This window comes from Nerophis ophidion, linkage group LG19, assembly GCF_033978795.1.
Source record: "Nerophis ophidion isolate RoL-2023_Sa linkage group LG19, RoL_Noph_v1.0, whole genome shotgun sequence".
In the NCBI taxonomy this organism is placed as follows: Eukaryota; Metazoa; Chordata; class Actinopteri; order Syngnathiformes; family Syngnathidae; genus Nerophis; species Nerophis ophidion.
This window is the reverse complement of record NC_084629.1, coordinates 8,575,825-8,636,772: the sequence shown is the minus strand read 5'-3', so window position 1 is coordinate 8,636,772 and position 60,948 is coordinate 8,575,825. Positions and strand designations below refer to the sequence as shown.

General features: G+C 42.4%; 3 protein-coding genes across 5 annotated transcripts in view; all 3 read right to left on the bottom strand.

The window, feature by feature from the left end:
- Positions 1–1,064: 1,064 nt before the first annotated feature.
- Positions 1,065–29,436, bottom strand: LOC133537827 (toll-like receptor 8). Its single transcript, XM_061878901.1, has 9 exons — positions 29,293–29,436; positions 13,496–16,548; positions 12,655–12,691; positions 12,333–12,603; positions 12,166–12,230; positions 11,946–11,996; positions 1,991–2,024; positions 1,460–1,570; positions 1,065–1,371 (listed from the first exon to the last, which is right to left on the bottom strand). The coding sequence occupies exons 1-9, from the start codon at positions 29,293–29,295 to the stop codon at positions 1,340–1,342; spliced, it is 3,657 nt and encodes a 1,218-aa protein (XP_061734885.1). The 5' UTR covers positions 29,296–29,436; the 3' UTR covers positions 1,065–1,339.
- A 193-nt stretch (positions 29,437–29,629) lies between these two features.
- On the bottom strand, positions 29,630–45,592 carry tlr7 (toll-like receptor 7). Its single transcript, XM_061879086.1, has 2 exons — positions 45,475–45,592; positions 29,630–33,474 (listed from the first exon to the last, which is right to left on the bottom strand). The coding sequence occupies exons 1-2, from the start codon at positions 45,487–45,489 to the stop codon at positions 30,328–30,330; spliced, it is 3,162 nt and encodes a 1,053-aa protein (XP_061735070.1). The 5' UTR covers positions 45,490–45,592; the 3' UTR covers positions 29,630–30,327.
- A 14,485-nt stretch (positions 45,593–60,077) lies between these two features.
- The window catches only part of frmpd4 (FERM and PDZ domain containing 4), a 167,574-nt gene continuing 166,703 nt past the window's right edge, over positions 60,078–60,948 (bottom strand). For all 3 annotated transcript variants that reach the window (XM_061879082.1, XM_061879083.1, XM_061879084.1), the window contains one exon: positions 60,078–60,948. This exon is cut by the window's right edge and continues 318 nt beyond it. In XM_061879082.1, the coding sequence (XP_061735066.1) occupies positions 60,134–60,948 (815 nt within the window). In that variant the 3' untranslated portion in view covers positions 60,078–60,133.

Sequence of the window (60,948 nt, the reverse complement as noted above, 5' to 3'; positions counted from 1 at the left end):
TTTTAACCCAATTAGGTGAAATTACATAGTCCCACCAGATTGTAGCTCATGGTACACTAGCGTCGAAAAACACTGCGTTACAAGCCTGCTGAAACCCACTACTACCGACCACGCAGTCTAAGATATCATTGATATAAAACCTAACATCGCAACACATGCCAATACGGCCGGTTTAGTTTACTAAATTACAATTTTAAATTTCACGCGGACTTTCCGATTGAAAATTTTGCGGATTGACGCGTATGATGACGCGTGTTTGTGACGTTATTGGAGGGGACATATTAGCCCAGCACCGCTTACTGCTAAAAATCATCTCTTTTCATCACGCAATTACACAGTATTTTGGACATCTGTGTTGCTGAATCTTTTGCAATTTGTTCAATTAATAATGGAGAAGCCACAGTAAAAAGATGGAGGGAAGCTTTTAGCCTTTAGCCACACGGTGTTTCCTTGTTTAAAATTCTCGGAGGTGAAGCTTTACTATGGATCAGCGAATATGGATCCCGACCACATGTGAACCAGCAGTTTTCGGTGGAAAATTGTAGTAAAAAGTCACCTTGCAGCTTCGTGACTGCCCTCAGACAGGCGTCCACACACCCCTCCGACTATCAGGTATTATTTAACTCACTAAAACATTAGCAACAAAATAGAAAGATAGGATAATTCTGGGAAATCTATTAAATGGGTCTAAAAACATCTAAATCACTTTTTTTTTTAGTCCTTCACTCTAAATTTCCTCATCCACAAATCTTTCATCCTCGCTCAAATTAATGGGGAAGTTGTCGCTTTCTCGATACGAATAGCCGTTGTTGGAGGCTCACATTATAAACTATGTCAGGAGCCCTCACACACACACACAGTCTGCTACTTCCGGTAAATGAAAGGCTTTAATAGCGACCACAAGTTGCGAACTTAAACGGCGATGTTCTCTACTAAATCCTTTCAGCAAAAATATGGCAATATTGCGAAATGATCAAGTATGACACAGAATGGACCTGCTATCCCCATTTGAATAAAATCTCATTTCAGTAGGCCTTTAAGAGAATCCAGGAATACTGCAAAAAGCCATTTACAGGTTTTTTTTATTTTGCATATTAAACAACCATGTGCATTCCAGATTTACAAAGACAAACGGAGGATGTTGCAGGTAGACTAGTGTGGGGGGCTGCATATCATGAAGTGTGGCCTCACCCACTCCTCCCACTGGAGATGAAACGCCCAGGAAACCCATTGAAGCCAATCTTTACCTCACCCTCCCAAAAAAAAAAAAAAAAAAAAAGTAAATGCGGTGATATTCAGTTGACAAAAAGGAGGCTTCCAGCACATTGTGGGTCGGCTTTCATGAAGACTCTGCTTTTTCCTGCTCGATGACTGCAAAGACAAGACATTTGTGTATTATTTATAAAAAAGGAGATGCACTTTAAAAAAAAAAAAAAGCCAGTGGGAGTGAAATTCTTACTTTCTTTGGTGGGCAGTTGGTTTTTCTCAGCGGTCTCAGTCTTCTTCAGCTTGGACTTGTCAAAGGTTGTGACTTCTGTGATGTCGGGTTTGTCAGACATGATTGCAGAGACTAAACATTTAAAAAGAAATGAAGCATTTGGTTTAAAAAAATGGAATGAAACATAGCAATTTAGCAGCATGCAGCTAACTTCCAGTGCTTTGCAACAAAAGGAAGGCGTGCAGAATGCACACAGCGTGATGGCAGAGTTGAAGATGTGCATGCATGCATGCATGCAGGACCAACGCCCTTTGATGCGGAGCATTAAAGCAACACCTTCACAGTCGGATAGTACACACATTAAAACGGCAATGATTATTACAAAGACCCCTTCAAGCATGGAACTATCAGAAAGCCCTCATATTTAGAGGTTTGCGGGGTTCACATTAACGACGGCTGCAACATTTTTTAAGCGAGAGCAAAACAAACAGAAGCCAACTCAGCACATTTTTTTTTATTTTTTACAGAATAACACCGAAAACAAAGACTTACCAGGCTGAAGTAAAGCAGCGATGTGGAAGAAAGGCTAGCGGGGAGCAAAGTGACGTGTACTTTCGTGAGGCCGGTTTAAATAAGGCTTGGTATGTAAATGAGCAGTGACGTCATGAATAAACTTCTAAAAAACATTTTTTAATTTTATTTAACTTTGGTCAATATGTTTTGTAATTCAAACCATTTTAACCTTTTTAATGACCTTGAAAAAAAAATTCAACCCACATGAAATAATAAGTATGAGATATTTCCGACTCGTACCGGAAGTTAGTTTTGACTCCTGTTGATGGACGACGTCAGACAGAAATGAAAAAGACATTAGAGACAGAGAAGGTTGGTATTGCAATAGAGGATATTTTGTTATCACAACGAGTAGTAGATACATCTTTAGGAAAGACAGGGTTAAATGGAATAATTTAGATCAAGGTGGCGTCTGGAGCCACACTCCATTCCAGAAGATGGCGGTAATGTACACCAAAACCATTTTATTTTATTTTTTTTAAATGTTTATTCCTAAAAGTCAACTTCTACAAACCGTAAGTCCCAACAACAGTATAAAACATTACAAAACATTATGAAAACAGTACAAAACAAAGTAAAAAAAAATAGAATACAAAAAAATATACCATATTTCCTTGAATTGCCGCCGGGGCGCTAATTCATTTAAAACTTCTTCTCACTCCTGTGCTTACCAAAGGCATGCGGTAAAAGTAAGCATGCGCTAATTATTTTAAAACCTCTTTTCACTCCGGCACTTACCAAACGTATGTAGTCAAAACTTGAGTGTGATGTAAGCTTGGACCTTAAATCCTACTGAATAGCTCTCAATCTTCTTCCCTTTATGCGATTTCAAATTACCGGTATTGAAATCAGCCTCCTCCATTTTGAAAATGATGACAGGGGAAGTGTCACTCGTGATGTCACGAGTTTGACCCGGCAGTAATTCAAGGCAGGCGCATACTATATGCCCTGCGGCAATTCAAGGAAATACGGTATATATAATAAACAAAGTGCAAAGCCATAGGCTTATTCAAATTCATTAAATAACTTAAATTTGGAACGCAGCATCAATGTTTTCACAGCTTTTTTGTTGTTAGAGGAAGAGAGCGTTTTAATGTAAAGTTCAAAGTCTTTTTTAAAGGCACAATAGATAGGTCGGGTATTGAGAAACGTACATTTATGAATATAAAACTTAGCCAATAGAATAATGAGGTTGCAAAGGTAGAATTCCTTTTCAAATTTTTGTTCATCCAGTGTAAAACCAAAAATCACATCTCACCCAAAAAAGTTTCTGGCCAATCGTCAATAAACAGACGTCGTGAATAACCTTTTAAAAAAAGTTTTTTTAAAAAAATCAAACTTAAGTCGATATGTTTTATTATCTAAACATTTTTAATGACCTATAAAAAAAAAAAAAAGATTGCCGGCCAATCGTCAATAAACAATAGACGTCACAATTAACCTTTTAAAAAACGATCTTTGGTTTTACACTATATCAGGGGCCGGGAATCTTTTTTGGCTGAGAGAGCCATGAAAACCAAATATTTTAAAATGTATTTCCATGAGAGCCTTATATTATTTTTTTTAACACTGAATACAACTAAATGCATGCATTTTTAAGTAACGTCAACATTTTTTCAGTACAATAACTCTCATATTTTTTTTAATACATTTTTATTCTGAAGCTAACCAATAATAAATAGAATACTTCTTACCATTAATGCGCCTTCTTGAACAGATGCGTTAGAAAACGAATGGATGGGTTAAAGTGCAGGAGAATGTTTTGTATTTTGAACATTATTTTTAACTCAGATTACCAGTGGAAATATTAATTTCTTATCGTGTTAAGCAATGTCAGCTAAGATTAATCTGAGAGCCAAATGCATCCATCAAAAGAGCCACATCTGGCTCTAGAGCCATAGGTTCCCTACCCCTGCACTATATGAACACACATTTGAAAAGGAATTTTACTTTTGCAACCTCATTATTCTATTGGCTAAGTTTTATATTCATAAATGTAGGTTTCTCAATACCCGACCTGCGTTTTGTGCCTTTAAAAAGATTTAGAACTCTACATTAAAACACTCTCTGCCTCTAACAACAAAAAAGCTGTGAAAACGATGATGCTGTGTTCCAAATTTAAGTTATTTACTGAAATTGAGTGAGCCTATGGCTTTGCACTTTGTGTATTATATATATATATATATATATATATATATATATATATATATATATGTATATATATTTTTTGTATTCTACTTTATCCATCCATCCATCTTCTTCAGCTTATCCGAGGCCGGGTCGCGGGGGCAGCAGCCTAAGCAGGGAAGCCCAGACTTCCCTCTCCCCAGCCACTTCGTCTAGCTCTTCCCGGGGGATCCTGAGGCGTTCCCAGGCCAGCCGGGACACATAGTCTTCCCAACGTGTCCTGGGTCTTCCCCGTGGCCTCCTACCGGTTGGACGTGCCCTAAACACCTCCCTCAGGAGACATTCGGGTTACTTTGAATTTACAACCCCATGGCGCAGTTTTTTTTGTACTGTTTTGTACTGTTTTTGTGCTTATTTAGATTATTGTTTCTCGTCTCTTTGTAAATGTTGACATTTAGAAATAAATGTTAAAAAAAAAAGATAACATTAAGGAAGTGGTGGTGACTGGGAAAAACTAAAATAAAATTTAAAAACGTTTTTTTTTTTATTTAATTTAAGTCAATATATTTTATAATGTTTTTGGAAGTAGGAGGAAGCCGGAGTACCCGGAGGGAACCCACGCATTCACGGGGAGAACATGCAAACTCCACACAGAAAGATCCCGAGCCTGGATTTGAACCCAGGACTGCAGGAACTTTGTATTGTGAGGCAGACGCACTAACCCCTCTTCCACCGTGACCTGGGGATAAGTTGATTGGCAACACTAAATTGGCCGTAGTGTGTGAATGTGAGTGTGAATGTTGTCTGTCTATCTGTGTTGGCCCTGCGATGAGGTGGCGACTTGTCCAGGGTGTACCCCGCCTTCCGCCCGACTAGCTGAGATAGGCGCCAGCGCCCCCCGCGACCCCAAAAGGGAATAAGCGGTAGAAAATGGATGGATGGATGGATGTTTTATAATTCAAACCAATTAACCAAGGTGGCAACTTGTCCAGGGTGTACCCCGCCTTCCACCTGATTGAAGCTGAGATAGGCGCCAGCGCCCCCCGCGACCCCAAAAGGGAATAAGCGGTAGAAAATGGATGGATGGATGGATAAAAACAATTCAACCCCCATTAAATAATAGGTATGAAATATTTCCAACTCGTACCCGAAGTTAGTTTTGACTCCTGTTGATGGACGACATTAGAGAGAAATAAAAAATACATTTGAGGCAGAGAAGATTGGTATTGCAATAGAAGATATTTTGCATTAGATACATTTTTCGGAAAGACAGGGTTAAATGGAATAATTTAGATCAAGGTGTCGTCTGGCGCCACACTCCATTCCAGAAGATGGCGGTAAAAAGTCGTCAATAAACAATTGAAGTCATGACTACCCTTTTGAAAAAAACATTTTTTTTTATTTATTTAACTTAAGTCAATATGTTTTATAATTCAAACCTTTTTAACTTTTTAAATAACGTAGATTTTTTTTTTCCAATCCCTGTTAAATAATAGGTATGAGATATATCCGACTCATACCTAAAGTTAATTTGATTCCTGTTGATGGACGACATTAGACAGAAAAGAAAAACACAGTAGAGGCAGAGAAGATTGGTATTGCAATAGAAGACATTTTGTTATCACAAAGAGCATTAGATACATTTTTAGGAAAGACAGGGTTAAATGGAATAATTTAGATCAAGGTGACGTCTGGAGCAACACTCCATTCCAGAAGATGGCGGTAACGCACACCCAAAAAAGTTGCTTGCCAATCGTCAATAAACAATAGACGTCATGACTAACCCTTTAAAAACTTTTTTTTCTTAATTTAACTTAAATAAAAATACTACCATGAATTAATTTACGTGGACCCCGACTTAAACAAGTTGAAAAAACGTATTCAGGTGTTACCATTTAGTGGTCAATTGTACGGAATATGTACTGTACTGTGCAATCTACTAATAAAAGTTTCAATCAATCAGTCAATATGTTTTATAATTCAAATTGTAGCGTCCCAGAAGAGTTAGTGCTGCAAGGGGGTTCTGGGTATTTGTTCTGTTGTGTTTATGTTGTGTTACGGCGCGGATGTTCTCCCGAAATGTGTTTGTCATTCTTGTTTGGTGTGGGTTGACAGTGTGGCGCATATTTGTAACAGTGTTAAAGTTGTTTATACGGCCACCCTCAGTGTGACCTGTATGGCTGTTGTTCAAGTATGCCTTACATTCACTTATGTGTGTCTGTAAAAGCCGCACATATTATGTGACTGGGCTGACACACTTATAGAGGAAAATAGGACGCTAAAGGCAGTGCCTTTAAGGCACGCCCACAATATTGATGTCCGGGTGGAAACAAGAGAATGGTTGCCCTGGGAGATTTTCGGGAGGGGCACTGAAATTCGGGAGTCTCCCAGAAAAATTGGGAGGGTTGGCAAGTATGCGTCCCAGTGGAAAACCAAATACATCAGTAGTGACCATATGTTTGTTATTGCAATTTTGTCCTTAAATAAAATATTGACCATACAAGACAACTTGTCAACAAGTAAGTAAACAAACAAAGGTTCTTAATTTAGTCTGCTGACATATGCAGAAACATATTGTGTCATTCTATTATTTTGTCAAAGTTATTAGGAGGAGCTGCTCCAATTTCGTTGTTCTTTGAACCTGTTCATTGCAATAATGACAATAAAACTCTATTCTATTAAGTACAAGTGGTAGAAAATGAATTATTAATCTCATTGTTCATTTAATGTTTATATCCGGTTATTTTCTGTTTCAACATGCTCTATCTACATTTCTGTTAAAATGTAATAATCACTTATTCTTCTATCGTTTGATACATTACATTAGTTTTGGATGATATCACACATTTGGGAATCAGTCCGATACCAAGTAGTTACAAGATCATACATTGGTCATATTCAAAGTCCTCATGTGTCCAGGGACCTATTTCCTGAGTTTATAAACATAATATAAATGAAAAAAAAAACAAAAACGAAAGAAAATTTCGCCCATTTGCAGCGACCCCGTGAGGGACAAGCAGTAGGAAATGGAAGAATGAAAGAATTTTGTGATGTTGAAAAAAATATTGATATAATCATAGTAGGCGACTAGATACGCTATTGTACGTAAGATTAAATATCTTAAATAAGGGTTATATTTGCTTATTTTCTGTCTGATAGGATATTTCTTCACACTAAGCAGATTTTATGTTAGTGTTTTACTTATTTTAAGGGTTTTATCTCAATGAGATATTAGGGTTAGGGTTATTGTGGTTCCACTATAATGGGACATGTTTATGACAGTGTTGGTGTTGTTCCTACTGCCACCCTCAGTGTGACATGTTATGGCTGTTGAGTGAGTTTGCCCTTTGTTCTGTAGTGTGTTCAAAGGCAAGATAATTATGTCATAGAAATCTCGGTTAGGCTTTATTAATTATAGATTGTATGAATTGTGACTTTCTAATTATGTAAAACTGACCAAACTCACCACATAATTAACGCCAAGATGGCGCTGCTGTAGTGGCTGCTGTAGGCAGGAGCTCTGTGCTCTTGTATCATCATTTTGTGTTTCCCTCTTGTTTTCAAGTGGTATTATATTTTTTTTGCATTTTGGTCCCGGACCCTTTAGGACTGTGTGACAAGGGGTGGCCCTTTCGTAACCTCTGTGGTGCTTTTTTTGTGGACTTCTGGATCTGCCTCCCGGGAGCCTTTTGGCCATGGAGACCAGCTGCAGGGTCTCTGCTACACCAGAGTCTGTTTGGAGGGACTGGAGGAGATGCGGATGAGGGGGACAGGACTGTGGAGCTAGCACTGAGCTACTGGGACGGAGAGGCTTCGCGGTGTCTTGACTGGGTGAGCAGGTGTCGGACACCTCAGTCACCTTGGACGTATCATCTCTCATCCATGCGGACTGGACACTGGCCGAGAGTGGAGTCGGCTGTCTTGGTTGCCTTGTTGGGTCTGCTCCTGTCTCTGGCCATGCTCCCTCCTCCCCAGCGGACGATGGCGTGGAACACCGCAGAGGCCACCACAGTGGATATGTTTCTTTTACTTTTTATTCATAGCTGTATGTAGAAGTGTCTGGTTGTATCTGCTGCTTTAATGTCTTTAATGTCCTCTGTGTTCTTTGATGTTTGATGTTTCCCTCTTACACACATGTATGGCTATGAGTTGTTGTTGTTTTTTTGTTTTTTTTCCCTTGGCCTCAGTCTGCACCCCCACTCCAGGGCCTAGGCAAAGACCGATTTTTTAAATTTTATTTTAATCTTCTATTCCCCCCCCCTGTTTACCTGTATGTCATCTTTTTTGTAAGGGGCGCTGGAAGCCAGCAGACCCGTCAGCGATCCTGTTCTGTCTCCCTGTAATGTTTGTCTGATCTTGAATGGGATTGTGCTGAAAATTAATTTTCCTGAAGGAACTCTCCTGACGGAATAAATAAAGTACTATCTATCTATCTATCTATCTATCTATCTAACAAAATTGAATTATACATGGGTGCTCGGCTTTGGGATCGGCGCCTATGGTAGTGACACTATGCGGACAAACAAAGTAATGCCAGCGTTTTCAACATCAAAGACCGCTTGGCTTTCAAGGTTCTTTTTATTTTTATTTTCTGTTATTGAAATATTTAGATTTATTTATATACACTGTGGGCTTCACGGTGGAAGAGGGGTTAGTGCGTCTGCCTCACAATACGAAGGTCCTGCAGTCCTGGGTTCAAATCCAGGCTCGGGATCTTTCTGTGTGGAGTTTGCATGTTCTCCCCGTGAATGCGTGGGTTCCCTCCGGGTACTCCGGCTTCCTCCCACTTCCAAAGACATGCACCTGGGGATAGGTTGATTGGCAACACTAAAATTGGCCCTAGTGTGTGAATGTGAGTGTGAATGTTGTCTGTCTATCTGTGTTGGCCCTGCGATGAGGTGGCGACTTGTCCAGGGTGTACCCTGCCTTCCGCCCGATTGTAGCTGAGATAGGCGCCAGCGCCCCCCGCGACCCCGAACGGGAATAAGCGGTAGAAAATGGATGGATGGATGGATGGATATATACACTGTGCCGTTTTTGAGGTTTAAAGTGTTTATGGTGTAAATATTGTTCCTATGACACATAGTTGCCAACTTCCTGAAAAACCCCCCCAAAAAACGACACCTAGCAGGGGCCGGTACTTACATCTTATTGTTTTGTTTTTTTATATGTGTGAAATTAGTTTTATATTATCCACAAAGGGTTGAAAATAGGCAACTTTTTTCCTCGTTGAAGATGTTTCAGAGTTGACTCCGTTCAACCTTATATGACCTGATATCAGAATCAGAAATACTATAATAATCCATCCATTTTTTACCGCTTATTCCCTTTCGGGGTCGCGGGGGGCGCTGGCGCCTATCTCAGCTACAATCGGGCGGAAGGCGGTGTACACCCTGGACAAGTCGCCACCTCATCGCAGGGCCAACACAGATAGACGGACAACATTCACACTCACATTCACACACTAGGGCCAATTTAGTGTTGCCAATCAACCTATCCCCAGGTGCATGTCTTTGGAAGTGGGAGGAAGCCAGAGTACCCGGAGGGAACCCACGCATTCACGGGGAGAACATGCAAACTCCACACAGAAAGATCCCGAGCCTGGATTTGAACCCAGGACTGCAGGACCTTCGTATTGTGAGGCAGACGCACTAACCCCTCTGCCACCGTGAAGCCCACTATAATAATCCCCGAGGGGAAATTAAGATATTCAGCACAATCCCCTTAAAGAGCAGACAAACATTACAGGGAGACATAACAGGATCGCTGACGGGTCTGACAACTTCCGACGGCCTTTACAAAAAAGGTGAGCGACATGCGGGGCATTCAGTCTAAGCCTTGGCCCCTGCAGAGGGGGTCCAGACTGAGGCCAAGGGAATAAAAACTCATAGCCATAGCAGACATAAACATGTATTTAAGAGGGAAACATCAAAGAACAAAAAGGACATTAAAGACATTAAAAGAGCAGAGATGATGCAACCCGCCACTTCTACACACAGTCACAAAAGTAAATCAATAACGAAAAAAAAAGATATCCACTGTGTTCCACCCATGGCCAGAAACGATAGGCCCAACAAAGCAACCAAGAGAGCCGGCTCCACCCTCGGCTGCCCACCAACTCTCGGCCAGTGTCCAGCCCGCATGGATGAGCGAGGATGCGTCCGACACCTGCTCATTCAGCCAAGACACTGTGAAGCTTGTCCGTCCCGGTCCTCAGCGCCAGCTCCGCATCCCTGTCTCTTCATCCGCATCTCCTTTAGTCTCTCCAAACGGACTCTGGTGTGGCAGAGATCCAACGGCCGGTCTCCATGGCCAAAAGGCTCCCGGGGGGGGGGAAGATCCAGAAGTTCACAGCAGAAGTCACGAAAGTGCCACCCCTTTTCGGACAGTCTCAATGTGTCCCGAACCAAAAGGCAAAAAAACCCCCACATGAAAACAAGAGCTCAATGCACTTTACAAAACACAGACTGTAACTTTTAGGCATTTAACCGAGTCTCCACAATATTTGGCACACACATTTAGGGAACTTCACGTTTGTAAAATCTGAGCAAGATTGGGTGAAAAACACGATCATTCAGTTGGGTTTACGACCTTAGATGGTACGCCGTCATGTAGACAAAAGCACACATTTTACAAATGCATTTGTGATGGACCCGGGTGGTAAAATATTAAATTTAATAAAAATATTGCTTAAAACCAATATTTATTTATTTATTTATTTTTTTCCAAGATGGCGCTGCTGTAGTGGCTGCTGTAGGCAGGAGCTCTGTGCTCTTGCATCATCCTTTTGTGTTTCCCTCTTGTTTTCATGTGTTATTATATTTTTTTGCATTTTGGTCCAGGACCCTTTGGGACTGTGTGACAAGGGGTGGCACTTTCGTGACCTCTGTGGTACATTTTTTGTGGACTTCTGGATCCGCCTCCCGGGAGCCTTTTGGCCATGGAGACCAGCTGCTGGGTCTCTGCTACACCGGAGTCGGTTTGGAGGGACTGGAAGAGATGCTTATGAGGGGGACAGGACTGCGGAGCTAGCACTGAGCGCTGGGACGGAGAGGCTTCGCGGTGTTTCGACTGGGTGAGCAGGTGTCGGACACCTCAGTCACCTTGGACGTATCCTTGCTCATCCATGCGGACTGGACACTGGCCGAGAGTGGAGTCGGCTGTCTTGGTTGCTTTGTTGGGTCTGCTTCTGTCTCTGGCCATGCTCCCTCCACCCCAGCGGACGACTGCATGGAACACCGCAGAGGCCACCACAGTGGATATGTTTCTTTTACTTTTTATTCATAGCTGTATGTAGAAGTGTCTGGTTGTATCTGCTGCTTTAATGTCTTTAATGTCCTCTGTGTTCTTTCATGTTTGATGTTTCCCTCTTACACTCATGTAAGAGGGATGTGTACTATGGCTATGAGTTGTTGTTTTTTTCCCTTGGCCTCAGTCTGCACCCCCTCTCCAGGGCCCAGGCTAAGACCGATTTTTTAAATTGTATTTTAATCTTCTATTCTTTTCTCCCATCTCCCCCCCGTTTACCTGTATGTCATCTTTTTAGTAAGGGGCGCTGGAAGCCGGCAGACCCGTCAGCGATCCTGTTCTGTCTCCCTGTAATGTTTGTCTGATCTTGAATGGGATTGTGCTGAAAATTGTAATTTTCCTGAAGGAACTCTCCTGACGGAATAAATAAAGTACTATCTAATCTATCTAATCTAATCTAAATATTAAGAACCCAAGTAGTGAGAGCAGCTGTCCCAAAATAGGCAAAGATGATTATACTGGTGCACAATTTATTAAAATACAATTAAAAACCAGTCACGACAGGCTTGGGGGTCCTTATCTTGGCTCCGCCCACTTCCACGGCGTCTTCCTGCACACAAAATTAAAAAGGAGGCAGGCAACGGGGATTAAATCAACTAAAACCACGGAGACGCTATCCGGGCTGACGTCACACTTACACACAAGGCAGGGTTTGCTGTAGTTCCGCGTCAACTCTCCTCGCCAGTCTCCGGTCACTCACGGGACCTACGTGGCCGTACCCGTGCCGCTCCGCCTCCCGATCGCTTCCGGGGGTCGCCGCAGGTTCCTTGGTCCAAATCGCCCCCTGTCCACAGAACCACACAGCCAGCGTACGACGCACAAGCCCGCAAGCCCACAGCCAAAGGCAGTTGGGTGTCCCCACGGATCCACAACACACGAGACTTACTTGGGAGGCAGAGTTTCCTCTGCCCCTGCGTGTTGTGTGTTTCTTGGGGTTCGTTCCGGTAGCCTGTGGGGTCTGCTGTGTTGTCCTGGGGTTTCTTTCCCAGCCTGCGTGTGTTCACCCGGTCGCTCTTGGCAAAGCCTGTCGATTCTTCCCCGTCCCGGCCAGAACCTGCCGAATCCTGCCGTCCCCTCTCCTCCTGGCAAAGCCTGTCGTTTCCCTCCGTCGACCCTCCTCTTGAACCTTTTTCTATTTCTTCCTCCTCCTGTCGCTCCTTTTAAACGTGCAGTTATAATGCTCCACAGGTGCGTCCAATTTCCCGTGCCGTTGGATTGGGCACTTTGGTTGTTAGGGGCAACCAGCTGAAAGGGGCAATGTCTTACAATACCAGCAAAGTCCACAAGGAGTAAAAACATACAATTAAAGACAATCAAATTCTAAGATGTATCCATCCATCCATTCATTTTCTACCGCTTATTCCCTTTTGGGGTCGCGGGGGGCGCTGGCGCCTATCTCAGCTACAATCTGGCGGAAGGCGGTGTACACCCTGGACAAGTCGCCACCTCATCGCAGGGCCAACACAGATAGACAGACAACATTCACACTCACATTCACACACTAGGGCCAATTTAGTGTTGCCAATCAACCTATCCCCAGGTGCATGTCTTTGGAAGTGGGAGGAAGCCGGAGTACCCGGAGGGAACCCACGCATTCACGGGGAGAACATGCAAACTCCACACAAAAAGATCCCGAGCTTGGGATTGAACTCAGGACTGCAGGACCTTCGTATTGTGAGGCAGACGCACTAACCCCTCTGCCACCGTGAAGCATATATATGTAAAAGGTAAAAACGCGCAATTAAAAATACAATCAAATTCTAAAATGTAAAAACATGCAATTAAAAATACAATCAAATTCGAAAATGCAACTTAAACATGCAACTTAAAATCCACAGCAATAAAAGACTATAAGACTTGCATGGCAATCAAACATAAAAAAAAAAAAAAAAAATCCCCTACTTGCGTCCCTTTACATATTCGTACAATTCTTGTATTTAGTTGTCATTGTAAAACAAAACAAAAACAATACAAATGCTAAACATGTGTGACAATGGCCGAATATCATTCCTTCGCTGTCATCTCAAACAAAACATTGACGGTCATGGCCTACTGTTGAAGTACATGGAGTAGGTCTTGTTGTACATGACCTGATTGTCTACTTGGATGACGTTCCGCAGGTTTTGCCAAAACCAGGGCTCGGCGGCCGCTGTTTTGGGCCACTCCACCACACTTTTCCTGCACAGTCTCTTACGGAGACGCAGGAAGTAGGAGTGCTGGAGCACGGGCTCTAGCATGAGCAACACAATAACGTCTATGTTTTCATCGAGCAATCGTTGATGTGCGAGGTACATGGCCAGCCTGAAAATGCCTGTCTTGACATACCCCTCTGTGAGAACAAACATTGTCTTGCGGCTGTCTCGGATGCTCTGAATTAGGTTGTCCATTAAGGGGACTCCAGGAATCCAGTCCCTCTGCTCAAGACAGAGAGGGAGATGTATTTCCCCCTCTTCCTCCAGCTTCACACGCAGATCCTTCATCACCCACTCGGAAACCTGTGGATCTTTGGTGTCGTAAATCACAAAGACTTCATAAATGCCACAGCGCGATTTCAAAGATTGGTACCCTATCATTTTTGCTTTCAAATAGTGCAGGACGTAGGAAGCGTCCCAGTAAAATAAGTGGGCAACCGTCACCACAACCATAAAAACAATAATGAAGGAAAAAGTGACTGTGTAGAGCAAGAACGCCAGACTGTCATTTACACACTGATTAATATCGAAGAGGATGAGTGGATGATCCTTCTCTTTTTGTGGTCCTTCACATGTCACATCAGGATTCAGTCTTGGGATGTGCACACCACTGTTTTCAATCCACAGAATAAAATCTAGCATGTCACAGGTACACTGAAACGGGTTACCATCCAGTAACAATATTTCAGGTCTGTACAGGAATGTTGATTGATTGATTAGGTTTAGTTTGTTGTAGCTAAGTGAAAGAGTCCTAAGGCTTTTTGCGCCTCTCAAAAACCCATCATCCAAATGGAAAATGTCATTGTTGCTTAAGTCAAGGTTGGTCAAATTGTTGGGGGCTTTGGTGTCTATGCCTATCACATCAGATATGGAATTGTGGCTCAGGTCCAGAGTTTGAAGTTTAGGCAAATAAATTAGCTTGCTCCATTTGAAATACTTGAGAAAGTTGTTACTAATACGTAGTATTGTAAGGTTTCGTGGCAAGAAGTGATACACACGGTTGGGTAGTTCTTTGATGTTGTTTTCGGAAATGTCTAATATGGTCAAATTAGTGAGTTTGTTGAAAATTTCATGATATGAATTATCTCTTTTTTTCCAAAGAGTCCCTAAATTGTTTCGTCTGAATTGTAGCTCGGTTAAGGATTTGCTGTACATATGTTTTGTTGTCAATGTGGAAATATAGTTATGACTCATATTCAGCACCCTCAGGACAGGCAGTTTTTTTGTGAAGTGTAAGTTGTGTGTGATGCCGAAGGCCTGGAAGTAGTGAGAATTGTGACTGATGTCCAGTACTTGGAGGTTCTTTAGTTCACTAAGGGCGTTGTCGTTGACTAAATCAACCTTATTGAAGGACAGGTCTAGATATGTCAGCGTAGGGATGGAGGAGAACTCTGTGCCATTGAGCGCTGCTGAAAATCCGTTCCTCGAGAGGTTGAGACATGTGATATTGATGTAACCAATGAACTGCTGTGGCGAAATGAAGAACAGATTATTCGAGGCGAGGCTTAGCACTGGCCCGGAGTTGTAACACTCCTGTTTGACTAAGCTATGGTTGATCTCAAACTCCTGTGGATGAGGCAGTGCTAATGTGGAAACCGTAAAGTCCTGCCTCTTGTTGTATCCATCGCTTGAATACACCAGAGTTTTCACCGAATTTGGATGGAGACGGTTTTCTGCTAGGTATATCATTCTCAAGTGTGGTAGGTTGCTCAATATGGCACTGTCTAAATGCAATACAAAGTTTGTTCCTAGGTTCAGTGTCGACAAGTTTTTGAGCTCGTACAGAGGTCTAAGTGAGTCGGGTCCTATTTCCTGGAAGACCAACCCCTCCAAATGCAAAGTTTTAAGGGCCTCTAGACTTGCAAAATTCTTGGATAGATTCAGTTTTGAAGGGTAGGACGTCAAGTCAAAGTTGAATGACAGATCCATTTTTTCAAGTTTTGGAAGGTGTGACAGAAATGTAGCCTCCCCAGATATTGTGGCAAGTAAGAAGTTAAACGCGACAAACAGTTCTTTGAGTTTCGTTAGGGTCACAAACCACTCGGTTTTCATGTATGTCAACGAGTTTCCTCCCAAATGGAGTGTTTCAAGATCTGTTAAATCCTTGAATGCGTGTTTGTGGATGGCAAGTGCACCGTTTTTGCAAGGAACACATGGATAAGGAGCATTTTGACATCTTGGACAATTCCCTTTCATTTTCAGGACTTTCAGTTGGTTCATGCCACGGAAATCCTTCTCCGATATGTACTCGATTTGATTGGCCCCCAGCATTAGCCGGTACAAAGACAAGGGCAATCCTTTGGGGACTTTGGTTAGGTTGTTAAAGGCCAAGTCCAAAAGCCGAAGTTGGGTCATCACTGCTAAACTGCCATCTGTAATGTTCATATACTTTCCACAAGGGTTCCAGTAATAGCAGTTTTTGGATAGCAACAGTTTTGTCATGTTCTTCAATCCATTAAAGCTGCTCCTATCCAGGAATGTAATCTTGTTGTTGTAGACGTCAAGGACTTCCAAACTAGACGGGAGCTTGGCAGGTATTGCGGTCAGGCGGTTGAAGCTCAGTATCAATGTTTGCAGCTTGGTCAGGTTTCTGAAAGTACCGTGTTCAATATTCACAGACTTTTTCCCGTATGCAAAGGTCAGTTTGAGTAGGGTGAGATTCAATAGGTTAGAAAAAGAATCACGACCGATAGAACCGATGTTATTATTCGATAAGTACAGCTCTGTTGCATTACTCGTTATCCCTTGTGGAACATCTGTCAGTTTACGACCTGTGCAGTCAAATATAACCTGTGAGATATTCTTTGCTGTGACATCACAAGGGAACTTGGGTTGCATCCACACGGGTTTAGTCGCAGCAGGCCAGCAACACATGCAAAGCAGCAGCAATCGCATCCAACACGTAGGAGTCTGTAGATGAACAAAAAAATAAGTCAGCAAGGTATAACTTATATTTAGCTCATTTGGAATTTGATGCCTGTAACATGCTTCAAAAAAGCACAAGTGGCAAAAAAAAGACTGAGAAAGTTGAGGAATGCTCATCCAACACTTATTTGGAAAATCCCACAGGTGAACAGGCTAATTGGGAACAGGTGGGTGCCATGATTGGGTATAAAAGCAGCTTCCATGAAATGCCCAGTCATTCACAAACAAGGATGGAGCGAGGGTCACCACTTTGTGAACAAATGCATGACAAAATTGTCGAAAAGTTTAAGAACAACATTTCTCAATGAGCTATTGCAAGGAATTTAGAGATTTCACCATCTAAGGTCTGTAATGTTATCAAAAGGTTCAGAGAATCAGGAGAAATTACTTCACGTAACATTGACTGCCCCTGACTTTGGATCCCTCAGATGGTATTGCGGCTATTTCTATCTAATGAAGAGATTGGAGCGGCTATTTCTCAGCCTCCTCAGACCACAGGTGCAACATGCCCAGGACAGCCTGCAGTTTGCGTACCAGGAAGGCGTTAGTGTGGAGGATGCTATCCTTTACCTGCTGCATCGAGCCCACTCACACCTGGATAAGGGAAATGGCACTGTGAGGATCCTGTTCCTGGACTTCTCGAGTGCCTTTAATACCATCCAGCCCCGCCTCCTTCAGGACAAGCTCTACAAAATGCAAGTGGACCCCTGCCTGGTTGCCTGGATTTCGAACTACCTCACCGACAGGCCACAGTACGTCAGACTGAAGGACATCACGTCTGACACTGTGATCAGCAGCACCGGAGCACCGCAGGGAACAGTGCTGACCCCTCTTCTCTTCACCCTGTACACCGCTGACTTCTGCTACATATCAGAGCTGTGTCACATCCAGAAGTACGCGGATGACACAGCCATCGTCGGGTGCATCAGGGACGGCAGAGAGGAGGAGTTTCGGAACCTGGTGAGGGACTTCGTTGTCTGGTGCCACACGAACGTCTTGCAGCTCAATCCGTCAAGTACCAAGGAGCTGGTCATTGACTTTGGGAGGTCGAGTCCACGGTCACAACCTATTGTGATCGAGGGAGTTGAGGTACAGACCGTGGACTCATTCAAGTACCTCGGGGTTTGGGTGGACAATAAGCTGGACTGGACTGTTAACACGGACCACCAGTACAAGAAAGGACAGAGCAGGCTGTACTTCCTCAGGAGACTGCACACCTTCAACATTTGTAGAAAACTTCTGTGGATGTACTACCAGTCTGTGGTTGCCAGTGTTCTGTTCTACATGGTAGTGTGCTGGGGGGGGCAGTACATTTAAGAAGGACAGCTCCAGACTTGAGAAACTGATCAGGCGGGCTGGTTCTACAATCGGAATGAAACTGGACTGACTGGTGACGGTGGTAGAGAAGACAAACTAGTGAGCATCCTGGATGATGCCAGTCACCCTCTGCATAGTGTTATCAGTAGCCAGAGGAGCCTGTTCAGTGCTAGACTGCTTCATCCCAAGTGCAGGACTAATAGACTCAAGAACTCCTTTGTCCCACACGCCATTAGACTGTACAACTCCTCTCTGGGACGGGGGACGGGGGGTACTAGGATGACAGGGGATGCAAAACATTAACAGTGCAATACGTTTTCATAACATGGTCACTACTGCCTACTTTGTCTTGTTATATTCTTATTTTACTGTTATATTGTTACTCCCATTGTTTTTATTCTTTTTGTAATATTTCTCTATTTTGTTTCCTTTTAAACCCCCATTATTTACTTTTTACTTTTTTTTTTTTTTTAATTGATCTCAACTCTGTACACTGCTGCTGGAATTTTAATTTTCCTGAAGGAACTCTCCTGAAAGACTCAATAAAGTACTATCTATCTATCTATCCATCTATCTATCTATCTATCTATCTATCTATCTATCTATCTATCTATCTATCTATCTATCTATCTATCTATCTATCTATCTATCTATCTATCTATCTATCTATCTATCTATCTATCTATCTATCTATCTATCTATCTATCTATCAAAAACAGACATCAGTGTGTAAAGGAGTTCACCACATGGGCTCAGGAACATTTCAGAAAACCACTGTCAGTAACTCTAGTTTGTCGCTACATCTGTAAGTGCTAGTTAAAACTCTACTATGCAAAGAGAAAGCCATTTCTCAACAACACTCAGAAACGCGGCTGGCTCCGCTGGGCCCAAGCTCATCTAAGATGGACTGATGCAAAGTGGAAAAGTGTTCTGTCGAGTCCACATTTCAAACTGTTTTTGGAAACTGTGGATGTTGTGTCTTCCGGACCAAAGAACAAAAGAACCGTCCAAATTGTTAGAGGTGCAAAGTTCAAAAGCCAGCATCTGTGATAGTATGGGGATGAACTAGTGCCCAAGACATGGGTAACTTTCACATCTGTGAAGACACCATTATTGCTGAAAAGTACATACAAGTTTTGGAGCTATATATGTTGCCATCCAAGCAACATTCACATGGACGCCCCTGCTTATTTCAGCATGACAATGCCAAGCCACGTGTTACAACAGTGTGGCTTCATAGTAAAAGAGTGCGGGTACTAGACTGGCTTGCCTGTAGTCCAGACCTTTCTCCCATTGAAAATGTGTGATGCATTATGAAGCATAAAATACGACAACGGCGACCCCGACGACTGTTAAACGACTTGGAGTTAAAACAAGTTAAAAGTACTAATGATGTACAGCGAGCAAGAATGGGAAATAATTTGACCTGAAAAGCTTAAAAAATTGGTCTCCTCAGTTACCAAACGTTGACAGAGTGTTGTTAAAAAGAAAGGCCATGTAACACAGTGGTAAAAATTCCCCCGTGCCAACTTTTTTGCAATGTGTTGCTGCCATTAAAGGGGGTAGCAGGTCCATTCCATGTGTCATACTTGATCATTTCGCGATATTGCCATATTTTTGCTGAAAGGATTTAGTAGAGAACATCCACAATAAAGTTTGCAACTTTCGGTTGCTAACAGAAAAGCCCTGCCTTTACCAGAAGTCGCAGACGATGAATCCTCACATATTCACATTGTTTTTAATGGGAGTCTCCAACAAAAACAGCTATTCGGACCGAGAAAACGAAAATTTCCTCATTAATTTGAGCGGGGATGAAAGATTCGTGTTTGGGGATATTGATAGCGATGGACTAGTAAAAAAACAAAAAAAAAAACGCTTTTGCATTGGGACGGATTCAGATGATTTTAGACACATTTACTAAGATAATTCTGGGAAATCGCTTATCTTTCTATTGTGTTGCTAGTGTTTTGGTAAGTTTAACAGTACCTGATAGTCGGAGGTGTGTGTCCACAGGTGTGTTGACGCCAATGTCTCAGGGACGTTGACGGCAGCTTTATGGACAGGGCAAGCTCAGCTGATCTCCGGTAAGAAGCGACTTTTTACCACAATTTTCTCACCGAAACCTGCTGGTTGACATTCGGTCGGGATCCATGTTCGCTTGACCCGCTGTGATCCAGAGTAAAGTTTCACCTCTGGGAATTTTAAACAAGGAATCACCGTGTGTTTGTGTGGCTAAAGGCTAAAGCTTCCCAACTCTATCTTTTTACTTTGACTTCTCCAATATTAATTGAACAAATTGCAAAAGATTCAGCAACACAGATGTCCAAAATACTGTGTAATTATGCCGTTAAAGCAGATGACTTTTAGCTGTGTGTGTGTGCAGCGCTCATATTTCCTAATAGCCCGTGACGTCTTGCGTACACGTCATCATTACGCAACGTTTTCAAGAAAAAACTCCCGGGAAATTTAAAATTGCAATTTAGTAAACTAAAACGGCCGTATTGGCATGTGTTGCAATGTTAATATTTCATCATTGATATATAAACTATCAGACTGCGTGGTGGGTAGTAGTGGGTTTCAGTAGGCCTTTAATGATTGCAAAAAAATTAAAATATGTTTCTCAGTTCAAGCATTACATTTCTTGTCTTTGCAGTCTATTCAATTGAATATAAATTGAAGAGGATTTGCAAATCATTGCATTCTGTTTTTATTTACGAATTACACAACATGCCCACTTCACTGGTTCTGGGTTTTGCATATTAGATTTTACCAACTTTAAGACATCGGACCTAAAAGGGACCTTTTATGATTGTAATCTACATTTAACACACTTCATTTAGGTCTTAATATTACTCATCATATGAGTAATATTAAGTAATATTATATTTCATCATATACAATATAACTTACTTCACCAATTATTATTTATTCATGTATTTTTATTGTGACAACTTATGGAGTATATTGTGAATAAATTGAGGACAGGAAGTGAACAAAAGTTTTAGAAACTGTTATGTGAAAGAAAACGGGTAGGATTAAATAAGCTCAACTTCTTCCTACTCCTTTTCAAACATGTTGAGAAGAGAAAGAGAAAAGAGGAACTGGAAATTGTGATGAATCATGTTGTATGCTTGCATGTTTGAAATAAACTTAAACTCAAACTGTATGTATTGGATATGCTTCGGTGTAAGTTTGGCGAAAATTTTGCTTCACAGTCCCATTTATAACCGGCTTTCCGTGTATGTTTGTCGAGGTGTTCCCGTCTTGCAAATAAACCCCTCCCCACCCCAAACATTTACGAAAGTATCATCATTATTTTTTTTAAAACAAACAACAATGATCCATCCATCCATCGTCTTCCGCTTATCCGAGGTCGGGTCGCGGAGGCAACAGCCTAAGCAGGGAAACCCAGACTTCCTTCTCCCCAGCCACTTCGTCTAGCTCTTCCCGGGGGATCCCGAAGCGTTCCCAGGCCAGCCGGGAGACATAGTCTTCCCAACGTGTCCTGGGTCTTCCCCGTGGCCTCCTACCGGTTGGACGTGCCCTAAACACCTCCCTAGGGAGGCGTTCGGGTGGCATCCTGACCAGATGCCCGAACCACCTCATCTGGCTCCTCTCGATGTGGAGGAGCAGCGGCTTTACTTTGAGTTCCTCCCGGCTGGCAGAGCTTCTCACCCTATCTCTATGGGAGAGCCCCGCCACCCGGCGGAGGAAACTCATTTCGGCTGCTTGTACCCGTGATCTTATCCTTTCGGTCATGACCCAAAGCTCATGACCATAGGTGAGGATGTGAACGTAGATTGACCGGTAAATTGAGAGCTTTGCCTTCCGGCTCAGCTCCTTCTTCACCTCAACGGATCGGTACAACGTCCGCAGTACTGAAGACGCCGCACCGATCCGCCTGTCGATCTCACGATCCACTCTTCCCTCACTCGTGAACAAGACTCCTAGGTACTTGAACTCCTCCACTTGAGGCAGGGTCTCCTCCCCAACCCGGAGATGGCACTCCACCCTTTTCCGGGCGAGAACCATGGACTCGGACTTGGAGGTGCTGATTCTCATTCCGGTCGCTTCACACTCGGCTGCAAACCGATCCAGTGAGAGCTGAAGATCCCGGTCAGATGAAGCCATCAGGACCACATCATCTGCAAAAAGCAGAGACCTAATCCTGCGGTCACCAAACCGGAACCCCTCAACGCCTTGACTGCGCCTAAAAATTCTGTCCATAAAAATTATGAACAGAATCGGTGACAAAGGACAGCCTTGGCGGAGTCCAACCCTCACTGGAAATGTGTTCGACTTACTGCCAGCAATGCGGACCAAGCTCTGACACTGATCATACAGGGAGCGGACCGCCACAATAAGACAGTCCGATACCCCATACTCTCTGAGCACTCCCCACAGGACTTCCCGAGGGACACGGTCGAATGCCTTCTCCAAGTCCACAAAGCACATGTAGACTGGTTGGGCAAACTCCCATGCACCTTCAAGAACCCTGCCGAGAGTATAGAGCTGGTCCACAGTTCCACGACCAGGACGAAAACCACACTGTTCCTCCTGAATCCGAGGTTCGACTATACGGCGTAGCCTCCTCTCCAGTACACCTGAATAAACCTTACCGGGAAGGCTGAGGAGTGTGATCCCACGATAGTTGGAACACACCCTCCGGTCCCCCTTCTTAAAGAGAGGAACCACCACCCCGGTCTGCCAATCCAGAGGTACCGCCCCCGATGTCCACGCGATGCTGCAGAGTCTTGTCAACCAAGACAGCCCCACAGCATCCAGAGTCTTAAGGAACTCCGGGCGGATCTCGTCCACCCCCGAGGCCTTGCCACCGAGGAGCTTTTTAACTACCTCAGCGACCTCATTCCCAGAAATAGGAGAGTCCACCACAGATTCCGCAGGCACTGCTTCCTCATAGGAAGACGTGTTGGTGGGATTGAGGAGGTCTTCGAAGTATTCCTTCCACCTATCCACAACATCCGCAGTTGAGGTCAGCAGAACACCATCCGCACCATACATGTTGTTGACAGTGCACTGCTTCCCCTTCCTGAGGCGGCGGACGGTGGTCCAGAATCGCTTCGAAGCCGTCCGGAAGTCGTTTTCCATGGCTTCCCCGAACTCCTCCCATGTCCGAGTTTTTGCCTCAGCGACCGCTGAAGCCGCACACCGCTTGGCCTGTCGGTACCTGTCCACTGCCTCCGGAGTCCTATGAGCCAAAAGGACCCGATAGGACTCCTTCTTCAGCTTGACGGCATCCCTCACCGCTGGTGTCCACCAAGGGGTTTTAGGATTTCCGCCCCGACAGGCACCAACTACCTTGCGGCCACAGCTCCGATCAGCCGCCTCGACAATAGAGGTGTGAACATGGTCCACTCGGACTCAATGTCCAGCACCTCCCTCGTGACATGTTCGAAGTTCTTCCGGAGGTGGGAATTGAAACCTTCTCTGACAGGAGCCTCTGCCAGACGTTCCCAGCAGACCCTCACAATGCGTTTGGGCCTGCCAGGTCTGTCCGGCATCCTCCCCCACCATCGCAGCCAACTCACCACCAGGTGGTGATCGGTAGAAAGCTCCGCCCCTCTCTTCACCCGAGTGTCCAAAACATAAGGCCGCAAATCGGTGGGGGACATCGGTGACAATGATGACTGTGAAAGTTCAATCCATAATAATCATAATAATCTATGCTAAAACTTAGAACAAAAACAGCATAATGGCATTACAATCTACAAAACAAACAAAAGATACTATCAAAAAGATAATTACAAACAAAACCTTACCGTGACAAAAAACGGGAGGCATAAACAGCAAGGTGCGTGGCAGGGGATCAACGGCATGGAGCAATGAGCAGCAAAGGTCGTAGAATACAATGAAAGCTAATGTTCTCAGACTGACGGACAGAAAGAAAATGGCTTAAGTAGTGGCTGTGATAATTAGGAACAGGTACGGGACTGAGGGCAAGGTGAAAAATCAATGAGTTGTCATGGTAACAAAAACAAACCAGGGAGTGAAAAAACGGAACAAGAGTCCAGAAAACAAAACAAAACATGATCAAACAATAGTTCAAGAAAGACCACTACAAATGAGCAATATTTTGCACTGGTATACACTTTTCAATAAATCAGAAATTGATGACATAGTGCTGTATTTTAATTTATCTCTTTGCTGTGATTAGGGGGTACTTGAATTAAAAAAAAAAATGTTCACAGCGGGGGGGGGGGGGGGGGGGGGGCTGTACTGGCGCCCATCTCAGCTACAATCGGGCGGAAGGCGGGGTACACCCTGGACAAGTCGCCACCTCATCGCAGGGCCAACACAGATAGACAGACAACATTCACACTCACATTCAGACCCCAAAAAGGAATAAGCGGTAGAAAATGGATGGATGGATGGATACATCTTAGAATCTGATTGTCTTTAATTGCATGTTTTTACTCCTTGTGGACTTTGCTGGTATTCTAAGACATTGCCCCTTTCAGAAAAAAGGTTGACAAGCACTGCTTTAGGGTCTCAACCACTAGGGGGCACCATGAGCATGGCATCCATCCATCCATTTTTTTACCACCTCATCACAGGGCCAACACGACATCAAAGATTCAGATAAAATACAGTTTGCTGTCAAATGTCAATAATAAGGTTGTTTGAATCAAATTAGGAATGTGTAACACATTTTACAACTTACACCCCTTTGACAACATGCAAAATGGTTGATTCCTTCTCCTAGGCAAACCCAGCATGGAACCCAGCATGCATTCACACACAGTCCTACAATTAGGAAGCAGGATGAGGTGATAGAAGTATACTAAACCTACACTATATTGCCAAAAGTATTTGGCCACCCTTTCAAATGATGAGAATCAGGTGTCCTAAGGCAGTGGTTCTCAACCTTTTTTCAGTGATGTACCCCCTTTGAACATTTTTTTTAATTCAAGTAACATTTGACAACCAAATAATAAAACAGGGTGACTCGGTAAAAAATCTGGGTATTATCTTCGACCCAACTCTCTCCTTTGAGTCACACATTAAAAGCGTTACTAAAACGGCCTCCTTTCATCTCCGTAATATCGCTAAAATTCGCTCCATTTTGTCCACTAAAGACGCCGAGATCATTATCCATGCGTTTGTTACGTCTCGTCTCGACTACTGTAACGTATTATTTTCGGGTCTCCCCATGTCTAGCATTAAAAGATTACAGTTGGTACAAAATGCTGCTGCTAGACTTTTGACAAGAACAAGAAAGTTTGATCACATTACACCTGTACTGGCTCACCTGCACTGGCTTCCTGTGCACTTAAGATGTGACTTTAAGGTTTTACTACTTACGTATAAAATACTACACGGTCTAGCTCCATCCTATCTTGCCGATTGTATTGTACCATATGTCCCGGCAAGAAATCTGCGTTCAAAAGACTCCGGCTTATTAGTGATTCCTAGAGCCCAAAAAAAGTCTGCGGGCTATAGAGCGTTTTCCGTTCGGGCTCCAGTACTCTGGAATGCCCTCCCGGTAACAGTTCGAGATGCTACCTCAGTAGAAGCATTTAAGTCTCACCTTAAAACTCATCTGTATACTCAAGCCTTTGAATAGACCTCCTTTTTAGACTAGTTGATCTGCCGCTTCTTTTCTTTCTCCTATGTCCCCCCCTCCCTTGTGGAGGGGGTCCGGTCCGATGACCATGGATGAAGTACTGGCTGTCCAGAGTCGAGACCCAGGATGGACCGCTCGTCGGGACCCAGGATGGACCGCTCGCCTGTATCGGTTGGGGACATCTCTACGCTGCTGATCCGCCTCCGCTTGAGATGGTCTCCTGTGGACGGGACTCTCGCTGCTGTCTTGGATCCGCTTGAACTGAACTCTCGCGGCTGTGTTGGAGCCACTATGGATTGAACTTTCACAGTATCATGTTAGACCCGCTCGACATCCATTGTTTTCGGTCCCCTAGAATGGGGGGGGGGGGGGGGGGGGGGTTCTTCCGAGGATGTTGTAGTCGTAATGATTTGTGCAGTCCTTTGAGACATTTGTGATTTGGGGCTATATAAATAAACATTGATTGATTGACATTTCGGGAGCACATCCACACCGTAACACAACATAAACACAAAAGAACAAATATCCAGAATCCCTTGCAGCATTAACACTTCCGGGATGCTACACTATACACCCCCACAACCCCCCCGCTCAACCCCCCAAACACACACCTGAACCCCAATTACGTCACATCAAATATTCCACTTTGAAAAATAATTTTGGTGGAAAATTTAGCATATTTCGTGTGTTTGCCAAAAAAACATAGTTTTGCTTGACAAAAAAGGGCGTAAAATACACAAACAAAAAACAACATCAAACAACTAAAACAATTTGAGATGAGGAATAGATCTGAAGTTGATGTAGAGTCCAGAGACTTAAGCATTAAATATAAAATGTACCGTACTTTTCGGAGTGTAAGTCGCTTCGGAGTTTACGTCGCACCGGCCGCAAATGCATAATAAATAAATAAAAAAACATATATACGTCGCACTGGAGTATCAGTCGCATTTTTGGGGGGAATTTATTTGATAAAATCCAACAGCAAGAATAGACATTTGAAAGGCAATTTAAAATAAATAAAGAATAGTGAAAAACAGGCTGAATAAGTGTACGTTATATGAGGCATAAATAATGTTAACGTAACATATTATGGTAAGAGTCATTCAAATAACTATAACATATAGAACATGCTATACCTTTACCAAACAATCTGTCACTCCTAATCGATAAATCCCATGAAATCTTCCTTGATGTCGCTTCTAAAAAACTCTGCCAACTCCAAAGGTATGCGCCGCTTCCTCTTGTCGTTTTCTGCTGCATATTTCACTACGTCCATCTTGTAATCTGCAGTATTGATTTTCTTTTCGGAGCCATTTTTGTTCAGCCCTTCTCAGTTTTTATAAGTTACCGCCAACGATGAAATGATCCATTTTAATAGCTTTGGCAGTAGCATATAGCAGTTAGCATTCCATGACCCACAATGCACTTCTGCCACGACCCTCCCCCGCCAAATTCTTATTGGTTGACGTGTGTGTGACGATTGCTGACATTTTCTTCGTCTCTTCCGCGAATGAGATAAATAATATCATTTGATATTGTGTACTATGCAATACATGATTTCCTTTTCGGTGCCTTTTTTATTCAGCCCTCTCAGTTTTTACAAGTTACCGGCAACGTTGAAATGATCCATTTTAATAGCTACGGCAGTAGCATATAGCATATAGCAGTTAGCATTCCATGACCCACAATGCACTTCTGCCATGACGCTCCCCCGCCAAACTCTTATTGGTTGACGTGTGTGTGACGATTGCTGACATTTTCTCCGTCTCTTCCGCGAATGAGATAAATAATATCATTTGATATTGTGTACTCTGCAGTAAATTATTTTGTTTTCAGTGGCATTTTTGTTCAGCCTTTCTCAGTTTTTATAAGTTACCGCCAACGTTGAAATGATCCATTTTAATAGCTACGGCAGTAGCATATAGCATATAGCAGTTAGCATTCCATGACCCACAATGCACTTCTGCCATGACGCTCCCCCGCCAAATTCCTATTGGTTGACGTGTATGTGACGATTGCTGACATTTTCTCCGTCTCTTCCGCGAATGAGATAAATAATATTATTTGATATTGTGTACTCTGCAGTAAATTATTTTGTTTTTAGTGGCATTTTTGTTCAGCCTTTCTCAGTTTTTATAAGTTACCGCCAACGATGAAATGATCCATTTTAATAGCTACGGCAGTAGCATATAGCAGTTAGCATTCCATGATCCACAATGCACTTCTGCCATGACGCTCCCCCGCCGAATATTTATTGGTTGACGTTTATGTGACGATTGCTGACATTTTCTTCGTCTCTTCCGCGAATGAGATAAATAATATCATTTGATATTGTGTACTCTGCAGTAAATTATTTCGTTTTCAGTGGCATTTTTGTTCAGCCTTTCTCAGTTTTTATAAGTTACCGCCAACGATGAAATGATCCATTTTAATAGCTTTGGCAGTAGCATATAGCATCTAGCAGTTAGCATTCCCTGACCCACAATGCACTTCTGCCATGACGCTCCCCCGCCAAATTCTTATTGGTTGACGTGTATGTGACGATTGCTGACATTTTCTTTTCCGTGAATGAGATAAATAATATTATTTGATATTTTACGGTAATATGTTAATAATTTCCCACATAAGTCACTCGGCCAAACTATGAAAAAAACTGTGTTTTATAGTCCGAAAAATGGCACACCATTGTTATCATTTCATGACCGAAGCAAAACCCTTTTTACACTTTTACACTGAAATAAATACAGCTACAACTAAAAAAAAAAAAAAAAAAAAAAAACGGAGAAAAAACTACCAGCATTGGTAAAGTTTAGATCCATGAAGGAAAGAAGATATATAAATGAAAACATTTACATATGCATACAAATGTGTCTTCTTTTTTTATAATTTCTTCTAATGAAATAAGTATTTTTTACGACAACCTTTTTCCAAAACACAATATATAATGTGAGATATAACAGGATAATGCATACGTTTTCAAAACGCTTACAAAAAAGTGTGACCCCGAAAATTTACTGTGGGACCCCATTTTTTTTGACTTGATGGGGTCCATGGGACCCCATTTTGAAAATTTCCTAGCGCCAACACTGCTGTCAACAGAGGAGAAAAAATGCTTTATTTAAATAAATATATTATTTATAAAGCAAGTTCAAGTATCATTGGCAAATTTTCCCCTCGTCCCTAACCTTGGCCCGCATATTTGTGTCCTCTTTTTGGGATTTCAGAATATGGTCAGCCTAACATATTCACCGTTAATTAGTTGCTTATTAAAATAACAAAGACTTAATTTAGAGTTATTTGGACTCTAGTGGATCATATATGGGTTAGGGTCAGGGCGACTAATAAGCAATCATTCTGAGGTTATTGAGGGAAGACTCTTAGTTAATGGCTTACTGTTTGTATAGTAAGGCCATGCTTAATAATGACTAATTGAGAGCCAATATGTTACTAATTTGCATGTTAATAAGCAACTAATTAATGATGAATATGTGTTCCCCATACTACCAAAAACTATCATGAAAAATTCTGCATTAAAACATTGTTTTACAACTCCCTACCTCTGTGTGTCTCACTTTATTAACCCGTTCCAAATTTTACCAATTTGTGCAAAGGGTGTTTGGTATGTTTGGGATCGCATCATAACTCAGGTTAAATTAGGCAACGGTTGTCATGGCAGAATCAAAAGTACGCCTTAAACCTCAAGCAACCATTAAAATGATATTATGAACAAAAGAAATGACAAATAATTATTCTAGAAAATTAGTTATAATTTTAAAGGCACATAAAAAAAATAAAAATACAATAAACTTTGCATTTGTGACACTCACCATTCTGAAGGTTTTTTTTTGATTCCTTGGGATTCGTCAATGCTTTGAAATAACCACAAGTTAAACAAAAGGACAAACAACATAAAAACACCTGCTCAACTTATCTCCATCTTCAACGTCTTTAATATATTATGTCTATAAACCCCCCACGGAGGTAGACAAAGGCAGTATCGCTTCCTGTGTTAGGTTGTGTCACAGAAATAGAATAATTGCAGAAGTGCACTACTTCCATGTTTCATACAATGTTAAACAAATGTGCATAGTATTTACAATGTAGCTTTTCCCCTTTTAATCTAAGCAGACAAAGAGTCATTAAGACGACAGTTTGGTGAAATAAAATATATATGTATTTTTTTTTGTTTTACCTGGATGGTGTCACAATAATGGGGTAAAATTATTTACACATGCTCACACTTTATAATACAGTTGTGCTCATAAGTTTAAAATGTATTATTTCTGGCCTTTCTTTAGAGAATATGAACGATAACACAAAACCTTTCTTTCAATCATGCTTAATGGTTGTGTGAAGCTATTTATTGGCAAACAACTGTGTTTACTCTTTTTAAATCAAAATGACAAAGGATTCAGTTAGACCAGCAAATATTTCAGCCACAATTGCCTGGAAAATTGTTCGAGATGCAAAGAGAAATCCACAAATAACTTCAGCTAAAACACAGGACTCTTAGAATAATTGTGGTGTGGCTGTTTCAGGATACACAATAAGGAGGCACTTGGAGAAAAATGGGCTGCATGGTCGAGTCGCCAGAAGAAAGCAATTTCTGCGCAAATGTCACAAAGTAACCCATTTACATTAAGCCAAACAGCACAGAGGCAAGCCTCAAAACTTCTGGAACAAAATAATTTGGAGTGATGGCTTTCTTCTGGCGACTCGACCATGCAGCCCATTTTTCTTCATTTTTCTTCAAGTGTTATCATTCATCTTCTCTGAAGAATGGCCAATAAATCATAAATTCTCTTATGAGCACAACTGTAGATATACAACATGCATAACTTTACTGGCCATATTGGTTTGTTTTACAGTGTCTCCTTGAAAAGGTTGTTGTATTGCTTGTGGCTTTCGTTGGCTAAAACACTTCTCAAGTTGAACCAGAAGTATAGCTGAGCTCGAGGGTTTGTCGGCCACTTGAGAACCGAGCGTTTGTACAGCCTTTTCCTCAATCTTAAGTACTTGGAATTGCATGGCACTTCCTCCAAAAGGATAATGACGATAACGTCATTTTTCTCGTCCATTAACCTTTGCTGGGCCATGTAGAAAGCTGTCTTGAAGTTTCCGCTTTTGATGTATCTATTGGTGAGAACAAACACCGTCCTCTTGCTCTTGTGAATGCTCTGTAAGAGATTGTCGATCAGTGGACAGCCAGGAATCCAGTCTCGCTCTTCCAGACACAAAGTCAGTTGACGGTCTCCTCGTTCCTCCAAGTGGATGCACATTTCCTTTCTCACCCATTCCAACACGGCTGGGTCTTCTTTGTCATAAATCACAAAGGCGTCATAGAGGGCACTTTGGGAGTTCAAGCGCCTATAGCCTTTGAACTTGGCCAGGCAGAAATGGTAGATGTACCAGACGTCCCATAGGAAGAGATGGCTGGAGATGGACAGGATGAGGAAGCAAAGAACGAGGGAAGCGTTGAGCATGTAGAGAATGATTGACAATTCATTGTGTTGACAGGCCAGCAGGTCAACCGAGATCACGGGTATACCTCTTTGTGCCTCTGGAGTGGCACAGGTCACATCCGTGGCCAGTTTGGGGATGGGCACTGTGGTACTTTTGAGCCATCTGACAAAAGAAGTGATGTTGCACGAGCACACAAAATCGTTGTTGTGCAAAAGCAGCATTTCCATCTGACTGACGACGTCATCGGGGAAGCTCGATACCGCAATGTGTTGTATGCGATTAGAACTGATGTCTAAATATGTAAAGTTATGTGCATCGATGAGAAAATTGGGTGTGAGGGTTCTGATTTGGTTTCCCTTCAAGATGAGCTTTTTGAGGGTTTTGGTGCAGTTTGAGAGCATTCTTGGAACAGTCGATAAGCTGTTGTCACTGAGATCTAAGACTTGCAGTGATTGTAGAAGTTGTAGTTTTTCCCATGCAAATGATTTAAATTTGTTTTGCTTTATGTAGAGCTTAGACAGCTTCTTTGGCAGACCCGAGAACACTTGATGCGGGATGAAATTGAGGTTGTTCTGAGAAATGTCGAGCATCTTCAGATTAAGTAGCTTCTTGAAGTAATTGACAAATCTGGTGTCACCGTCTCGCCACAACATATCCAGTCGGTTATCTATGAACTCAAGCCTCTCCAAGGAATCACTTTCCATCTCAGTGTTTGTCGAAGTTGAGATCTTGTTGTGGTTCATCCGCAGCGTCTTGAGTTTTTTCAGGCTTTTTGTGAAATTAAGCATGTGAGTAATGCCCTCGGATTCAAAATAATGGTTGTTTTTACTAATATCGAGGATCACCAGATTTTTCAGCTCTTGAAAGGCAGTAGCGTAGCGCAGGTCCAGACGATTCAGTGAGAAGTCTAGATATTTTAAATTACTCAGGTAGGTAAATTCAGAGCCATTTAGACTTTGGCTCATTGCATTGCCAGACAGATTAAGGCAACGCAGCTCAGAGAGATTTAAAAAACGTGAATGCAGAAAGAAAATGTTGTTCCTGCTTACATCCAGGGTTTTGCCGAATTGTGTGCATTCCATTTTGGCAAAAGTCTTTTTAATTCCAAGTTCTTTATCCTTATATTTGCAACTACGCGCGTATTCATCATATCGGAAGTAGTGCATCTCTCGTAGTTCCGTATGTTTGTAGTCAGCCAACATGGGCGAACCGAGTAAGGGTTCTTCCTCTCCTTCGGAGAAACCAACAGCATTCTCCTTGTCAGATGGGGACGATATTTTGTTTTCAGAGAGACTGATCATTTTAAAACTTGGCAAGTCCATCAAAATACTAAGGTTTGTAATTTTTATGAAGTTCGTACCCAGGTCTATGACTTCTAAGTTTGGCAGTGCTTTTAAAGGATCAATGCTGTCTTGTTTTAGCTGTTGAAAGACATAGCCTTGTATTCTGAGGATTTTAAGGGACTTGAGTTGGGAAAAATGTTTGCTCAACTTTAGAGTTTTGGAGTACCGCATTAGATCAAAGTTAAATGACAGGTCCAGTTCTTCCAGTTTACTCAGAAATTGTGGGAAGCTGGTAATTATTATATCCAAAGCTAAAAAGTTGGATGATAGATCGAGGACTCTCAGCTCTCTTGTACCGTCGAACCAATCAGGTAGCACATGTTTTAGAGAGTTACTGTGCAGACGGAGTGTCTTCAGTTTTGCCAGCGTTTTAAAAGCTGATTTGCTGATTTGAAGAGAGGAATCGTTTTGGCAAGGTGTGCATGGGAAAGGAGCATTGTAACACCGGGGACAGTTCCCGCTTATGTCCAGTATCTCCAGGTTTGTTAGGTTTTTTAAATCATTCTCTGTGACCTGCTCAATGTTGTTATTGTAGAGATACAACTCCTTCAGGCTTGTAGGTAGTTGATGTGGAATGAAAGACAAGTTATTTGCCTTCAGAGATAGAAGTGTTAAATTGGTGAGCAGTAAAAAGGCCCCCTCCTCAATTTGGTAGGAAAAGTTGCATGGATTTCGATAGTAGCAATTTTGACCAAGATAGAGCTTCTCAACACTTTTGATTGTGGATAGTTTTGCATGAGAAATTTCATAGATGTGATTGACTTCTAAGCTCAACAGGTGAAGATCAGGGGGCAGTCCTTTGGGTATATCACTGAGTTGGTTTCCGTCTAAATACAGTGCTTGCAGTTTCATTAAGCCGGCAAAGGTATCGTCATCAATCATCACACTCCCAATGCAAATGTGGTCTTTCGGGCCGATTTTAATGGGGAGGCAGTTGCACCGAAAATCAAGCTCAGTCAGGTTCTCCAAACTGCCAAAAGAGGAGGAGTTTAACTTTGGAATGTGGTTGATGGTGAGCGTCAGATTAGTGGTGTCTCTCGGAATGCCGCCAGGGATGTCTATGAGGCGTCTGTCGGTGCAGTCCACCATCACCGCACTCCCGTTGTCGGCCTTGCTCACATCACAAGGCAACGTTTTGGGGTATAAAATAACAGCTGACAATTTGAAGGGACACCACCAAAGGTCCAGCAGTGCCACAAACACCTGTAAAGAAAAGGCACAGGATGTCATCAGAAAAATACTTTACGTGACAGGAAAAACTGAAGATGCTGTGAGGAGCCGTCACACTACAGTGCATGTTGTGTATGTTTACGCTACCATTTTTGTGAAAAGTACTTTACAATGTAAATAGTTGTAGTTACAATTTACGGTAACACTTTAGTATGGGGAACACATTATATGTAACAAAGACTTAATTAAGAGTTATTTGGTTAGTGTTAGGGTTAGGGTTATAGGGTTAGGGTCAGGTTTATAGGGCTAGTCATGATGTTGGAATGCATCCGGCAGTGGAGGCTCCTCTATGGGGTCTTGGGGCACTAGGAGGTTAACCCCTTTACTACTGTTACCCCAGGTGGCCCTTGGCAAAGGCCTAGTACCTGACTGCCCCGTAGCCAAAGATACGGTGAAGACCTCAATGGCGGAGCAGGTGGAAGACGGTAGATTTAAGAACTACCACAACGGCTGCGATGGCGGATGAAGGCTGCAGCAGAAAAGGGTCCCCAGTCGTCTTGGACTCCATGCCACTGGACCCTGACCCGATTCTGTCAAGGGTCGTGTGGTGACTGTCTGTGCACCAGTCTCCCCACGTTAAACAAAGTCACGCACAGGCATCCTCCATAAAGGGATACACCCCTACCAGGAGGATCGTCATACTCATTCGAGTGATCGCTGATGATGAGAGGGTTAGGGTTGGGGGTCAGGGTTGTTTTATAATAAGGCCATGCAGAAAAGGCATTAATAAGTACTTAATAATGAGTAATTATAATACTAATGTGCATGTTAATAAGCAACTAATTAAAGTAGTTGATAGTTGTTAGGTCTTTATTGTCATTGCAACAAGTACAACAACATTTTTGTTTACAGCACAAACCCGTTGAAGATTAGACAAACAAACAGTGTATAGGGTTAAGGAACAGGAATGCTGATGGGTCGCCACGTAAAAGATGGGGAAAGGTAAAACGCTGGGGAAGAAAATGAGTAAAATAATACAATCTAGACTGGGCACCTAAAGGTGCCTAGTCTGGAGTGGAAAAACTGTCCGTGCAATGCACACATAAACACGTTACATTTAATCACGACAAACTCGCAACAGAAGGGCGGGGAGTTGGGGCCGTGGAAGGCGACTGCTGCTTAGAAGCACTGCCATCCAACCATCACCACAAGGGGAAAAAGCGGTGGTGAAGGCTTGGGGTGGGGGTGGAGGGTATGTGCGTGTATGCCCAATTGTCTTGGGTGTGATGATGTAATGTTTTATGGACTGAAGCAGATCTGCAAAAGTTCGACTCCAGGTGTCGTTGAGGAGGGAGGGAGGTCAAAAGCGTCTATAATGGTGAATACTTTCTCCATACTAAAGCGTTACCCAAGTTATTTTCCTACTAAAAGTACTTGAATTAGTTACATAATTACCCCTTCATAAAAATAATTATGTACCAGAAAAAGTAACTATAGTGTCACCTTTAAATATGCCGTTGAGAGCTGTTGAATGAGATTAGAGTTGCTCATTATGGACTTGGACATGGGACACAATGTATGCCTCACCTCAATGTCCTATGTTCTAGCTATGAGGTTGAACTAGTGACTGTACTTTTGTCCTGTAAACGCCGATTTTGTGTTGATGTTCCGTGAATGCACCTTGGGACGTTTTATGAAAATAATCCCAACAGTCAGTGTCTGTTGTAGCGATCAGACCATTGTAAACTATGACCCATTTGTGGATTGGGAGATATGCTGACCGGTTTCTAGAAAAGTAAGTATACGCCCACCAATTTTTGGAGGACAGCTACATAGCAATGTAAATCTTAACAAAACGCAATGCTGACATCGCCAAAAAAACATGTGACTTTTGGAGGCAGCGGAAGATTCAAGGCACCTGTAGCGCCAACCGTAAAATCAACAAGTCAAATCGGGGACCGGAAGAGGCCAAAGTACTTTTCAAAGGCATCAAGAAGTTGGACAATTACTGAAGATAACATCATCTCCACTACAAGGTAGGCCCGGGGGATATGGTTTTAAAATCAAATCTTAGATTTGTTTCACAAATAATTTGATTTACAATCGTTTAAGATTTTTTTACACCTACTTTTTAAAGACACTAATGAATACAAATGACGGATATAATTCAAACACAAGTTTCACTTTTATTTGTTAAAAAAACAAGTGGTTTTAAATGACATCTTACTCTTGGCAAAATTCAAATTTGTATAATGTTCTTTTTAAACCACATGTACATTGTACTTTTTCTAAAATAATCATTTCCAAAGAACACAATTTAGAGCTTCTTTTTTGGAAGAAATACTTTTCTCTTGAGTAAAATACTTCTGTAAACAAATATGTATTGCACTGTATGCAAATAAATATACTTCAACAAATCAATGAGAATACCAATAATAGTAACAATAAATAATCCATCAGATCAATAAAGTGCAAACTTAAAACTTTTGTCTTGACTAAAATACTTTTGTGTATAAAAATTGAATATTGTGCATTGTAGGGCTTAGTACAAAACAATACACAGTATATATGCATTATAGTAGTAGGCTGCCAAAATTCCATCCTCAAGTTAAAGCATTTCTACATTTCAGCACCAATGCCAGATTTTGGCCGACATAGTTTTTATGAACACAAATTGTGGGACCACTGAGAGTTATTCATAAATTGTCTGTTGCCTTTTGACATGGTTCATGCCAAAAGCTCACCAACTTCAAGACGTGTTATTGATGAGGCACGAGTTGAAAATCAAAAAGTTGCAAATAGACTTTCGCTGTGAAGATAGTGCCAATGTTGTAGAATAGAATAGAACGTACCTTATTGATCCCTGGGGGAAATTCAGCCCCATATTTCGCTCACAATAAACCATAAACACTTAGGTATTTTTTTTGCATGTGAATAATATAAATACAGTCTATTATACAGCATTATTCACATGTGAATAATATAAATACGGTCTATTATACAGCATTATTCACATGTGAATACTATAAATGCAGTCTATTATACAGCATTATTCACATGTGAATAATATAAATACGGTCTATTATACAGCATTATTCACATGTGAATAATATAAATACTGTCTATTATACAGCATTATTCACATGTGAATAATATAAATACTGTCTATTAAACAGCATTATTCACATGTGAATAATATAAATACTGTCTATTATACAGCATTATTCACATGTGAATAATATAAATACTGTCTATTAAACAGCATTATTCACATGTGAATAATATAAATACGGTCTATTATACAGCATTATTCTCATGTGAATAATATAAATATGGTCTATTATACAGCATTATTCACATGTGAATACTATAAATACACTCTATTATACAGCATTATTCACATGTGAATAATATAAATACGGTCTATTATAAAGCATTATTCACATGTGAATAATACGTTTGTGTAAATACTGTCTATTATGAAGCATTACTCACATGTGAATAATATGAATACAGTCTATTATACAGCATTATTCACATGTGAATAATATAAATACGGTCTATTATACAGAATTATTCACATGTGAATAATATAAATACGGTCTATTATACAGCATTATTCACATGTGAATACTATAAATACAGTCTATTATAAAGCATTATTCACATGTGAATAATACGTTTGTGTAAATACTGTCTATTATGAAGCATTACTCACATGTGAATAATATGAATACAGTCTATTATACAGCATTCTTCACATGTGAATAATATAAATACAGTGCAATACATTCAAGTACAGTCAAAAAGGAACATATGCATTATACAGTTGTTCCCCTTGCAGGGGTCCCCAACCTTTTTCCCACCAGGGACCGGTTTAATGTATACATTATTTTCACGGACCAGCTTTCCATGTGTGGCAGATAAAAACAGCAAAATAATGAGCATGAAAAATCAATTCACTATAATGCTGAAGAAGTGGGAGCCCTGTGAAGAGATGGTCCCCGGCACGTTGATGGCATATATAATAATAATCATAGTAATAATAATATACGTTTGTACCAGTGTTTCTAGTTTCTACCATTGTTGGGTCGCGAGCGCCCCCTGGAATGTAATGTATGTGTTTTTCAGCTGTGGGGTGCATAGGCAGCAGTAGTACTCAGTTGTAATACATGTTTCCAACACTTGTGGCAGTAGTGACAATATAAAAAAAACTAAATAATTCTGGCGCTAAAGTCATAGAGAAAATTATTCAGCGCAGAAATTATGACTAAAGTGTTGAAGCTGTATTTTATTGACGGTTTAGTTAAGAAACATGTATTATTATAGCACATTATACACATTATAAGTAACAAAGACTTAATTAAGAGTTATTTGGTTAGTGTTAGGGTTAGGGTTACAGGATTAGGGTCAGGTTTAGCGGGCTAGTGTCCTGGTCATGATGTTAGAGTGCATCCGGCTGTGGAGGCACCTCTATGGGGTCTTGGGGCACTAGGAGGTTAACCCCTTTACTACTGTTACCCCCAGGTAGCCCTTGGCAAAGGCCTAGTACCTGACTGCCCCCTGGCCAGAAATATGGTGAAGACCTCAACGGTGGAGCAGGTGGAAGATGGTAGATTTAAGAACTACTACAACGGCTGCGAGGGCGGATGAAGGCTGCAGCAGAAGAGGGTCCCCAGTTGTCTGGACGCCATGCCACTGGACCCTGACCTGATTCTGTCAAGGGTCTTGTGGTGACTTTCTGTGCACCAGTTTCCCCACGTTAAACAAAGTCACGCACAGGCATCCTCCCTAAAGGGATACACTCCTACCAGGAGGATCGTCATACTGGCGCTAAAGTCATAGAGAAAATTGTTAAGCGCAGAAATTATGACTAAAGTGTTGAAGCTGTACTTTATTGACAGTTTAGTTAAGAAACATGTATTATTATTTTTTATTCATTTATTTTAGCACAACATAATACATATTATTGTCAATGTATTGTTTATTTGGTTAGTACTTATTCTTCTAATCAGTCTGACCTGAGCCTAAGGATTGTTTGCTAAATTGGTAGTATAATCTTTGTGATTAACGCATGCTTTTATATCATTTGACAGGGTAGTAGACTGTAAGTAGTTAGGATATAAATATTGAATATGATCAAAAACAAGAATTAGATTACTAAATCAGTGTTAATAGTAGTAGAGTGGTCCCGGGCTCATCTGTAGTGGTAAAGTTGGGTCCCAAAGTCAAAAGCGTCAAGAACCCCTGCTCTATAGATGGAAATTAACCTTTGGCTACAATCTGAAACGTTAACATTTTATATGTCCATTAATGTGCATTATCCCATGTACTGTAACAAAGGAGTTGGACATCTCAGATTAGATAGATTAGATAGTTCTTTATTTATTCCGTCAGGAGAGTTCCTTCAGGAAAATTAAAATTTTCAGCACAATCCCATTCAAGATCAGACAAACATTACAGGGAGATAGAACAGGATCGCTGACAGGTCTGCCGGCTTCCAGCGCCCCTTACAAAAAAGATGAGATACAGGTAAACAAGTGGGGGGAATGGGAGAAAAAAATAGAAGATTAAAATAAATTAAAAAAAAAATCGGTCTTAGCCTGGGCCCTGGAGAGGGGGTGCAGACTGAGCCTATCTCAGCTACAATCGGGCGGAAGGCGGAGTACACTCTGGACAAGTCGTCACCTCATCGCAGGGCCAACAGACAGACAGCATTCACATTCACACACTAGGACCATGATTATTTGCAAAAAAACAAACAAAAATAAGTAATATTTCTGTGCGGCCTGGCAGCAAATGCATCACGGAGGACCGGTGGTTGGGGACCACTGCTGTAATGCATGTAAGACTAATAATATTTTAGGCCAAAAATATGCAATGGTGGGATGTGCTTCAAAAAAAGAAACAATGCGATGTAGTGCAGCCACAATATTTCAAGCAAGATGTGGTGAGAGATGACTGTACTCTTTATCTATTGTTACTGAGAGGGGAATGAAACTATACTGTAAATCCAACCAGGGCTGCAGGATTGTGACCAAAAATAATAATCACATCAATATTGAAATCCCAATTACACTATATTGCCAATAGTATTTGGCCACCCATCCAAATGATGAGAATCAGGTGTACTAATCACTTGGCCCGGTGTATAAAATCAAGCACTTAGGCATGGAGACTGTTTCTACAAACATTTGTGAGGGTATGGGCCATTCTCAGGGATTTCAATCATGGAACTGCCATAGAATGCTACCTGCGAAACAAATCCAGTCGTGAAATGTCCTCCCTCCTAAATATTCCAAAGTCATTAGAAGAAAATTGAAGAGTTTGGGAACAACAGCAACTCAGCCACCAAGTGGTAGGCCAGGTAAACTGACAGAGATGGGACTATGCTGAAGAGCACAGTGCAAAGACTTTCTGCACAGTCAGTTGTTACAGAGCACCAACCTTCATGTGACCTTCCAATTAGCCCATGTCCAGTATGCATAGAGCTTCATGTAATGGGTTTTCATGGCCGAGCAGCTGAATCTAAGCCAGGGGTGCCCACACTTTATCTGCAGGCGAGCTACTTTTCAATTGACCAACTCGAGGGGATCTACCTCTTTTATATATATCATTTATATTTAGGGACGGCGTGGCGCAGTGGAAGAGTGGCCGTGCGCAACCCCAGGGTCCCTGGTTCAAATCCCACCTAGTACCAACCTCGTCACGTCCGTTGTGTCCTGAACAAGACAATTCATCCTTGCTCCTGATGGGTGCTGGTTGGCGCCTTGCATGGCAGCTCCCTCCATCAGTGTGTGAATGTGTGTGTGAATGGGTAAATGTGGAAGTAATGTCTAAGCGCTTTGAGTACCTTGAAGGTAGAAAAGCGCTATACAAGTACAACCCATTTAGTTATTTATTTATTTATTTATGAAAGAGACATTTTTGTAAACAAGTTAAATGTGTTTAGAGATAATACAAGCATGTGTAACACATATAGATGTCTTTCTTTCACGAAGACAAGAATATAAGTTGGTGTATTACCTGATTCTGATGACTTGCATTGATTGGAATCAGACAGTAATGATGATAACGCCCACATTTTCAAATGGAAGAGAAAAAAAGTTGTCCTTTCTGTACAATACCACATGAAAGTGGTTGGTTTTTGGCATCTAATTCATCCAGCTTCCATACACTTTACAAGAAAAATATTGGCGGCAAATTCCGTAGCTTGCTTGATTGACATTCACGGCACCCGAGGGTCTTGTGAGATGACGCTGGCTGCTGCCAGTTCAAAAAATGACAGAGAGGAAGGCGAGAAACACTTTTTATTTCAACAGACTTTCGCGCCGTCCCTTCCGTCAAAACTCTAAAGGCCGACTGCACATTTCCTATCTTCACAATAAAAGCCCTGCTTCATGCTGCCTGCGCTAACAAAATAAGAGTCTCGGAAAGCTGGCGTGCACATCACTTGTGCACGCCAGCTTTCTGAGGGATCGCTTGTGCACGCCAGTTTTCCGAGACTCTGTATTTAGTTAGCGCAGGCAGCATGAAGCAGGGCTTTTATTGTGAAGATAGGAAATGTGCAGTCGGCCTTTAGAGTTTTGACGGAAGGTACGGCGCGAGAGTCTGTTGAAATAAAAAGTGTTTCTCGCCTTCCTCTCGGTCATATTTTAATAATAATGATCTTGCAGCAGCCAGCGGCATCTCACAAGACCCTCCGGTACCGTGAGTGTCATTTAAGTGACGTCTTGGTGAAGTTTGATGATCACTAATTTTTAGGTCTATTTTTTTTAAAAGCCTGGCTCGAGATCGACTGACACACCCCCCGCGGTCGACTGGTAGCTCGCGATCGACGTAATGGGCACCCCTGATCCAAGCCATACATCACCAAGTCCAATGCAAAGCGTGGGATTCAGTGGTTTAAAGCACATCGCCACTGGACTCTAGAGCAGTGGATGTCAGAACGTGGACTTTGAGGTTTGTGTTTCCGGAATCCAAGGGAAAGTTGGCGCCGGCAAGGCGTGAAAGTAAGGACATATCTAATTTTACCCATAAAAGGAATAAACAAAAGGCGGAAGTAAAAAATGTGGCTCTAAAAACAAAACTAGCACAAAGGCAGAACTATGGACAAAAAACAAAAGACACCAACTGTGGCATTAAACAAAACCAAAAACTTACGTGGCATGGGACTAAGAAACAAGCAGCGTAAATCGTAAACATGGCATGACGTGAGTAAAGGTAAAGTCGCCAGGCGGATATCCTGGCAACTTTCACTTTAAATAATGGACATGATTAGTGACAGGTGTGCGAGTGCAAAACGTGAGACAGGTGCGTGACATGAAGACAGGTGAAAAGTAATGGGTAGTCATTGGAAACAAAACAAACAGGGAAGTGCAAAAACAGGAAACATTGGAGTCTTAAGCAAAACAGAACATAACATGATCACAAGACATGACAGTGGAGACGCTTTCTCTGGAGTGATGAGTCACGCTTTTCCATCTGGCAATCTGATGGATGAGTCTAGGTTTGGAGGTTGCCAGGAGAATGCTACAATTCGGACTGCATTGTGCCGAGTGTGAAATTTAGCGGAGGAGGAATTATGGTGTGGGGTTGTTTTTCAAGAGTTGGGCTTGGCCCCTTAGTTCCAGTGAAAGGAACTTTGAATGCTCCAGGATACCAAAACAATTTGGACCATTCCATGGAATGGCACTTCAAGTTCACATGTGAGTCAAGGCAGGTGGCCAAATACTTAGAGTGTCTGCCCTGAGATCGGTAGGGCGTGAGTTCAAACCCTGCCCGAGTCATACCAAAGACTCCAAAAGTGGGACCTTTTACCTGCCTGCTTGGCACTCAGCATCAAGGGTTGAAGTTGGGGTTAAATCGCCAAAAATTATTCTAGGGCGTTGCCCCACAGCTGCTGCTCACTGCTCCCCTCACCTCCCAAGGGGTGATCAAGGGTGATGGGTCAAATGCAGAGAATAATTTCGCCACACCTGGTGTATGTGCGACAATCATTGTTACTTTGTATATATAATTAGTGCAAAAGGTCTATATGTACACAGGGATATTTCACATGGCTGTACTGTGTATACAATTGAACTACGTACATGTTGTTTATAATGTTGTTTATAATGTGTATTCATAATAAGTTGTGCAAATGACTATTTATAACTTTCGGAAGTTTATTTTGTACTTGTTTATAGGGTTAGGCGCAATAAGTGTTTAACTTCAGCTTAAACCCTTTCGGTCTGTAACATTTTTTATTTTCAATCTATGAATGTACAACAGTTTTTTTTGCTTTGTTGACCATTGACCGAAGAACAATAAACTTGAACTTGAAACTTGAACTTTAACTTTTTGAACTTTTGGCAATATAGTGTATCAATCACAACTATTTATTATGTTATGTAAAAGAAGCAAATATATATTTAAACATTTAGGGCAGATAAGATATATGATGTAATGCCGTGGTTCTCAAATGGGGGTACGTGTACCCCTGGGGGTACTTGAAGGTATGCCAAGGGGTACGTGAGATTTTTTTTTAAATATTCTAAAAATAGCAACAATTCAAAAATCCTTTATGAATATATTTATTGAATAATACTTCAACAAAATATGAATGTAAGTTCATAAACTGTGAAAATAAATGCAACAATGCAATATTCAGTGTTGACAGCTAGATTTTTTTGCGGACATGTTCCATAAATATTTGTAACGACCGTGTGGCTTGGCGCTGCCGGGTTAGTCCCTCCGCGGATGCGTGGAGCAAGAACACAGCGTAAGGTAAGATATGATGATTTATTTAACAAAATGGAGCTATGAACAAAAACTCTGGAGCCAAGCAAAAGGTAAACAAAAGCGCTAGCAACGAAGGCTAGGATGACAGCAGAGAAACTAGACTTGGCACGAGGGCCACAAAAAAAGTCTGCGGGCTATAGAGCGTTTTCCGTTCGGGCTCCAGTACTCTGGAATGCCCTCCCGGTAACAGTTCGAGATGCTACCTCAGTAGAAGCATTTAAGTCTCATCTTAAAACTCATCTGTATACTCTAGCCTTTAAATAGACCTCCTTTTTAGACCAGTTGATCTGCCGCTTCTTTTCTTTCTCCTATGTCCCCCCCCTCCCTTGTGGAGGGGGTCCGGTCCGATGACCATGGATGAAGTACTGACTGTCCAGAGTCGAGACCCAGGATGGACCGCTCGTCGGGACCCAGGATGGACCGCTCGCCTGTATCGGTTGGGGACATCTCTACGCTGCTGATCCGCTTGAGATGGTTTCCTGTGGACGGGACTCTCACTGCTGTCTTGGAGCCACTATGGATTGAACTTTCACAGTATCATGTTAGACCCGCTCGACATCCATTGCTTTCGGTCCCCTAGAGGGGGGGGGTTGCCCACATCTGAGGTCCTCTCCAAGGTTTCTCATAGTCAGCATTGTCACTGGCGTCCCACTGAATGTGAATTCTCCCTGCCCACTGGGTGTGAGTTTTCCTTGCCCTTTTGTGGGTTCTTCCGAGGATGTTGTAGTCGTAATGATTTGTGCAGTCCTTTGAGACATTTGTGATTTGGGGCTATATAAATAAACATTGATTGATTGATTGAAAAGAGAAAACAGAACATTTAGCATGAGAGCTAAGAATAAGCAATAAAACGTAGCATGAAAGCTGGCGATAATAATGAACAGTAGCAGTCGTCACTCGTTGCATGTAAGCAAATTTGGGTCCCAGGCTGAACAACAAAAAAAGGCAGGGATATATAAGGCAGGTGATTAGTAAGGACAGGTGTGCAGGACCGTGAGTAGCAAGTGAAACTCAATGAGAACGGACCAAAAACAGGAACTAAGCAGGTGGAACAATTGAGTGATACAAAAACTGGAACAATAAACAATAATGTGTGGCGATCCGAAAAGCGGATCTCAACAATACGGATGTTAAAAATGTCTGTTTTTTATGAAGAAATGTTTAGAGTTAAGTTTATGAATCCAGATGGAAGTCTATTACAATCCCCAAAGAGGGCACTTTAAGTTGATGATTACTTCTATGTGCAGAAAAAGCGAGCACCAATAGACTAAAAAATAGCTTTTACCCAAGAGCCATAGTAGCACTAAACAGGCACTGAGTGTCCATATGTCCATCATGTCCTCATGTGTAATGTTTAAATGTTTTTCTATTTTTTTGGACTACAATGTGAAATAATGTTTTATGTATGTATACATATATACATCTGTCATCTCTATCTTTTTTTTTTTTTTTTTTTTAATTTATTTTTTATTTATTTATTTATTTATTTATTTATTTTAATTTATACTACCATATTGTATATGCACCTTAGGAGGAGCTGCTCCAATTTCGTTGTTCTTTGAACCTGTTCATTGCAATAATGACAATAAAACTCTATTCTATTCTAAATCTTTATTTATAATGGAATCACTTGTTTATTTTTCAACAAGTTTTTAGTGATTTTTATATATTTTTTTCCAAATAGTTCAAGACAGACCACTAAAAATGAGCAATATTTTGCACTGTTATACAATTTAATAAATCAGAAACTGATGACATAGTGCTGTATTTTACTTCTTTATCTGTTTTTTTCAGCCAAAAATGCTCTGCTTTCGATTAGGGGGTACTTGAATTAAAAACATGTTCACAGGGGGTACATCACTGAAAAAAAGTTGAGAACCACTGATGTAATGGATATCAATAAAAATTAAATGAAAAAAATAAACAAGGCAGCCTAAATCGTGATTAAAAATCGACTAATCGAGCAGCCCTAGTAGCCACAACAGCTGTTGCGTTGTTAAATCAATACTTACCTGACAGTGTCGATCCAAACAGAACATTTTTATTCCTGCATATGCAGATTTGTTAATGTCACTCCTGTAAATAATCTCATTTTGTAATGGGAATGTATTTAATGTCATGTACTGCGAGGATAAACAGTCATCACATATATTTGACATTTTTCACACTGCTGACCCACCTGCCCTGCCACTACGTTTTTTTGTTGTTGTTTTTTTTTACAGTTCAGTTAGAAGAATACTTGTTACTCACCAGATGAAACAACATAATTCCCACAAGAGATTTTCCAGAGTTGCAATTTGCAGTTAGTTCAGCTCACACCAAAAACTGACTGAGCACTGCAATCGCTCAACGTATTTTGGTGAAGAGATGAAAGTCACAGGTGCGCGAGTTGGTTCTACATTTTCCTAGTATCACTTCACTTTTATCTACCACATGTACAAACATTCTCATCATTTCATCTTGAAGGTGTTTTTTTTTATTATTTTTTTTTTTTTACATAACATGAAGCTTCAAGGTTCAGCTTTTTTTTGTCACATCCAGACTACACCACAGTGAAATGATTTTTTCCATGCTCTTCAGATATTGCGTACAGTGGGATCCAACACTAGTTGCAGAATATAATACACTAAATACAAAAAAATACAAAAAATTGAATAGCTCTGATATACATTAGTTAAAAGACAATTAAAGGGGAACATTATCACAATTTCAGGGTTAAAACCAATAAAAATCAGTTCCCAGTGGCTTATTTTATTTTTCAAAGTTTTTTTCAAAATTTTACCCATCATGAAATATCCCGATAAAAGGCTTTAAAGTGCCTGATTTTCGCTATCTGTGTATCCACCCCCCCATTTTCCTGTGACGCCAATACAAACAAACATGGCAAATAGAACAGAAAGATATAGCGACATTAGCTCGGATTCAGACTCGGATTTCAGCGGTTTAAGCGATTCAACAGATTACGCATGTATTGAAACGGATGGTTAGGAGTGTGGAGACGGATAGCGAAAACGAAGTTGAAGAAAAAACTGAAGCTATTGAGCCAACGAGGACGAATTCGGCGATCGCCTTCTAACCAACGATGGCATCTTTTGACCACTGGAGCAACTTAAATCCGTTGATTGGTAAGTGTTTGTTTGGCATTAAATGTGGGTGGAGGGAAAGGCTGGATGCAAATATAGCTACAAATGTACATACAGCTAGCCTAAATAGCATGTTAGCATCGATTAGCTGGCAGTCATGCCGTGACCAAGTAAGTCTGAGTAGCACATAAGTCAATAACATCAACAAAACTCACTTTTGTGATTTCGTTGACTTTATCATTGGAAATGCATCTGCTTTGAGTGTCGCAGATTATCCACACATCTCTGTGCCATCTGTCGTAGCATAGCTGTCGTCGGTAAAATGTGCAGAACAAACGAAGAAAAAACTGAAGCTATTGAGCCAACGAGGACGAATTGGGCGATCGCCTTCTAACCAACGATTGCATCTTTTGACCACTGGAGCAACTTAAATATGTTGATTGATAAGTGTTTGTTTGGCATTAAATGTGGGTGGAGGGAAAGGCTGGATGCAAATATAGCTACAAATGTACATACAGCTAGCCTAAATAGCATGTTAGCATCGATTAGCTGGCAGTCATGCCGTGACCAAATATGTCTGATTAGCACATAAGTCAATGACATCAACAAAACTCACTTTTGTGATTTCGTTGACTTTATCGTTGGAAATGCATCTGATTTGAGTGTCGCAGGATATCCACACATCTCTGTGCCATCTTTCGTAGCATAGCTGTCGTCGGTAAAATGTGCAGAACAAACAAAGAAAAAAACTGAAGCTATTGAGCCAACGAGAACAAATTCAGCGATTGCCTTCTAACCAACGATTGCATCTTTTGACCACTGGAGCAACTTAAATCCGTCGATTGGTAAGTATTTGTTTGACATTAAATGTGGGTGGAGGGAAAGGCTGGATGCAAATATAGCTACAAATGTACATACAGCTAGCCTAAATAGCATGTTAGCATCGATTAGCTGGCAGTCATGCCGTGACCAAATATGTCTGATTAGCACATAAGTCAATAACATCAACAAAACTCACTTTTGTGATTTCGTTGACTTTATCGTTGGAAATGCATCTGCTTTGAGTGTCGCAGATTTATCCACACATCTCTGTGCCATCTGTCGTAGCATAGCTGTCATCGGTAAAATGTGCAGAACAAACGAGGGACTTTCGCATCTTTTGACCGCTGGTGTACTTGAATCCGTCGATTGGTATGTGTTTGTTTGGCATTAAATGTGGGTGGAGGGAAAGGCTGGATGCAAATATAGCTACAAATGAGGCAAAATGATGCAATATGTACATACAGCTAGCCTAAATAGCATGTTAGCATCGATTAGCATGCCGTGCTAATCGATGCACACTCCACGTAAGTCAACTTGAATCCGTCCCTGTTCGTGTTGTTACTGTCGGGCTTTCCCCTGACAGTTTGTCTGTTTCAGTTTTTTCCTCTGCATTTGTCTGTTTCCTCTGTGTTTAGTATTTCCTGTCCTTAGTTCCTGTCTAGTGCTCTTATTTTGTCAGCTTCCTGTCTTGTTCCCTGAGTGTTGTGTTCCTCCCCAGCTGCGGCTGATTGGCACCTGGCCACACCTGTTACCAATCAGCCCGCTCCTATTTGTACCTGCTTTGTGTTGTGTCAGTTGCTGGATCATTGTATTGTCATTTGTATTGTCGTTGCCACATGTCACTTTTGTCGTGCTATCTGTCGTGTCGTTTTGTTACAGCTACTACCTGTCATGCTACATTTTGTCCTAGTTGTCGTAGCAGTAAGCTGTTTCTGTTAGCATTAGCCATTTCCAGTTTTTCCTGTTTGCTAATCGCTAGCTTCCACGCTAGGTCCTTTTTTTGTTTCTTGCTAGCCTCTATGCTAAAGACCCTTAGTTTGTTATTCCGCCCACGTGCGCGCTTTTTGTTTGTTCTTGTTCTATTATTTAAATCCAATCATGTTTTCCCATTCAGTGCCTGCCTCCTTCTCTGCATCCTGGGGTTCGACATCAAATAACTGTGACAGTTACACCCTCCGACAACACACCGACGAGGCATGATGTCTCTAAGGTACGGAAAACAGTCGAAAAAACTGAAAATAACACAGCTGATTTGACTTGGTGTGTGAAATGTGTTTGAGGAAATGGCGGATTGCTTCCCTCGGTAACGTCACGAGTGAAAGGTCATCGCTCCGACAACGAACAATTGAAAGGCGTTTCAATCGCCAAATTCACCCTTTTAGAGTTCGGGAAATCGGTTAAAAAAACGTATGGTCTTTTTTCTGCAACATCAAGGTATATATTGACGCTTACATAGGTCTGGTGATAATGTTCCCCTTTAAGTTGCACAATAAGTCACAGAAGTTATGGTAGAAGTATCAGTACAAGTAGAAGTACAATAGTCAAATACAGTACCAGTGCAATATCAAAGAGTGTAACAGTATATACAGTATGTACAGTATAGGAAGCAACAAATATTCAATCAATCAATCAATCAATGTTTACTTATATAGCCCTAAATCACTAGTGTCTCAAAGGGCTGCACAAACCACCACGACATCCTCGGTAGGCCCACATAAGGGCAAGGAAAACTCACACCCAGTGGGACGTCGGTGACAATGATGACCCAGTGGGACGTCGGTGACAATGATGACTATGAGAACCTTAGAGAGGAGGAAAGCAATGGATGTCGAGCGGGTCTAACATGATACTGTGAGAGTTCAATCCACAATGGATCCAACACAGTCGCGAGAGTCCAGTCCAACACAGCAGCGAGAGTCCTGTTCACAGCGGAGCCAGCAGGAAACCATCACAAGCGGAGGCGGATCAGCAGCGCAGAGATGTCCCCAGCCGATACACAGGCAAGCAGTACATGGCCACCGGATCGGACCGGACCCCCTCCACAAGGGAGAGTGGGACATAGAAGAAAAAGAAAAGAAACGGCAGATCAACTGGTCTAAAAAGGGAGTCTATTTAATGGCTAGAGTATACAAATGAGTTTTAAGGTGAGACTTAAATGCTTCTACTGAGGTGGCATCTCGAACTGTTACCCGGGAGGGCATTCCAGAGTACTGGAGCCCGAACGGAAAACGCTCTATAGCCCGCAGACTTTTTTTGGGCTTTGGGAATCACTAATAAGCCGGAGTCTTTTGAACGCAGATTTCTTGCCGGGACATATGGTACAATACAATCGGCAAGATAGGATGGAGCTAGACCGTGTAGTATTTTATACGTAAGTAGTAAAACCTTAAAGTCACATCTTAAGTGCACAGGAAGCCAGTACAGGTGAGCCAGTACAGGCGTAATGTGATCAAACTTTCTTGTTCTTGTCAAAAGTCTAGCAGCCGCATTTTGTACCAACTGTAATCTTTTAATGCTAGACATGGGGAGACCCGAAAATAATACGTTACAGTAGTCGAGGCGAGACGTAACAAACGCATGGATAATGATCTCAGCGTCTTTAGTGGACAGAATGGTGTCTATATAAAATATTAAGGTGTCTACAGTCCTTTGGCAGTTGAATAGTGACAGTAGTATGAACAAGGTAATGGAACAGTATGAATTCTTCATAGTCTTGTTTTTACATTATTTTTACATTATTTACAATCATTGAATGAAGAGTATTATAGTCCGGTAATTACAGCGGTAAGTAAAGTGATCTTGTGCGTGCGGTTTTGTGCAATTGTGATGAGTGTTAATCAGCGGTGCAGTCGAGCAGTCTGATGGGTTGGGGATAGAAGCTCCTCCTGAGTCTCTCCGTGTTGGCCTTGAAACTCCGGTAGCGCTTGCCTGACTGAAGCAGTGAGAAGAGGCAGTTGCTTGGGTGTCTAGAGTCCCTCACAATCTTCTTGGCTTTGGATCTACACCGCCTGGTGTAGATGTTGCAGATGGTTGGGAGCACACCTCCGATGGTGCGTTCGGCTGATCTGGCTACTCTCTGCAGTCTGTTGCGGTCTTGTGCGGTGCTATTCCCATACCAGGAGGTGATGTTTCCAGTCATGACACTCTCTGTGGTGCATGAGTAGAAGTTTCCGAGGATCTCGTGGTTTAGCTTAAACTTCCTCAGACTGCTGAGGAAGTACAGACACTATTGTGCCTTTTTCACCACTTTGTCTGTGTGTATGGTCCAGGACAGGTTTTCTGTTATTGTCACTCCAAGGTATTTAAAGTTGGTTACTCTATCGACCGGCGTCCTGTCTATGCTAAGGGGACTGTAGTTCCTTGCCTCCCGTCTCCTAAAATCCACTATGGCGGTGTAGATGTTGCAGATGGTTGGGAGCACACCTCCGATGGTGCGCTCGGCTGATCTGGCCACTCTCTGCAGTCTGTTGCGGTCGTGTGCGGTGCTATTCCCATACCAGGAGGTGATGTTTCCAGTCATGACACTCTCTGTGGTGCATGAGTAGAAGTTCGAGATGCTACCTCAGTAGAAGCATTTAAGTCTCACCTTAAAACTCATCTGTATACTCTAGCCTTTAAATAGACCTCCTTTTTAGACCAGTTGATCTGCCGCTTCTTTTCTCTCTCCTATGTCCCCCCCTCCCTTGTGGAGGGGGTCCGGTCCGATGACCATGGATGAAGTACTGGCTGTCCAGAGTCGAGACCCAGGATGGACCGCTCGTCGGGACCCAGGATGGACCGCTCGCCTGTATCGGTTGGGGACATCTCTACGCTGCTGATCCGCTTGAGATGGTTTCCTGTGGACGCGACTCTCGCTGCTGTCTTGGATCCACTTGAACTGAACTCTCGCGGCTGTGTTGGAGCCACTATGGATTGAACTTTCACAGTATCATGTTAGACCCGCTCGACATCCATTGTTTTCGGTCCCCTAGAGGGGGGGGGGGGGGGGGGGGGGGTGCGCCCACATCTGAGGTCCTCTCCAAGGTTTCTCATAGTCAGCATTGTCACTGGCGTCCCACTGGATGTGAATTCTCCCTGCCCACTGGGTGTGAGTTTTCCTTGCCCTTTTGTGGGTTCTTCCGAGGATCTTGTAGTCGTAATGATTTGTACAGTCCTTTGAGGCATTTGTGATTTGGGGCTATATAAATAAACATTGATTGATTGATTGATTGATAGAAGTTCCCGAGGATCTCGTGGTTTAGCTTAAACTTCCTCAGACTGCTGAAGAAGTACAGACACTGTTGTGCCTTTTTCACCACTTTGTCTGTGTGTGTGGTCCAGGACAGGTTTTCTGTTATTGTCACTCCAAGGTATTTGAAGTTGGTCACTCTATCGACCGGCGTTCCATCTATGCTAAGGGGACTGTAGTTCCTTGCCTCCCGTCTCCTAAAATCCACTATGATCTCCTTGGTCTTGCTGACATTCAGGGCGAGGTGGTTCTCCTGACACCACAGTGCCAGGTTCTTCACTTCACTCAGGTAGGCCGTCTAATCGTTTTCGGAGATCAGGCCCACCACAGCTGTGTCCTCAGCAAATTTCACAATGGAGTTGGTGGTGTTTTTAGCCACACAGTCATGTGTGTAGAGTGAATAGAGGAGGGGGCTCAGAACACAGCCCTGGGAGGCACCGGTGTTGAGGATAATGGGTGATGAGGTGCAGTTCCCTGCTCTCATCACTTGTGGTCTGCCTGTCAGGAAGTCCAGGACCCAGTGACAGAGGGTTGAGTTCAAACCCAGGTCCTTGAGCTTGATGACAAGTCTGGATGGGACTATGCTGTTGAATGCTGAACTGTAGTCTATGAAAAACATTCTCACATAGTTCCCCTGCGTTTTGTCCAGGTGTGTCGTGGCGGTATGCAATACGTGTGCGATTGCATCGTCAGTGAAACCTGTTTGGGCGGTATGCAAAAAGCAGGGGGTCTGCAGTGGGGGAAAGGGAGGAGCATATGTGGTCTTTGATTAGTTTCTCAAAACACTTCATGGCTATGGAGGTGAGGGCTACGGGGCGGTAGTCGTAGAGGCAGGCCGGGGTGGATTTTTTCAGACAGGTGGGGATGACGGACTGTTCAAGGGACAGATTGAATATGTCTGTGAATACCGGTGCCAGTTGGTCAGCACAGACTTTTAAGACACAACCGGGGATGCCGTTTGGCCCTGTGGCTTTCCTGGTATTCACCCTCTTAAAGGTTCTCCTCACATCATGTTCTGTTATTCTGAATGCTGAGTCACCATTACCAGTGGCCATACCCTCTTTTAAGATGCCATTAAGGCTGCTGTTTGAATTTGCAGCCTCAAACCGTGCATAAAAGGTATTTAGCTCGTTTGCCAGGGAGACATCAGCTTTCACCATGGGGCGGCTGCCTTTATAGTCCGTCATGGTTCTGATTCCTTGCAATACAGCTTTGGAGTCAGCTTGCTGAAATTTAAACTCCATTGTGTCCCTGTATCTTCCCCTTTGCCTGTTTCACTGCGCGCCTGACGTCATAGCACGCTGCCTTGTAAGCGTGCATGTCGCCGGTGCGCGCATTCAAAGCCTCTCGGACCGATCTATCAACCCAGGGTTTCTGATTTGGAAAAACCCGTCCTGTGGTTGTGGGGACTATTTCCTCGACCAATTTGCCAATAAAATCCAGCACAGTGTCTGTATATACGTCAATGTTGTCTGTGCCCTCCCGGAACACGCTCCAGTCTGTGCGATCTAGCGCATCCTGGAGCGCGCACTCTGAGTTCACAGACCAACGCTTGACTTCTCGCGTCACCATTGGTGCGCGTTTCAAACTTTGTTTATACACTGGTACGAGCAAGATGGCAGAGTGATCTGATTTACCGAAGGCTGATAAAGACTGTGACTGATAGCCGCATTTGAATTGTGAGTAACAGTGGTCTGATATATTATCGCCTCGGGTAGGACAGGTCACGTGTAGGTAAAACGTTGGTAATACCGTTTTAAGTTTTGCCTTATTAAAGTCCCCAGCAACCACAACAGCAGCATCAACATGAACTGTCTGGAGTTTGTTTACCTGGTCGTAGAGCTCCGAAAGCGCGATCTCAACGTTGGCCTGGGGTGGAATGTATACTCCGATGAGTATGACTGATGTTAGCTCCCTTGGTAGGTAAAACGGGCGGCATTTGATATTTAGAAACTCTAGGTCCGGTGAGCAGTGTTCCCTTATATGTTTCTTTTACTTTTTATTCATAGCTGTATGTAGAAGTGTCTGGTTGTATCTGCTGCTTTAATGTCTTTAATGTCCTATGTGTTCTTTGATGTTTGATGTTTCCCTCTTACACACATGTAAGAGGGATGTGTACTATGGCTATGAGTTGTTGTTTTTTTCCCTTGGCCTCAGTCTGCACCCCCTCTCCAGGGCCCAGGCTAAGACCGATTTTTTAATTTTATTTTAATCTTCTATTTACCCCCCTCCCCCCTTGTTTACCTGTATCTCATCTTTTTTTGTAAGGGGCGCTGGAATTCCGGCAGACCCGTCAGCGATCCTGTTCTGTCTCCCTTTAATGTTTGTCTGATCTTGAATGGGATTGTGCTGAAAATTGTAATTTTCCTGAAGGAACTCTCCTGACGGAATAAATAAAGTACTATCTAATCTAATCTAATCTAATCTTATCTTCTCCACACTGCTCGGTCCACACCAGTGTTTATTCACCATAAAACACACGCCTCCGCCTCTCGATTTCCCCGACGACTCGTTCCTGTCGCTCCCGTACACGGAAAAGGGCTCCAGGATGATAGCGTGGTCTGGAAGCTCCGGTGTGAGCCAGGTCTCAGTGAAACACAGGACGTTACAGTCTCTGATGTCCCGCTGGAACTTAATCCTCGCCCTGATGTCTTCCAGCTTGTTCTCAATTGACTGGACGTTGGTGAGAAGGATAGAAGGGAGAGGCGTCCGGCTCGCACGTTTTCTGACGCGGTTCCTTGTTCCCCCTCGGCTGCCACGGTATCGATGGTGTGTCCGCCATTCTCCTCTGTTGTTGTTGCCATGGACTCTCAATTCTGCCGGCAGTTCCTTCAAGAGATGCAAGCTTCGTTGAAGTTGGTGATTGGTTTTTAAATTTATGTCCAAAAGAGTCTGTCGGTCGTAAACAATTGTTGTACCGTAGGTTGAAGTAAAACAAACAAAAAAACTACACAAACAAGACAAAATAGGCAAATCTTGTGACTGGAGCATGGAGAGGTAGCTGAACAGAGCAGCGCCATCTTGTTTAAGAACATCAGGGGTTCTTAAACTTTTCCACTATGGAAGGGCACAGGATCCACTCAAATGTTAAAGTGCAACTGCACTTTTAAATTTTTTTATTTTGTGTATTATTCGCAATCATTTTCAAATACATGATGACAGGTATATTTTTATTTAACTCATTCTAAATATTAAATAATCGTAAATAAAAATCTGCTTACAGCTGAGCCAATGGGAGCTCCATTATTTCGCCCATAAAAATCCAATAAGTAACCATTCAAAAAATGGCCAACAATATTCCATTTACATTTTGTGACTTCAACATTAACCAAATATTGTTATTATTAGCGCTAACACAGACAAATTATATATATATATATATATATATATATATGTATATATATATATATATATATATATATCCATCCATCCATCCATCATCTTCCGCTTATCCGAGGTCGGGTCGCGGGGGCAACAGCCTAAGCAGGGAAACCCAGACTTCCCTCTCCCCAGCCACTTCGTCTAGCTCTTCTCGGGGGATCCCGAGGCGTTCCCAGGCCAGCCGGGAGACATAGTCTTCCCAACGTGTCCTGGGTCTTCCCCGTGGCCTCCTACTGGTTGGACGTGCCCTAAACACCTCCCTAGGTAGGCGTTCGGGTGGCATCCTGACCAGATGCCCGAACCACCTCATCTGGCTCCTCTCGATGTGAAGGAGCAGCGGCTTTACTTTGAGTTCCTCCCGGATGGCAGAGCTTCTCACCCTATCTCTAAGGGAGAGCCCCGCCACACGGCGGAGGAAACTCATTTCGGCCGCTTGTACCCGTGATCTTATCCTTTCGGTCATGACCCAAAGCTCATGACCATAGGTGAGGATGGGAACGTAGATCGACCGGTAAATTGAGAGCTTTGCCTTCCGGCTCAGCTCCTTCTTCACCACAACGGATCGATACAACGTCCGCATTACTGAAGACGCCGCACCGATCCGCCTGTCGATCTCACGATCGACGATATATATATATATATATATATATATATATATATATGTCAGGTGTGTTGATTGCTGATGAAATTGCAGCTGCACACTGCAGGAGTGGCCTAGGTGACACCACAAGAAGTGACGTGTTTGTATATGTATATATATATATATATATATATAATATATATATATATATATATATATATATATATATATATATAAACCCCGTTTCCATATGAGTTGGAAATTGTGTTAGATGTGAATATAAACGGAATACAATGATTGGGAAATCCTTTTCAACCCATATTCAGTTGAATATGCTACTAAGACGACATATTTGATGTTCAAACTGATAAACATGTTTTTTTTTGCAAATAGTCATTAACTTTAGAATTTGATGCCAGCAACACGTGACAAAGAAGTTTGGAAAGGTGGCAACAAATACTGAAGTCCAGGAACTAGGAACAAAAAGCAGTCCACGGTATACAGGAACAGCGACAAGTAACAATTAGGAGCTACAAGTATTGATGACAATAATCCAGCATCTGATTGGAGGACAACTTAGGTTCAAATAGCATCCGGCTGATTGACACCAGGTGTGGCCAGGTGCCAATCAGCTGGAGCTCAGGGGAAACAGCGCTCAGGGAGAAAAGAAGGAAATAACCAAAATAAAAGCGCTAACAGGAAACAAAGACATACAGAGGAAAAACTAACACCTAACCAAACTGTCAGGGACAAACCTGACAAAAAGAAGACAAAGGGAGAAATTGCGGGGATAAGAGGAGGATAAGATGGACAGCTTGTGCCGCCAGGTAGGGCTGCTAACAGGTAGGACATAGATTTAATAGTTTCTTTCTCTGATTTGGATGTCCGCTTATCCCCCTTCACTCTAACTTTCTTAGTTTCAAGGTCAAAGGTGTTGCGTCGGACCAGTCTTCCTCTCAGGTAATAAAAGACACTGGTCAATCACAAGTTCTTTCGGATTACATATATATGAGTAAGAAGGACCACCAAGACAGAGTAGCAATATTACCAAGTTTTACTAAAGCTTCAGGAGACCAGCCCTCACAATATGGAAATAGCAGCATCAAGAAGCGGTCTAAAAATCAAACGCAAAGGGTCAAAATACAGCTTTATTGTTCTAAAAGGGAGTACATTATACTCCTAATTGACATTTCAAAGTGAAAACATAGAGTTTACTAGCGAACAAAAGGAAAAAGCCCAAAGTGTACAGATGGGAACATATTAGCTGCTTTAAATATGACTATGAATGAAGAAAGAACTCTTAAAAATATATGTATTCTCCACAAAGGGCAGAATGTCAACCTCTGAGTGGCACTCAAACGTGCACATCAACTGGCTAATCAATACGTATGCTTGTTTCTTGTGTAGATTAAGCAGAAACAACAACGTGTGCCAATGTATTAACTCTTTATTGCCATAAGGGCACAATCTAGTTACAAGTTTTACTTCAACCAATAAAGAAAATATTCATAAATCAAGGTATGTTCGCAGTTTAAAGCGTAACAAAAAGCTGTGAGTAAACTCTCATCTCAAATTACTCGAATATTGGGGTACCCCCCCCTCCCATACAGACACAATATCATTACATAATGTGCTTGTCTGCTCTGACACTTAACTCTGCACACTCATGCTAAAGGAGCCCTTCAGCATAACTAATTCAAAAGGCGTCACCACCACTCAGGCAGCGGTAATAAGTAAACGCAGAATAGGCACAGTTAAGAACAATCACAGCAACTTTGTCTGTGAATAATTGCACATTCACCAACAAAAAATTTAATAATGTTGGTTTGCAAAACACACAAAAAGTGCAACGGGACGAACCGGTCAAGTTGCAATGACTAATGATCTATTGCTAACGATGGACTCTGATGCGTCATCTATGTTGCTGCTCCTCGATCTTAGCGCTGCTTTCGATACCGTCGATCATAATATTTTATTAGAGCGTATCAAAATACGAATTGGTATTTCAGACTCAGCCCTGTCATGGTTTAACTCTTATCTTACTGATAGGATTGCAGTGTGTCTCCTATAACAGTGTGACCTGCGACTATGTTAAGGTAACGTGTGGAGTTCCCCAGGGTTCGGTCCTTGGCCCTGTACTCTTCAGCATCTACATGCTGCCGCTAGGTGTACGTCATACGCAAATACGGTGTTAGCTTTCACTGTTATGCTGATGACACCCAACTTTACATGCCCCTAAAGCTGACCAACACGCCCGGACTGTAGTCAGTTGGAAGCGTGTCTTAATGAAATTAAACAATGGATGTCCGCTAACTTTTTGCAACTTAATGCCAAAAAACGGAAATGCTGATTATCGGTCCTGCTAGACACCGACCTCTTTTAATAATACAACTTTAACATTTGACAACCAAATAATAAAACAAGGTGACTCTGTAAAAAATCTGGGTATTATCCTTCGACCCAACTCTCTCCTTTGAGTCACACATTAAAAGCGTTACTAAAACGGCTTCTTTCATCTCCGTAATATCGCTATAAATTCACTCCATTTTGTCCACTAAAGACGCCGAGATCATTATCCATGCGTTTGTTACGTCTCGTCTCGATTACTGTAACGTATTATTTTCGGGTCTCTCAATGTCTAGCATTAAAAGATTACAGTTGGTACAAAAAGCGGCTGCTAGACTTTTGACAAGAACACAGAAAGTTTGATCCATATTACGCCTGTACTGGCTCACCTGCACTGGCTTCCTGTGCACTTAAGAATGTGGACTTTAAGGTTTTACTACTTACGTATAAAATACTACACGGTCTAGCTCCAGCCTATCTTGCCGATTGTATTGTACCGTATGTCCCGGCAAGAAATCTGCGTTCAAAAGACTCCGGCTTATTAGTAATTCCTAGAGCTCAAAAAAGTCTGCGGGCTATAGAGCGTTTTCCGTTCGGGCTCCAGTACTCTGGAATGCCCTCCCGGTAACAGTTCGAGATGCTACCTCAGTAGAAGCATTTAAGTCTCATCTTAAAACTCATCTGTATACTCTAGCCTTTAAATAGACCTCCTTTTTAGACCAGTTGATCTGCCGCTTCTTTCTTTCTCCTATGTCCCCCCCTCCCTTGTGGAGGGGGTCCGGTCCGATGACCATGGATGAAGTACTGACTGTCCAGAGTCGAGACCCAGGATGGACCGCTCGTCGGGACCCCAGGATGGACCGCTCGCCTGTATCGGTTGGGGACATCTCTACGCTGCTGATCCGCTTGAGATGGTTTCCTGTGGACGGGACTCTCACTGCTGTCTTGGAGCCACTATGGATTGAACTTTCACAGTATCATGTTAGACCCGCTCGACATCCATTGCTTTCGGTCCCCTAGAGGGGGGGGGTTGCCCACATCTGAGGTCCTCTCCAAGGTTTCTCATAGTCAGCATTGTCGCTGGCGTCCCACTGAATGTGAATTCTCCCTGCCCACTGGGTGTGAGTTTTCCTTGCCCTTTTGTGGGTTCTTCCGAGGATGTTGTAGTCGTAATGATTTGTGCAGTCCTTTGAGACATTGTGATTTGGGGCTATATAAATAAACATTGATTGATTGATTGATTGATTGTTTTTCCGTGGTGCAAAGCGACTGAATCGGAAACGATGTGAAAGTAATGTCATCTTTAATCTTAACTCAAAAATATTACAAAAACAAAGGGTATAAACAAAAGGCGCTCTCAGTGGAGGTTCAAAACTTGCCTATGAAGACTAAAACTTGCGCTAAGGAAAAACTATCGACAACAAAAACGAAAACACTCACTGTGACTGAGAAATAGCATGGATCATCGGCATGGGTAACATGGGTGTGTAGGAGGTGGTAGAGGGTGATGTTGCCATGCTGACTGCCTGGCAACTACAGGCTTAAAGAGGGTGCAGTGATGACAGGTGCGGGAGTCCAGACAAATCTGGTGCGTGAGTTGTGAACACATAACAGGTTAAAACTGATGGGTTGGCATGGTGACAAAACAAACAAGAGTGCCCAATGAATCCAAAACAAAACAGAATTTGACCACAAAACATGAGAGAACATAAGAAAGTAGACTCGTTTGAGGTTTTATAATTTTGCTATCTCTTTAATGCGTCAAAAAAATAACAGGAAAGTGTACACAGTGTCCTTGTAAGTAAGTACCCAGAACATGAAAAAGTGCATTCTTTTAATTTGATGATGTCCTGTGCAATGATTTGTCAAGAGCTGTACACAGTATTTCTCCAACATAATATATAGTTTTCCATTTTATAAACAGGATATCGTGATTTTTTATGATCTAGAAGTCTGTAATGAAATCTATAAATAATTGTAATAATTATTAGTATATACTCTTAAATACTTGGGTGGATATGCATCTTAGAAGGCTTACTTACATCTTTTAAAAATTCTGTGAATCATATATTTAATTTCTAAATTTTTTTTAATAAAATAGTGTGTACACAAGGCAATATATTTTTTTTTTGTCACAGCACTTCACATTGTGGTCACACCCATGTCTCGTTTGTGCGGAACCTCGAAAGGGGACATGGAAGGAAGAAAATGTTTGGCGAGATCTTGCAATTTTTTTTCCCCCTATGTCAGTGAACCGGACAGGCAAAATAGGAATCAATAAACTTCTCCCACGGATGATGGGTAGGCTCCTCTATCGCTGTGTCTGTTTCACCTCCGGTTCACCATCGATGTGTCTGTTTTACTTCCGGTTCATAGGAAAAAACCTTTTGCGAGATCTCGCAAAACATTTCCCCCCCCCCATGTCCCTTTAGGGTCTCCGTACGTTTGTATGGCTTTAAAATCAATAGGTTACTTGATGCTCAGTGTGGTCATGAAATGAATTAGTGTGTTTATGATAGCCGACATGTTGGCAGACTGATACGTCAACGCTTCCACGCTCGGGTCGCCGAGGGCGCTGGTCATAGCCGCCTCTGCGGTTTCAAGCAGACACACGTAGTTGATGACAACCCCGTCCACCTTGGATACCACTTCGCGCCGCTCCGTGTCGCCACGCAGGCCTTCCGCTAAGGACATGCAGGCCTGCGTTAGGCAGCAGAGTGTGTGGAAGCTGTGGGTCAGAGTGAGCAACAGCTCTTCCGGGCTGCCGTACTCCGCAGCCATCTGCCCGCAGGCGCCGCTCAGCACTTTGGCTTGCGTGACGAGCAGTTGGGAGAATGTCGCCATGTCAGCTTCGCCGGCCGGCGCGTTGCCACTTCTAGACGTGTGACTGGAACGCAGCAAGCCAACAATCTCCAAGGCGTCCGTCCGTGCGAGTGCAAACCCTGTGCGAAGGCTGTAGGTCTTGCCCTTCATTGAATTTACACGAGCCAACCTCGCGTCCAGGTTCATGCCTTTCACCGCGACGCTCTTGTCAGAGAACACGAGCCGGGAGGGCTCCCTGTCAGCATGCTCTGCGTTCTTCGGTCTACGAATGAAGCAGCAAGTGACCGGACCGTGGCATCTCAGTGCACCCGCATCCAGCCTCGTTGTCGGCGACCGTGGCAGTCTTCCACATGCTGAATTAGAGGCAACTGAACCATGGGAGAAACTTTTGGGGACGGTTTTGGCATACGATACGCACTGGACTTTTGTTCCATGTTGGGACTCTGAACTCTGGCCACCAC

Coding starts and splice junctions, on each gene's coding strand:
- LOC133537827 (XM_061878901.1), bottom strand. Junction 12,604..12,654: donor CCAAAGTGCCCAATCCAACG/GCACGGGAAATT, acceptor CACGTTTAAAAG/GAGCGACAGGAGGAGGAAGA. Junction 11,997..12,165: donor CGGGAGGCGGAGCGGCACGG/GTACGGCCACGT, acceptor TTTTGTGTGCAG/GAAGACGCCGTGGAAGTGGG.